The sequence below is a fragment of the Pempheris klunzingeri genome, chromosome 18 (genome assembly GCF_042242105.1).
Source record: "Pempheris klunzingeri isolate RE-2024b chromosome 18, fPemKlu1.hap1, whole genome shotgun sequence".
Classification (NCBI taxonomy): Eukaryota; Metazoa; Chordata; class Actinopteri; order Acropomatiformes; family Pempheridae; genus Pempheris; species Pempheris klunzingeri.
In genome coordinates, this window is record NC_092029.1 from 13318765 (window position 1) to 13390640 (window position 71876).

Below are 71876 nucleotides of genomic sequence, written 5' to 3' on the forward strand. Positions count from 1 at the left end.
TGAACGTCCTTGAGGGATTTACAGACAGTAGCTGAGGTCACATTGTTTTAGTTTATGTCAGGTCTCAGGTTTGACCTCTCAGGAAACATTCTGTGCAAAGCACTTCTTTTCAATTTATGTTATCGCTTCATATAATCTCAAAGAAATCATCGTCCCAGCTGCAACCCATTTGGGCCTGCTTTATCATTTTCCTTTTGTTACTTGATAGTTTCCATGTCACTTGTCATTGTAGTAAAAGTGTGAGTTTTTAGTAATACTGGCTTAAAATGCATAATGTTGCTTTAACTTTAACACAGTCACAGACAACAGTTAACTTCAGTAACCTCAATGCATGCAAACACAATGTAAAGGAAACACCAAACCAAACTCTCCTGTGTATTAAAGCCTATCATTAGGGCACAAAAACACAGTGTACGGGCAGGACATGTCTGTGATCACTGAATGGAAACTGGGTCATTGTGAGGAACCCATGGGGATGGAGCAGCACAGTCCAATACCATACCACCCATTTCTCACATCCCTGCCCCTCCCTCCCATTGACTTTGCTTCTACACTATTTTCTCATTTTCTTGAGAAATACTGAAATAAGGGGGATGTTAGCAACAGTTTTCAGCTTGCGTTTTTATCTAAGAGAACTTTGTCTGGACAGTAATGTTAGTAAAACATATCCTTCCTGCACATTGTGATTTATAGGTCTCATGCTTTCTGCCGACTGGTGAGTAATACCTTTGGCACTGCTGAGGTCGCAACCTAAACGATCGTCCCACAGGGGATAAGGCTCGGCCTCGGAGCCTTTCCATACAATATCATCTTTCTCACAGCAAGATGACTTCATTGTCAACTGAAACCGCTGAAATTCTGGAAGTGATAAGGTTTTCCCCTCAGGTAGCAGCTGAACAGACAAACAATGCCAAAGCTGTCTTTTAACATCACTGCCCTGTCAGCATGTCAGTGTCTGGTCTTCCAGTGAAAGAAATTATAGTCGGCAAATAACTATTTTTCCCCATGCATGTGTAGGCATGCCTGGCCATTTTCAGTTAAGTGGAAGTCCCATAGTCCAAATAGCTTTGAGATCAACAAAGAAGGTTGCAGTCATGAACTAAGGGCAGCCTCAACACCTGCACTGCAACTGCCATTATACCGGTTGATATGTATATAAATCTAGTTAAAATGCTGTTTTGCTTACATGGTGATGCCTGTTTGATTTTATCATTCGATGGTGAATTCCACCTTTGAGCACCAGGCATGTTTCTGTCCTTAATGGTCCCATATCTGTTCATTTTAAAGGTTGTATTTGTATTTTGAGGCCCTACTAGAACAGGTTTATAGGGTTTAATATTCAAAATAGACATTATTTTTCACATAGACGACGTGGCTGTTTTCAGCCTCTGTCTGAATGCTCTGTTTTAGAAGAACAGAACAGTCTGCTGCTTTTTTTTTGCCTTTGGCATCTTTGTGTTACAGGAGCTGGCTTTAGTGAGGAAAAAACAATGGTGGACAAGGAGATCGGTTCAGATGGTTTTTATTTGGCTGGGACAGTCAGTCTGCTGAGGGGCTGGAGGAGGTCACATGATCAATAGATCCCCTTATGACATCACAGGGGGAGTCAAATCATAACGGCACGTTTTCACACACATTTACTGAAAAATGGAGCATCAGAAAAAGAGAGAGGACGCTCTTTACTCAGAGTTTGGTGGACTGCAGGCACACCAGGACACATATTTATGTTGAAAATACATTCAAAGTTTTGCTGTGGTCTTCCAAAATAAAGGAGATTCTGATTAAATGAGTTTCACATGGTTGCCACCTCACAGCGTCCAAGTGTATTGTGTGACACTCTGCAACATCAGGAAATGTTGTGCTCCTCAAAACAGGCCTTTATCTCAGATGACTTGGGCTGTGGGACACACAAAATGACTTCCTGACCTCAAGATAAATATTTCCTGTGTTTAACGATGTTTATGTGCATCTGATTATGTGCTACATGAACTGTTGTGTTATTTTTGCTTTCATACCATTTCCATCCATAGTCGTCCATTTGCACCCGCTGTCTTCTGAAGAATATTGTTTACAGCGCTTGCTGCCATTTGTCTGTTATCAGTTTGCCTCTAACCATGCTAGCTTTTAGCTGTCCAAAGCTAAGAAAACTTTGGAATTAATTTACTGTTGGGCTAACTGTTGTGTATTTTTACTCTTGTGAGCTCTGTGTGTATGTTTACTGCGTTGTACTTCCCTTGAGGACTCACTGTTGATCTTTCACCGTTGTTTCTCCCTGGCATGAGGGACAATGTAACTTATAAACTTTTGTATATCCATTTTCCTTGTACAAAGATATTTCACAATTAGACCTACTATTGGTCTGTCTTGCTATTATTTATAGTATCAAGTACTACTTAAGTACTTTTATTTGAAGTGTCCTTTGTTTGCTGCAAAGCTATGCACAATGCAAGTTGTGTGTTGAAGAAGCTGTATAACAGGATCCTAATACAATCATGCTGTTATCAGTGGAAGTAAGATGATAACACACATTACCTCATATGTCTAAACTAACGTGAAAATTGGCCAGATGGGCAATCGGGTTTATATGAACTGCTTTTATGTTCTTAAGTTTGTTCCCCCATAAATATTTGTTATGTTTTATTAAGACACAGATTCACGTTTCCCATGAAAGAGACGTGTGTATGTGTGGTTTTACAGTTTTCGATCACTATATGAATGTGTGAGTCAGCTGACTTGTGTGATACTGTACTATGTAGATGGTTAAAGGCGAGCTTATCTCTGGCAGACTGGAGGAGACATGGCAAGAACCGCTAGAGATGAATGATGTCTGGTGTTTAAAGAGTCAAAGGACAATATGACACGTGAGAAGCCCAAAAATAGGCTCAGTGATTTTGCACTCAAACAACGGCTGTAACAGAAAGAAAGATGAGGGCCGACATAATAAAATTCATTACAGACTCAACTGAGACTGCGCATTCTAGTTATGATTAGATGCCACATACACACAATGTTGGTTTTGGACAGAACTCTTCATTAAGACTTGCAGACACAACAATACAACACTGCAGGTTCAAACACTGTACTCGTGCTCATGACTCCATGTCTTTGGCCTTCATCAGTTTGGATTAGCACACAATGACAGACATTTTTGACACAGATTTTGTACAGTTGGCATCAGTTTTACAATTTCCCAGACAGTTTTCCCTTAGGGCTGAGCTGTATGCGCTGCAGTTCTCTGTTTTTCCTCTAATACATGCACACACAAGCATGTGCGCATATACACGAACACACATTAGAAGGCTTATCTGCACCATCGGCTGTGAAATACTGGGAGCCCCGGTTTGCTGCTTTCAGTTCAGAGCGACGCCTGTGAGAGAGAGAGCGAGAGAGCCTTTGTGATATCAGACTCTGAGACAGAAAGAGCTGTCGAGAGCTTGACAGGATTAATGGACATTAGCACATGAAGTCATGAAGAGAGCAGGAAACCCCACAGGAAATGCCTAAGAGGGTGTGTAATGCTATCTCTGATCACTGCCCATGTGGCACCCGCACTGTGCCTATGTGGTTGGAAAATATTGAAAGCTTTTTATATGTTCAACAACAAAGTGAGATGCTACATATGTGAAGAAATCTGAGATATTTTAGAAAAACTGATGCTATTCTAAGACACAAGGACACCAAGTATTCAGGACAGTCACAAAACCCAAGTGGAAGGAACTGATTCACACATGAATTACATTTTTAAAGAATGCATACACTTTTTTCTTTCATTTTTTTATTAGCATGTTTTTGCAGAAGGCTTACTGTGGCTGCTATCAGCAGGTGCAATCAAAGTTATAGAACGTTTGATATTTCACAGGTGACTGGACCCCTGTGTGCGTTTTTTCACACTCAGTGAAACAGAGAGTTGCTGTCTAATCAGCACAGGAAGAAACTACTACGGCTCTGTCATCACTGTCATTGGGCTCATACAGAGTCCCCTCTAAACACAGGTTTGCACTTTGTTATTTTACTGAGTTCAATGATTAACAATGAAACTCTTTTCTTTTTGGCTCAGCAGATGTGAAAAGATCAAAATCGTGAAGCCGGACTTACATGCAGGTGGTTGGCAGGTGCCAGCATGAGTTGCATCTCATGACAAAATAAGCTCCACAGTATCAGGAAGGTGATTACATAACGTAGAGTTGCTCATGTTTTATAAATTCAAAATGTTCAGTTTATCCTCTCTTATGGGCCATTAATTACTATTCTGTCTGCAAATAGTTGCCCCGTTGCTCATATGGCCAACAAATCCAGAAGACTGGATGATAAATTTAAGTGGTATTTCTTCCCTGTGAAGAAATATGACTTGTGCTGTTATGTAAAACACATCAGTGTAAGACGAGCACAGACACACCTGGCGCCACACAATCCATTAGTGTTTGACCTTCAGTAGAGAACATTTGTATTCATCGTGTCTGGTGTTCCAGCTCCCGTTCCTCTATTTTTAACATATTTTTGTTACATCACTACCTGATGTCAGGTTGTCCAGAGATGATGATGTCATCTGGGTGAAGTAACTGGCTGCGCTGACAGGATGATCCCGAAAACTGGTTCATACAAAGGAGCGATCACAAACTGTGCTTTGCTCTACATAGAATTCGCACTACCTAGAGTGACAATGGCAGATGAGTGCTTATGTCACAATATTTTAGATGCAGATATATCACAATCACAGAAATAATGGAGAAAATCAGTGTAGCCCAGAAATGTAAAGACTTCAAAGATTTCATCAAAACAAATGCTTCCTACAGCCTTACTAAACTCCAATATACATATATATAGAAATATATTGTGGTGACCCTTTATTTTTCTACAAACTGGGCTCACACATTTGATGAAGGTGACAAAATATGTAAACAGATTGAACATTTGAGTTAACATGTCTCTCTACAGCAGCAGCTCACACCATGACCTCTGATCTCACATTATACCTTTCAAGAATATTTCACTTTGCACCTGGTCTGGACATTTCTACACCAGGTGCCACTTTACCACCATCTCTTGTGACTGATATCTTCACATGTTCACTTTAACAAGTAAACTAGACATTAAGTCCCACCATGCTCCATATCCTCCGTTTAACACACAGCTCAGTTTCCCAGAAACGTGATCCACTGCTACCTGCAAACCTTCACTTTAAATCCATCCCTCGTAATCTTGCTTCACCTCTCTCTCTCCTGTCATCTGTTGCATGTTGGTTGCGTTACATATCATATTTGTGTTTGAGGGGAGTACCTCGATCCAGCCACTCAACCTCAGCTACAGAAAGGCCAGTGGCAGGTGGGGGGTCTGTTAGAAATGGGTGTCTGTTTTCTTCATCTGTGGAAGTCTAGGTCATCAAACCCCAAGAGCCTCTGGCTCACCTCAGACAAACTTTGGTTTCGGCTGCCACAAAGGGATCAGTGTTTAAAGCTTTAAACAAGGGCCATTATTATCAGGCTGCGAAAGTGAGAACGTGTGTGAAATCTTTTAATCTGAAGATTTGGTGACGGAGCAATGTTTTTCTTTTTTGCCTCTAACTATAATTGCCGTGAGTCTCTGCAGTTAGAAGAAAATGCCACAAAACATCAGAATTTATTTTAGAACTGACAACTTCGGTACAGCTGAGCAAAGAAACGGACCTAAAAGGGTCCACCAGACCACAAAAAACATATTTCTTCACTTTCAAATTGGTTTGTTGTGCTCACAGCAATTAAAACATCTATCAGCTGCACAGGGACTACTTGTTCTGTACAAATAGGTTTCAGAGGAAGAGACAGATGTACTTTTTTCAATTCCTTGAGCACACAAATAATTTTTCATTCTCCCGCTTTGTACAGGGATGGAGAAAAGGCAAATGAGAAAATGATTAATGTGTTTTGGGTGAACCAACCCTTTAAGGTGTCACAATAGACATCTGTGACACCACCAATAAGACATGTAGAAGAAACACCTTTTACAATTAAAATAAAAAGTCCTAGCACTACCACTCTGTACTGTAAATATGAAGTTACCCTGTTATTGTCCATAACTCGTCACCTAGAGGTTAACAGTGCTGGGCTAGCTGTTTCCCCCTGCCTCCAGTCTTTATGCTAAGCTAAGCTAACAGGCCCACTTCATTTTAATAGTATATTCACATGAGATAGGTATTAATCTTCTCATCTAACTCTCAGCGAGAAAGGGAAATGTCTGACAGTCTGATGGATGCTCAGAGCAGCTGGAAAAGTGTTTCAGATGATTTAGTTTGTCCATGCCTGAAGACACAACACCATGTTTGGAAACCTGATGTCTCCATAAACCGGATGTGTGATTGTGGTCAGTCTGCTTCAGAGCATTGCCAAACTAACAAAAGATCATTTGAACAAGGCTGGACCAGCTTTTACAGGCTCCTGAGGTAAAAGTTCTTGCTAGAATATTCTAAAAGGAGCTTGGATGTCACCATAAGGCTCTACTCAATCTCCCTCCCAACTATATAGATAGCGGACAGATGGAACTAGGCTGACGCTTTGCTAAAGTTAGCTATGCAATTAGTTCACACACTAATTAGCTGTGAGAGGAGCAGAGGCACACCAGATTTCCCCAGTGTCTAAAACCCGTTTCCCAGCCCTGAATAACAGTAAATGAGGTCCTGGCAGCAGCAGCAGCAGGAAATATCCAAAAAGATTAAAAAAAAACATGGCAGCTCCTCTGATACAAAAAGATTTATTAAACAGTTGATGTAAGTGTGGTTTAGTTATGAAATGAGAATGGAAATTATTCTTCTGTGTGGTATGACAAGGACAAACAGTCCACACTGACTAATCAGTGGTAACTAGAACAACTGTCTTCATTTTAATGAACAATGGTTCCCAAGCTGAGGTTTGGGACCCCCACAAGAGGTCAAGAGGTATTTTTTATTCCACACATTCCTCTTTCTTGTTTAAACCATCTATGGTCGAAACCTGGCACTTGTATTACCCACGATGCAACCCAAATGACTATAGTTTGGAGATTTAAGTTTGTCATGCCAGTAGTGGCTATTGTAGTCTATAGATACTTGCCTCAGGCAGAGATGAGAAATGGGCTATAGAGGTCCGGTAAGTTCACTTTTTTGTAATGCCACACCTCCAGATTTGTTTTAATTTCCAAATTTGCAGTCTTCAGCTCCAGCGACACAGTTTGATTTGATTTAATGTCACTTTATTATCAGAATATCCCACTGAAATTTGTCTTCACATGAAAAACAAAATTCAGCAAAATACAATTCAAACATTTACCCAGAAAACAAGCAATTCTGCAAACATATTTAGTGTTTAGTCCACACAGGACCACTGAGGCCTACTTAAAACTCAAACTCTGGTTTAACAGCTTGACAGATTGAGGAACAAAAAAGCTCCACAGCTTAATCAGTCGAGCCTGTGGGACTGTAAATCTTGTGTTTGCCAAAATCTGACATTTTTCAAATAAAATGTGAGTGGTCGGACTTAATACTACCTGCGAGAGAATCAAGCAGGCAAGTCTTTGAATGTACGCAGCTTGAGCATTAACTCAACCCACAATCCCACAATCTTTGAACAGATAGGCAGCAGGCCAAGTCACATCATTTAAGTAATTTATCACATTTTAGACTGATCTTATAGCAAAGTGAACAGCTCATTTCAGAACACTCAAATTACAGAGTCAACACAAAATATCTTCACAGTGTAAAGTGTTTTTTTTATTCAAGTGAGTTGGGATTTTAAGCTTATGTACAGTAAGATTGATTGGTTGATTGATTGATTGATTAATTGATTGATTGGTTTATTGGTTGATTGGTTTCATGGATTATCAGATACAGAAACTAAAATCCAAGTGAAAACACTCCTTTCCCGGCATGTCAGACAGTACAGGAAGTGTCTCTCATACTGCCCTATGAATAAAATGTGGTTTCACTTTAGGTCAGTGATCCCTAAGAAAGCCGCATTCCCACATCCTCGTATTTGTTAGTACTGCTGGCCAAGCGTAGCACTTCATTGGAAAGGAAAAACAATGTCTGATGAGTGTTGCTTCAATCTGTGCGAGTTTGTGTATGTATGAGCACATGTGAAACTGCAAGCCCAGGAATGTTGAAGGGATATGAAACAATTAAAGCTCTGTTAAGGGAGTGCAGCGCTGGCAGTAATCTCACTTCAGGTGCAGCAGAGACCCAACAATGGAGTGCTCTGGGCTGCCGAGCAGATCAGTGTCATACGTATTGCTTATCATGACCAGAGCCAAATGCCTCACTTGACTGACACTGAACCCATTAGACATTCATAATTGACATAAGACATGAGAGGTCAACTTGATGGGTTCCACCTTAAATTACATCCCTGTAATTTGAAAGGGATACACCTGCTTATCTTCCAAGGTCTCCAGCAAGGATCACTACTGTTTGCACTCATTTTTTTTTCTGGCCTCGTCCACTGATCAGGTCACATGGTGAGAGGCTTAACTTATGTTAGAGCATCCACGATCCCATACCAATAAGATGTGTAATGTTTAGTTTCTTTCAACAGGTGCCAATAGGATCATAAATCACACATTTTCCACAATCTGGGCTTGTTCTTCCAGACAAATCTGGAGGGGAAATATTTAGATTTCTCATCTTACTCAGACAACTACAGTTTCGTAAGAACATGGGTTTCTGACCAATAAACAGCATAGACTTCACATTGTTGTTTCTCTGACAGTGGAGAAGAAATTCTCTGGCATCAAATGAAAGTGGGGGCGGCCTTGTTGGAACATTAGCTATTCATGCACTTGTACTCCCCTGGAGGGAGAGGATCAGGAATCCCACCCATTTACCAGAAAAAGGCCACCTTTCAAGAAAACTGATCCAGATCTTAGGGCTCAGGGTGGAGTGCAGCTTAACTGTTTTTCTTTCACATTTTTTTTAAAAACTAAATCTTGCTTTTCTACAACGCTTTTCAACATTATCTCAAAAGGCATTAAGGCTTTCTTTTTCAAGGATTTAACTGTCACTCCTATTCAGAATGGCTGACATTTGAAAGAAACTGTAAATGACAGTTTAAATGGAAATACCTTTCAAATCTCCAGGGTAAAAATGAACCCCCTCTGAATGACAACTTTTGTTCTATCACTTTCATCCACAAAACCTTCCCACTGCATATTCATCATTCTCTAGATAGATAGGGAATACCAACACTTGGTCCTTGATCCAAGGTATGGGACAGTCTGTAAACAACATGTCATGGAGGTGCCATTTGTTCCCTTTTCTACTGAGTGTTTTCCAGTTTTTTCACATTCAGTATGGTGTTCTTGCACTAAAATGTGTCTTAGTATGGTGCATATGGGTCATGTAGACAGGGAACAATGATTAGAAGGTGTTTCAGGTTGTATTTGTGATTTTAGGCCTTACAAGTAAAACTGTACTCAGTCATTTAGTTAACCTGCAATTTTTGGCTACTTGAGGGCAGCACAACATGCCGTAAACATAAAATTCCATAATATTACCTTTTTGTTGATATGTTGAATTAGTGAGCTAGTTTCTATCTTTTCAAACCTTTCTGTTTCTTCAGCTTCTACCTTTAACTGCTTCGACCACTTCACATCCATAAATGTCCACTTAACTTCCTAACACCCAGTCCCCACTGTGTGTGACTTACCGCCTTTAACCAGACGCCGATCCCCGTGATTCCACCCATGACCATCTCAGCAGAGAGACTCCATCTTTAACTTCCATCTCCGTTGGACTCCATGTCTTAAGTATCAACAACAATGCCCCCACAGAACCAGATGGAGAGCCATAAATCACAGACCCATGCACACCCAGGAGAGTCCATAAATAGTGTAACAGTTCTGAGGGTACATTGCGGCAAGCCCTTAGTCCCCTGAGGGTCCCGAAGGCCGAGGTAGCATGTGAGCCACTAGCCCATAACTCTCCCATTCTTTCATGGACAGAGGGCCTTTTTATGGTCTCATATATTTGTGAGTAAATCATAGAGGGGAAACAATGTCTTGCACTTCGTCTTCAGCTTCAGCCAGTGATGATGGTGGCATGTCTGAAAGCATTCTGCAGAGACAAACCAGATGTCTGGGTGGAGATTGTGTGAGACAAGGAAAGAAAGAGATAAGGATGCAGGCAGGGACAGGGAGACAAAAGTTATTTCCAAGTTATTCATAAGATTGTTTTAACCAATCCCAGATGACTGAATTTTTCCAGTAGGATGGAATAACTACCCGAAAGTGCTATGATTCAGAATCCTGGACTGATACAATCTGTGCTGCCTTTATTTGACAAACCTCAACCAAATGATGCTTTAAGTTTACAAAAACAACCTCCTATATTCATTTAGTTTTATGTCAGACCAGACTAAATGTGTGTTTCTTAGCTACTCATGTCCCTCTGAGACAAATAAAGTGATCTGAATCTGAATCTGAATCTGAATCTGAATCTGAAAACACTTTTTACACATTGTCTATTAAAACTCCAAGACTTCCTTGGTAATTGGTACTGTAACACCAATCAGTCCCACATACAGATGCCAGACCATGACAATTGATACATTCAATCCCTTCATTATTGTAAAAGTGGCTCAGGCATGGTCATAGTCTGAGAGGTCAGGCAGTTGTTGCAAGTGTGTTTCTGTTAAACCCCCATGAGTGAATCTATTTTCTGAGGCACCTATGACACTCATCTGGACCACAACAATGCCCCCTTTCTCCTCTCTGCCTCACGCTTGGCTGGCTTCTCTGAATACAACCCAGGGCGAAATAATCCATACCCCTGAACCCCCACACGGCACTCACATACATTGAAACACACACATGAATACACATGTTGGCACTTAAATGGCCGCACGTGCTGCGGCTCACTGATACGCAACGTCTCTCTTCTTGTAGAATTTACAAATGCACACATGCAACTCTAAAGCCTATGCAAACACCTACACATGATATGCACACAGAGGAGCAAATGAAACATGCACAAGCAAGAGTGGAGGCAGACAACACACATGATGCTTACAGGAACACTAACCTTACACAGGAGCACAAATCAGTAAACTCAGAATTACAAGACTGCCACCATGTGGATATTTTAATGAAATACAAAAGCTTTCCAAAAGTTTTTCCTGCTTTCGTTCACCAATTCACTCACTTTTGCCCAATAAGACCAAAAAATGACACTTGTGTATGTGTTTTTATATATTCATTCATTCAAACTTTATTGAAGCAGGGTGGTTCAATGGGAGAATTTCACTGTCTTTCGTATGGGCACCCTGTGTACCTGGGACAATCAAACCAAAGGTAAAAATACAACACAACAATATCCGATAAAATGACAATAGGACATGTAACGGCAGTTCAATACCTTGTTCCCCTTTTAGGCCATAGAACTGAACATGTGTGTTTGATGTCTGACAAGTACACTGCAAAAACTGCTCAGCTGCTCAGCGATGATTTACCGGTGTTTAAATGTGACTTTCATAATGACACTTGCTAACACTTGGCTGAGGAAGTATAATGTTTATTTTACTGTACATGAGCAAGGTTTGATCCCATGTATTCAGGTTGTGATCTACAGATTATGTTCATGCAGGCACATTTGTAGTGTATTTAATGTCAAATTGCCTTACAGGCATATTTGTAGCTTGGAATGTTTAATAGTGACGCGGTAAAATAAGTATGCCAACTCCTGTCAAAAAACATGTGTAAAATAATAACAGCATTAGTCATTGGATTAAGTTCATCGTAGAAAGTCTGAAGATGCCTTTGGGGTGCAGGAAGTATACAGATGCCACCCGTCCCACCACTCATGCAGCAAAAGTTTCTGTGTGAATTGCTGATAAGCAGCATTCACTGTTCAGTCTAAAATAGCAACACTGTGACCATCATCACTGTGAGTGAGGGTAGGTCCTGTGAGGTGGGCAGAGCCAGCGTGTTCTGGAGAGGATCCATGCTTCACACATAATCTATCTTATCTTCAGCCTGCATGTTGAAACATCCTGGATGCTCTCAGTGAATGACCACAGACACAAGTAAGAGTTCATTTTCTCATTTAATGCTTATAGACAATTACAGTATGTCAGCTAGTATCTGTTTTTTTAATAGTAGGTTGACTACAACTTAACTAAATCTTAATATTTGCAGTGTTGCCTTTAATTTACTAAAGTAAAACGAGTAAGATTCAAGATTCAAGATGTTTATTTGTCATGTGCACAGTAAGAACACGATGGTGACACTGAGCAATGAAATTCTTACTTTGTTCGTTTCCCTCCACATAGACACAGAATAAAAAATAGAAAAACAATTATAAATATAAAAAAAGAGGGCAATGTACAGAAGAATAATTTAAAAGGATAGTGCAAATATAGTGTGAAGTTAAAGGTAACAGTTTTTCCTCCTTCTACCACTGTCATTTATTGTTGTATGTATGAATTTTGCTGAGTTAAATCTTTGATGTGGATACCCAAGACATCAGGGATTCTTTGCCATACTTTCTTGGTACTGCAGCTAATGTTTCTCTCTGTTGTACATTAAAGAATACATTTAAAAGCTCCTCTGCTTACCACGGTGTCTTTGCATGGATCCAAGGTGCAACACAACAACTTCATTCTTGTTCTTGCATTGAATTTAACCTTACACTGACACAATAACTGTGTGCTCAGGTCTGCAGGTTTTTTCTGTTACAATAATTGTTACAAATAATGAATCGATCTTTTCTTACATGAGGTTTAACGGTTAATGATCCAAAACTCTGTCCCACATTAAAGATCCTTTCCTGCTCTTCTGACACAGCTAATGTTTACACCACTGTATTCACCTCTCAGACAGAGCGTAGTCTTCCCACGACACTGGCCTCCCTGCAGCAAGTTGGTTTGTTTTGATAAGACATTGAGGGTGGTGAGGTCACCATTTGGACTCCTTATCTTTACAGCCATTTAAAGGGTAGGTTCCCTCTGTAGGCTCTTTAACATCTTCTTAACCACGTGGATTTGTCATTTTACTGTTTCGCTCTGTGAGGTGATTGAAGGAAAAATGTTGGGATTTTCTGTTGGAAAATACTGCTGTCAGTCATGTTAGAGAATATGCTCATTATAATACGTTATATCAAATATCATAACCTCTTTTTTTCTACAAAAAAATGAATAAAACAAATGTCAGTTATTTATAGCAACATATATACAGTTTTCTTAAATTCAGGATGAGCCAGGATAACATTTAAGCATCCAAGTATCACACCCAAGTACATAATAAGAGGCCAACTATATATAAGTATATACAAGTGTATATGTAATATATGTTTGATTGCTTGTGAACTTCACTGTAAATGACACGTTCCATATTTCACACTGTTTCTAAACATCTACGTTGGCTAAATGACTTCAGTCATCTTTCATTATCGAGTTATATATAATTATGTAATTTCCTATCAAACACAACTTTTTCTTTTTCAGTTTTCACAATTCCGTTTTGAAATGATAATGATATATACATTAACCAGATGATATGCAGCTCTGTAATTTTTCTTGGTGGAGCATCCCGTACCAGATGAGCCATCAGAGGGCAGCATCTCACAGTCTTCTTTCTAAAAGTCATTTTACACTGAGAGTACAGGCTCAATTTTTGTATAGAACCATTGTCAGCACTACATTGATTTACCATTTAATTTACCTTTAAACTACATGTATAAGCTCAGCTCTGTGTCTTCCAGACAGCTCTGTCTGTGACCACTGTTACAGTAACAACATTCACGAGAGTTTGGCCCAAACTCACAATGCACTATCAGAGCAATACCTGAGGAAAAGTGCCAGAGGGGTCAGTCGGAGAGGACAGAAAAGAGATGATGTTGTGTGCATGTGAGTGTCAAGGCCTCTCACAGATGGGTTCACAAGGACAGGGTTAATCTGTCTACTCAGACAGCCGTGGCAGTGAAGAGGTTGGGAGGAGGGAAGAGCCACATAATCTGATGTCCCGCCTGCCACTCACCCGAGGCAGCAATGGTCTGGACCGGAGGGAGGGTGCTGCTCAGGATAGCTGCTCTAAATGGATTACAGGACGGCACATGTCAGTGAAAGGCCACCTGGACACACATACACATATACCTATGTACACACACACACACACTACACGCAGGTGCACAAGTGGAAGAGATTAGTCAAGTGCATTTTTCACCCCCTGCAAGGAGCTTAAACTCTTTACCAGCTGAGAGAGACAAAAGGTGTTGGAGCAGCTCTGTATCTTGGACATTTCTCAGCATTTTTGCTCAATATTTGAATTCTCCATTGGCTGCTTCTGTCATTGGCTACCAGCTAAATGATTCCCTTTTCTTCCAACCATCTGTTTTTCTGAAGTCTGACTCGAGTATCAGGTGCCCGAGAGCTGCTACAACAGGAGTAATGGAGCAAGACTCAAAGGCAGACCAAGAACCTGAGGCCCAGGCTCCAGACAACACCCAGGTTGGGACTGTGGACTCATCCGGGTTTGAGGTAACCGCCGACCGGCTGGAGCAGCTGATGAAGAGCATGGAGGTGCTGTTGTCTGACGTGGAGCAGCTGCGGGGCCACTGCAGCCACCAGGCCACCGAGCTGATGCGTGCGGCGGTGGAACTGAGGCAGCAACAAGACGAGCTAAAGCAGAGTTACTTGGAGCTGTCCAGAGAAATGCAGGAGATCATGGATACAGTGGATGAGCTTTTCAGCACCAAGAGTGCCTTTGAGGCCAAAGAGAAGCAAGCACAGAAACTCAACCGGCAGCTCTGAGGGACAGAAAGTGTCTGAGAGACTTCTTGGGGGTGTGGTTTTGTGGTTGGGTTTGGAATTGGGGTGAGATACTGAGGTTTTCATGACTTTGAAACCTTTTTTTAGGTCTATATTTGAAAATCACATTCACTGAAATGCAAAATACATAAATTCACATTTAGTGCATAAGTGCATAAAACAGTCCAGTAAACATAACACATTGCTCACCACCACAAAAATAACCTTGTAGTTGAATCAACACCTCTCCTTCTTAGTTTTGTTCAAATGTGAACATTATTAGCTGGGTACAGTTTGTTGCTTTGCTTTCATGCCACATTGCCGCGTGCTGCTGTCTTACACACAGTTGATGACACGACCAGAACAGAGATCCAACCTGGGCTGCGTGTCAACAGCTGATTTACGGTCACTTCTACTGTCATCAGATTTTTTGTTCCTGCTCAACTACTAACTAACAAAAACAAACACACACATCACAGCTATTATTTTCCAGATAGAAGATATTCTGCGTTGGCGGTCAAGACTGAAGTATATATATGTTACTCTCGTCAGCCTGGAATTTCTGGGACTGTATGTTTGTTGGTACATCTTTCGTATTCTCGTCCCATCTAGACCACGTTCCCTTGTGGATTCTCACTAAAATAAATCTAAATAAAGCCTTAGGGTGATGTTTACCTCCCACAAGCTCCTCTTCTTTGACTTATTGGTCTGTATTTAGTGGTTATGGGATGTGTGAAAGGGACATTTAGTGGCTAGCAACCTAAAAAATAAATCAATCAGCAGGAAGATCTTTTACACTCTGACTCTCATTTTAGTTTGCTTCTCATATAAAAGTTTAATGGATATTATTGCTTTAATATTTGCAATTTATGTATACAACCATTCAATTATATGTACCAGGATATTCTCTTTGTCTTCTTCTGTATTGGAATAAAAAACAATACTTTTACTCAATTGTTGCACAAGAGCACATTTTTGTTTTTGATCATTTCTATACATCATTTCATAAAACACGTAGATGCTAATGAAGAGACTTGTTATAAAACTATAACATGGGTAGTCTCACAGCCTGAGGGTTGTAACTGCAAACACTGGTCCAAATAGAAAATATCCCAGCTTATACTCAACATAAAAAAAAAGAGGCCAAAATGTTTACGGGAAAAAAAACTGTTTCTCTGTGGTTGAAATCTGACACTTTATGGGTTGTGGTGCTGGTGAGCAGAGAGGGTGAGGCGATAGAAAGCTGGGTGTGAGTGCCTACCTTCACTAGTGAGGTGCACGCTCCTCTGGACGACGAGCTGGAAATTCGCTTTGAGAAGGTAAGACAAAATGGGATCTGATGATTTATTGTTTGCTGTTTAATCTATCCAGGTGAAACGCTTATTAGCAAAGAAATCACCATGGATGTCAAGGGATTGATGGTCTAATTGCACACACTCCATTCATAATAAATAGATGAACTTTCATTTAAAGTTTAGTTATTTAGTTTCTATTAACATCCACAGTTTTAGAGTGTCTTCTGGGCAACATGAACATCCTGCAAGTCCTTGGTCTCCTACAGCTGCTGGCAGTACCTGCAGCCACTGTGAGTATCTCCTTTAACAATATTGATATTGTAACATTTGAATGTCCATGTCAGTAATATGTACAGATGCAAATCACAAGGACAGTAAAGCACAGTATGTCCCCGAATCTCAACTTAAAAAAAGCAACATTTATACACATTATGCAACGTGTAGGGAATGGTTTGTGGCTAAATGTTCCAGCTTCTATTTTGGTGTCTCTTGCATGCTCTTAGTGTGTGTTAGTGGTTCGTGGTGGGTCATGATATGGTATGCAAGAGCACTATGTGTACCAGAGGCTAAGTCAGTAGGCGTTTCACTTTTTTTATATTCCATTTTTTTTCAGCTGACACAGCCAGTCAGTGACTACTGGGGAGAGTTTGGAGCCTATGGACCCTGCAGTCGCACCTGTGGCACAGGAGTCGCAATGAGAACCAGGAAATGTATCACTTCAAGGTAGGACATAGAGAAGTGGGACCAGGATGTGAGTCTCAGCAATTAAAGATTTTTTGCAGTGAGGGTCCCTATTATTTAATTCACTGATTTAAATTCATTGCCTTTGTCTTGCAGGACAGATGGAGGACATAACTGCGTAGGATCTTCTAAGTCATTCCGAACCTGTAATACACAAGTAATTATCCTGAGACATTTGTCTCTTTATAAATTACATTAACACAAAACTTGCTCTAATGTATCCTAAAATATTGTTTATCCATTATTTCTTTCATCCTTGTAGGCATGTCCAGTTGGATCCAGGGATTTCAGGGAGGAGCAGTGCTCCCAGTTTGACAGACTGGACTTTCAGAGCAAACACCACACATGGGTGCCTTATTATGGGGGTAAAAGACCTGTTATATACTGTATATGACTTTAAGTGATATAATACTTAATTTCCTTGGATTACCTTGTTTACCTTGATAACCTTGGCGTTTACCAAGGTGTCAATCATGAAAATTAAAATAGTACAAGTGCTATTTAATCTGGGTCTTGTTGTGGATTCTGTGTTTTTAACACACATTTTAATGGCTGTATCTGTTCTGTAGCGTCCAATCCTTGTGAGTTGCACTGTGTCCCAAGAGGAGAAAACTTCTTCTATAGACACAGACCTGCAGTGGTGGATGGGACACCATGCTATGTGGGCCGTTCTGATATCTGTGTGGACGGCATCTGCAGGGTGGGAACCAAACTGGGATCTGCAACATAATGGCAGACATTCAAGGCTCTGTTTGTACTATATATTTGTAGAGTGTCATTGTCCATTTTTCTCAACCAGTAGCTTTTATTTATGCAACAAAAGTTGGCACAGTGCAGGGCAGTACAATCTCTTCAGTAGTTCAGAGACCTTGCTCTGAAACATTTTGACTTTTATTGGCTTAGTTTTTGATTTTATATCGATCAAAAGCCCACCTCACTTTTATTCAACACCACCGTTGAAACTGAAAATAATTTATCCCTCTCCAGATATTGATCCATGGAGAGTTTATGGGCCTGGATGACACCAATTCTGTGCACTCTGCTGCTCCTATTGTTGTTGCTCCTCACCCAAGGGAGATGTTCACATACGTCTACAAAACTGGTGTCTATGGCGAGTGCTCTGCTGCCTGCAATGGAGGCATGCAGTATCGCAGCGTGGAGTGTTGGATCCAGGACCCTGTGAACCCCCGTGTGGTGGAAGAGACTCACTGCATTACCCAGCGCGTGCAGAGGCCACAGAGCCAGCAGGCCTGCAACATGCATCCCTGCGTTGAGTACAGTGTCTCCAGCTTCAGTGTGGTTCGTACCTTACTGCAGACAACATAACTATTACATTTTGAATATCATACAGATGGGCAATGGCTAAAAAGATGATGCATATATATACATATTCATCAATGTTTTAAAGTGCTACTATGTTGCTGTGAAATTTAAATATCTTGTCACCCATGACGGTCAGTGCTCAGTGACTTGTGGGGAAGGCCAGCAGACAAGGGAGGTGACCTGCATCGGGTCAGGAGGTGAACGCCTGGCTGAGCATGCTTGCAGCGGACAGGCAAGACCTCCTTCGGTCCAGACCTGCCGCAGACCCGCCTGTCACACACGCATCACCTGGCATGTGACTGACTATGGACTGGTAGGTGAACTGGACAGTGTTGTGGACCAGGAAGGAAGCTTTTATCTCTCCTGTATCGCTACATCATTTCCCGTCTCCTGTCTCGTCTCTGTAGTGCACTAGAAGCTGTAATGGAGGTGTGAGGGAGAGGAGAGTTGGCTGTTTTGATACAGATTTGAACCCCTACCCAGAGGCCCGCTGTGGAACAGCTAGCAGACCCGTCTCTGTGGAGACATGCAACTCACAGCCCTGCCCCAGAGCGCAAAGTTAAAGCCAAACCTGAACCCCTAACACACTTTTTTGTTTTCTTTGTACTTGTTTGTATTTAATCAATGTACTTTTTCTTTAGTGGTCCCAAGCGTGCAGGACCCAAGGGCACATGAAACCACCATGAGAGGATTTGTGCCCCATGTTCCAGGAGACCCTTCAGGTATGTAGAGCTTGTGTTGGAATGTTTCTGTCTGTCTTTGTGTGGTTGCATGTGCAATTATTTTATATGTGTGTATGCACCACCAAAGCAGTAGTAAAGAAGATGTAGAAGAATTTTAAAATGAATGCGCAACCAGTTATTTCAGTTCAAGTACCACTCCGATTATTTATCAGGGAATGCATCCTCGGGCAGTAAAGAAAATGATTTCACTGCTTTCTCACTGCGTTCTTGCCCCTCATTCAAAAACATAACAGCACAAAGCATAAAGTGTTTCTTTCAATAACTTGCTACTGAAAGTCATATTTAGATTCTTAAAAAAAAAACCCAGCTAAACTTAACTACAACCTAATTTAAACCTAAACCTTCAAAAAAGGATAGCCATATTTTCACAGGTCTGTGTAGTAGCAGTGTGTTTATTTCACCATGTCTGTGTCTATGTTTACTTGCTTTAGCTTCCAGGCCACATACAAACACTGGGTACGATGCCTACCCTGCTGTGATTGGTCCTCAATGTGCACAGTCATTCTATGGCTGCTGTCCTGATGGCCACACCTCAGCCACAGGGCCCAGGAACGAGGGCTGCTCCCAAGACTGTGTTCGCACCAGGTGACACAGCTTCCTGGATCCAAGTCTAGTAACATAAATGAGCTTGATGAACAGCATTGTGTTTACAACATTAAACACTCCATCACTTAGGTACGGCTGTTGTTTGGATGGGGTGACTGCAGCGCAAGGATTTGGAAGGGTGGGATGTCCTGAGTACCAGACAACTGTGGTAGGAATCACATCCATTTCTCTTCTACATGTATAGTTTCTCCTTTGGCTCTGGAGAAGCTTTGGCATTTGAAAAAAATGAGAAAATAACCTGAGAAATGTCACAGTAATGTCATCACGGTTACTTTGGCTTTAAGTACAGATTTATATCAGAGTTACAATTTGACTGTGTACTATTTGAAAGATGTGGGCTATCTCCAGGCAGGGCAGTCGACTGAAAGACACCATTGAGTTGCATTATGGGAAGCGTAGGCTCCAGTGTTTTTGGAGCTTGATCCATATTAGGCTCTTAATCTGTCTCTACCAAGTCCCACAACTTAAAGATCTGTATCACTGTAATACCCCATTTTAAAAGTAGAACTGGAATAATCTGGAAGACTTACCATCTTTTTCTTTCTATGCATCTCCTTGTGCAGCAAAGCTTACCTCCTGCCCCTCAATCCACTGGTAATGTGTGCTTCCTGCCTCGTGACGAGGGCCCCTGTGATACTTGGAAGGTCCGCTTCTACTACAACTCAGGCAATGGGAAATGTATCGAGTACTGGTATGGAGGCTGCGCGGGCAATGGCAATAACTTTGTGTCCCTGGAGGCATGCCAGAGAGAGTGTGGCGGTGTGGTGAGGGAGTCCCCGCCTGCACCCCGCAGAGGGACCCCAAGGAGAGGGTCACTCAGAGCTACTCTGAGGGCAAGAGCATAAGCATGCTCGCCACAAATACCACCAAATCATTGAATAACCAGCATGGAATAACCAGCCATCTCAATGAGTCGAATTATATGACATTTGTACACACATAGTATTTCCATATATGAAGAAACAAACTTTATTGTAAAACGTACAACATCCTGCCTTTTATTTAAACATCAGACTTAACATAGCTTTAGCTAGCTTTACATCACAACTGACGTGCTCCCACCTCATTATTCTGGTTTCATTACCTTTGACACTTTGTTTGTGGTGCTCAGTATATTCATTTATGTAAAATGTCATTTATAGCTCAGGACTAAAATAGAATATCATTGTGATTACTCAAATGAAATCATGAAACTAATCAATAAACTTTCAACTATCTGGTAATCTTGAAAACAACTGGTGTGGTTTATCTTTGTCTCCATCTGCTCTTGCACTGTTTCCATAAATGCACTTAAATTTGATAAATGCTTTAATCAAAATATTGGTCATTTAGTAACAAAACAAAATACATTGGCGTTATGTCAGTAACATTAACTCATGTACTGTTGTTGAACTCAGTTTTAGGTAATAGTATTGATGATTGTCATTTTCTGTTATTTTACACTTCTACTACATTACATTACACATTACATGAAATTACATTTCAGTAGCAAATATTATACCCACTCCACTATATTAATTTGACAGTTTTAGCCACTTGCTACTTTGCAGATTAGCATTCTAGACACAAAATACATGACCAGTTTATAAAATATAAGTAAAATAGATTGCTTACTTAAACCACACAACAGCATCAACAAGCTTCAAAATCAGTAATAATAATCCAGTAATGAAAAATATTGCAATATAAATCTAACAGGAGCTGTTACAGTGTATAATAAGTAATTTACATAGGCCTACATTTTACTTACTTAGTAAATAATTAAGTTCTTATACTCAACTAAGTTTTTGATGCATACTTTTTACTTGTTATACTTTAATGTTGTACATTTTACTATGAATTAAGTACACTTAAGTACATGATGTAAATACTTTTTCCACCTCAGACAAAAAGATTTCAAAACATTTTTGAAACACTGATTCTGTCTTCTTACGGCCAGAGTTTTATTTTGAAATAAAAACTTTATTTTGAAGGCACCTCACTTTACAACCGGACACAGATTTATTTCATTTCCCCTAAATAATTTTCCTCAAACCGCTGTCTGCATCGCACAGGAAATTGGGAAGCATTAAACAACGATATACTTTGCAGTTGTAGATCCTCAGTTAAAAGACAGGGTCTGCGGTCAGCACAACATGGTAAGAGTGTTTTATTTTACGTTTCAAGAGGTTAAAGCGTGCAGTATTGTTTATATTAGCTGCTAGTAAACCACCACAGCTAAGCTAACAAGCTACGAGGCTAACGGGTACTACTCTGTCAAACATGTTTCTTCTGTTACTATAAACTTTAACTTTATCGTGAAGGATTAATCAGTTCCTCTCTGTCGGTCAGCCTAAATATGAATAAAGTATGCGGGAAACTGTGAAAAACTAGCTACAACGTTAGCGTCACAGTTTGTGATCTGCTGAAAAATAAGCAGCGTTTACCTCCTGTTTGAAAATCTGTGGGAGACGGTCAACTGCAATGCTTGACTGCCAATAATCCGGGTGATGTGGTGTGATTATATGGAGTTGGCATTATTGTGTGTATTAAATACTTCCAATCGTTTTTACAGTCGCACACAATTTTACTTGTCCAACCAACCAAGAGACCTGAGGGCCGCACGTATGCTGACTATGAGTCAGTGAACGAATGTATGGAAGGTGAGTCTTCAGCTGTTTTTTCTTAAAGAATAGTAAAAAAAAAAAAAAAAAAAAACAGTCTTCTGCCTTTGGTGTAAGTCTAGCCTAAAGTATAAATGTTATTTATTTTGTAATTTTTTTAGATGAACTGTAAGTATTCTACACAGTGACAAGCTATAACACACCACATTCTCATGATAATTTGGAGTTGAACATTTAATATCTCAGCTGCAAACTAGTCTGTTACACTACAGTGGTTTTCTAGAGTCCTCACTTCAAAACTTTACTTTTTGAATCACAGATTGCCAATGTGCTTAAAACTATTAGTGAAATGTTCTGGTGTTGTCACTGACTTTACAGTCTCTCTATTAAACCTTGTGAAAGTTGATATGTACACTAAATGAAGTTTATATCTGTACCTCCTTCTTTTTTGTAATGCACACCTTTGGAAATGTTTTTTCTTCCATTCACTATGTCCTACAACACTCTTCCAGGTGTTTGCAAAATGTATGAAGAGCATCTTAAGAGGATGAACCCAAACAGTCCGTCCATCACTTATGACATTAGTCAGTTGTTTGACTTCATTGACGACTTGGCAGATCTAAGCTGTCTTGTGTAAGTATGATTGGCAAACTCCTATTGATTTGAATGAAAACCAACCTTTCATTGAGTGTGTTGATCACTTTGAGTAAAACATATATATATATGTATATATATGTATATATATATATTTTACAGGTACAGAGCTGACACTCAAACATACCAACCATACAACAAAGACTGGATCAAGGAGAAGATATACGTCCTGCTGCGGCGTCAAGCTCAGCAGGCATCAAAGTAAAGGCAGTGAGGAATTGTCCCGCTACACACGAGGAAGGAAATCACTAATCGGGCAAGAAAGGGGTTTGATCATTGGTTCAAGTAAACTTTGGGCTTTATATAGCAATGGAGTCTCGCTTGGCAGCATGCATATATTTGTAATTTGTGGGACTGATGCCTGCAAGGACTAACTTATTGATGGAGAGGGATCCCTGCTTGAAGAAATGCTTGCCAGGCTGGATAAAAACTTTTTGTTTGTCAAATTTTTAGTATGTGCGTCCAGTTTCCCTGAAGGTTCCCTGAAGCGTTTTTTTTTTGTTGTTGTTGTTTTTTATAGAAATCCTCACAGTGCTCTGAATAGCTCCCAGCAGTTTTAATTTAAAAATGTGTTGGTCTTGCAGAGATCTTCATCAGGCATTGAAAAAATTGGAAAAAAAATGCTGGCTGCTTGTTGTTGCAGTGTGTGGATCTAATGTTTGATCCTTAGCTTTAGTTTGTTTTAAATAAAAGTTTAAACATTTTTATGGACGTGTGCACCTGACATCCTTTGTTTTTTTTAAAAAATATACTGTTACTTTGAAGTTGAATTTGAATGTGCGGTGGATTTTGAATGCACATGACTTATTTTTGACAGATAAATGTCAGCAGATGGACTAATTGATTCCCAGATCCCAGAAAATGTCTTTTCCATATTTCATGTTATTTCTATTGTTACTATAGCCTACCATCTTGATGTAATATGCTGTTTTGTAAACATTTTGTTTTGCATAGTATCTGATTTCAACAATCTGTTTTCTTTGATTTGAATAAAATGAACTATTGTTTTCTGATTGGTGTCCACTCTTGCATATATAACCGTGTATTTTCCTGTTAATTCAGCCTCCGTATAGAATTCCTGGTCTACAAAGATCTACAATTCTTTGGATTCAAGTATGTGTCAAATGGTTGGACCATCGGGTCGATATGATGCAGAGTGGCTTGATTTCTCATTTCTGCTGATCAACATTAGACATTTTAGTCCTGGCTGGTTGTGTTACTGTCTCTTTAAATGTGGCGGGCTGCCCTGTTGTTGCTGTGCTGGAAACCCCGTACTGACTCTGAAGGGACCCAAGATGGCTGAATACTCGCGGGGGGGGCAGTTAGCAATTATCTGAGCAAGACGTCGGAAATGAATGGCAAATAGCACTATAATGTAAAGCTTAACCTTGAAGTAATTATACGACTACAGTTTGTTGGTTTGCATAATTTTTGGGATGCATGAATACCAGTAAGGAGAGAGTGGTCTCTCCGCGGCCCCGAGCCAGAACATGGCGGAACACTTGGGGAAGAAATAGCAGCTAACGCTAGCTAGCTGGCGCATTATTCAGACACAATTAGAAACATTAATTCAGCATAAAGACGGTGTCCGCGGTCCGCAAGTGTGAAATAATGTTATCGGTGCACAGCTCTGGTCGTTTTCCTTCAAAGGGTTGTTTAACGTTGGATACATGGAGCGTAGGCAGTTAGCGTACTAGCTAGCTAGTTAACTCGTAAGGCTCGCTAGCTAACGCAACTAGCAAACGGTGCCTGCAAGCGTACACACTGTACTTACAGGCAGGCAGAGTGTTTTGGGGAGCCACAGATCGTAACGGTGAGGTTAACTCTGAATACTCGTATTTCAACTGTGTGCTAGTACATTACAATGTCTGCCAACCCTTGTGTTGTAGATTAACACGGTAGCCAACATCAATGTCCTCCGCACTGTAAATTAGACTGTCGTTAGCTTGCTACTATGGTCTGTAAGCTCATTTTGTGTGGCGCGTTGCCTATAGTAAGTTTTTAGGCAGCTCGTTAACATTATCAGATATTGTAACTGCAGAATCGATCGGTGATTTATTTTTTTATTTTTTTACTGGATACTCGTCCAGGTGTTCCACTGTGTAGCTTCTTCAAAGGAACTGTTAGCCTGGGTGACCCCCATCTCTAGTTAACTTAATACTGCATTGTAGAAGTGAACAGGTGTACAAAGTGAATTGAAGTTGTGGCGTTACCAGGTGAAGCAGCCACCCTGTAAAAGTCAAGAAGGTCCGGGAGGGGGAAACCGGTGACAACTACCTGCCAGGATGACGGACACTCGTCGGCGAGTCAAAGTCTATACCCTCAATGAGGAAAGACAGTGGGATGACCGTGGGACCGGGCATGTTTCCTCGGGCTATGTGGAGCGTTTGAAAGGCACGTCTCTACTGGTGCGAGCCGAGAGTGATGGTAAGGCAATCAAAAGACGTAAGGCAAGAGGAATGGCATATGCTAACTTAGAAATCATCTGCAGTGCTTCTGTCACCATAATAATTGCTCAACAATCACTGTATGTAAACAGTATCTTCTATACTGCCTTACTTTAACCTGCCATGTCAGCTGGAGCCATGCACGAAACCCACAATTGTATATAGGGAATACCCAAACTTAAATTCCTCATGAAAGTCACTTTGACAACACTTAAGCTCACCTTTGTTTTGAACCTGACAGGTTCCCTGTTGTTGGAGTCCAAAATCAATCCAAACACAGCCTACCAGAAACAACAGGTCAGTACGTAGTATGGTGCAGTATACTTTTGTATATTGTGGATTTTCCCTCTGAGTGTCCTGGTTGTAAATTGGCTGGGTTTTTCTTTTGGAAAGGATACATTGATAGTATGGTCGGAGGCTGAAAATTATGATCTGGCACTCAGCTTCCAGGAGAAGGCTGGCTGTGATGAAATCTGGGAGAAAATATGCCAGGTAACTGCACTTCTCTTTTGTGTGGGAGTGTGTTTGTCTGCTCCATCTGTGTATGCATTTGTTATCAAATGTGTTTGGGTGTTCCTGGTGATGGTTTTCTGCCACTAGGTCTATCATGCGTCACTCATGTTTGTGTCACTGTTAAGGTGCAGGGAAAGGACCCATCAGTGGATATCACCCAGGATGTGGTGGACGAGTCTGAGGAGGAGCGCTTTGATGACATGTCGTCGCCAGGTCTGGAGTTACCACCATGTGAACTGAATCGCTTGGAGGATCTGGCTGAGCTGGTGGCTTCCTCACTCCCATCACCACTGCGGCGTGAGAAACTGGCACTGGCAGTGGAGAATGAGGGCTACATTCGCAAGCTCCTGGAACTGTTCCGTGTGTGTGAGGATTTGGAGAACAGAGAGGGACTGCACCACCTGTATGAAATCATTAAAGGCATCTTCCTGCTCAATCGTACTGCACTCTTTGAAGTTATGTTCTCTGACGAGTGCATCATGGACGTCATTGGTTGTCTGGAGTTTGACCCAGCACTCCCGCAGCCACGGCGGCATCGGGAGTTTCTAACCAAGACAGCTCGCTTTAAGGAGGTGATCCCGATCTCTGATCCTGAACTGCGTCAGAAAATACACCAGACGTATCGGGTGCAGTACATTCAGGACATGGTGCTGCCCACGCCCTCTGTTTTTGAGGAAAACATGCTGTCCACCCTGCACTCCTTCATCTTCTTCAACAAGGTGGAGATTGTGGGCATGCTACAGGTGAGATGGGCAGACATGTTTTCTAAAGTCTGGCAGTGATGGCTATTTGGTTTTGGTACGTTTTATTGCAAATTATATAAATGTATACAAGCCCAATACAAACAAGCTTAACAAATATACAAGCGTGTCATAACATCAAAATTCACACAGAAGAGAATATTTTTAAAATATTGTTTATGCAGGACTGAATTTGCAGTAATTATAGGATTGAACAAAGGTTTTATTTTTGGCTGATTGTGCTTTACCCAGTCGGAGTTTGTCTGCTAGTCTTTTATGGTCATGTGATCTTTGTGTTTTTGTACTGTGTCAACTCAGCAGTGTTTATGTATGGCTGTCTCCATAGAGATGGAGAAGTGTTGTGTAAATCAGTTATGCTGCGCTAGAGGAAAACTGAAACTGGCACGCTGTTGACTCTGGTACACTGCTGTGTGAAATTCTGAAGTTAAACACTACTGATATGGAGCTTTTCTTCCTCACGTATCACGAGGCAGTCTTGTCAAGCAAAAATTAACAGACTAAGTGTTTTATTCATTTAAACTAGCACTTGATATTCTGGATCACAAATATCATTGAATGAAAGTGGGTTGTCAGTGTTAAAAACTGTATGTGTGTATAACCCATCATGAAAAAAAAAATTTTCAGACCTTTTTTTAATACACAGTAGATTTTCCTTAATCAGAACTGAAATAGTTTTAAATAACAGTGAGCAAGATGTATGTTTTGGATTTCTGGTTGTGAATCGAATGTAAAAAGGTGTTAATTATGACTAATTATGTCACACTATAATTTTCCGAAATGGATGTTATTTTTGTTGCCTGGTTATTTATATTTGACTGTACCACTGTAGATCAACAACAACTTTGTTACTTGTTGCTTGTTGTTGCACAATTGGGCCCCATGTGAAGGTAAGGGCCAAGGGTGATATCTCCATATCCTGATTTGTTGACCCTCTTATCTCCCCTTTCCTTTGGGTGTCAGGACGATGAGAAGTTCCTGACAGACCTCTTTGCACAGCTAACAGATGAGGCTACAGATGACGACAAAAGACACGAACTGGTATGCCAGACCTTTACCAGAGATTATTATCGAACAATGTTCTCCTCCTTCTCCCTGTCCCTTTTCATAGAGTTGTGTGTATTTCTTCCTTATAGGTGAACTTCCTAAAGGAGTTCTGTGCATTTTCACAAACGTTACAACCTCAAAACAGAGACGCCTTCTTCAAGACATTGTCAAACATGGGCATTCTACCTGCACTAGAGGTCATACTGGTGAGTGCAGCAACCTTAACATAAATTGGAATCATGTTTATCGCTTAAGTTTGTCCAAATTTATAACTAATGTGGCTCATTGTGTCAGTAGGTTTGGTACTGGGACAACAATTTTTGCATTTGGAGCAGTGAATCTAACTTGATAAACTGAAAGTTGACTTAAGTGACATACTCCTGGAAGAAAAAATTGGAAGCAAAACAGAAACGAGCAAATATCATCAGTGAACATGATTGTTGGCAGTATGTTGAAATTGTGCCTCTATTCTATACAATAATATTTGGTTACCATGGATTGACCACAACACAAGAACACTTTGTTGAGGAAAACTCCCGTAACAATGATATTACTGACGTTTTGTGATTTGTATGTATTTGTGTGCAGGTGACATCAAAATGTTTCAGTTTCTCGCTAAAGGGTATTTCCGTATTTTGTATGCAGTATGACATAACGCTTTTCTTTGAACACACACAATGAATGTGTACTCCATTAACACCAAATATTTTTGTCAGTATAATGTTAAACTTTGAGGCTTGCTATACATGGAACATATATAGTTGTACATGCTGCCGGTTGTCATGTTAACATTTGGTCTAAAGACAAAAGCAACATCTCCTGGTTTTGTGTTGTATTACAGATTAATTCTCCTCGTCAAGTCTTGTCAGACACTTCTTGAACTGGTGCATCTGATTGTACCTGGTTGTATTGTACATGAGATCCTGTTTAGCTCTACAGATACAAACAGAAAAGAATAATGAATACTGTGCTGTGTGCGGTGGTGGCGTGGAAAGACGGGAGGCTCTTATACCACTTTTCATTCAATTTATTTTACTAGTTGCGAAAGCACTTAAGTCATAATTGAACTCACAAACAGAATTCACTGTGAAATGTCATGGATGAACAGATTGTCATGTGGTGAACACAGAGAGGGTTTACTAGATTTAAAGCTGATTCAATTTTGACTTAAATAACTGAGTTTTGCACCTGTCAGGAAAAAAACTCAAACAAAACAACAATATATTAAGGTGCCCAAACACTGCAAATGCATCACAATTGTCATGATATGCATATTTTCTCAGAAGCGTGCCAACATCCCTACGTTCCTGCCAGGTTAAAGTGAACAGTTTTTATTTTGACATCTTCGGTCTCAGTTTTTGGTGTTAGTTGGAGCAGTTTGCTTTTACTATCACGCCAGTGACTGCCGAAGAACAGACAAGAGGAATGGATCTGATACAAGGGGACAGATTAGACAGCCAAATACACTTTGTGCTCATACAAAATGAACTAGCACATTTCCTGCAGCCACCCTACGAGAATGCAATTTATGTTTTTGCACCCTACAGTACAACCCATTATCCATTTTTATTCAATTCTGTGAAAAACTTAATCTTGGAATACAAAACAGGTCAGGTAAAATAATCTAAACAAAATCTTTAAAGCAGATTGCAACCTCAAATAGTTGGCTGATGAACACATGCTCATTGAGATATGTGTAGTTGTTACATGTAACACATTTATGCTTTTGCTGATTAAGACATTTTTGACGCCGTCCTTCCTGTCGACATAAACCTGTAAGAAAAAAGAAAAAGGTTTTGGTTTCAACTTTGACCTGAAGGGAAATTTCTAACAAATATAATGTATGTTCATGATACAGGGAATGGATGACGTTCAGGTGCGTGGGGCAGCCACAGATATTTTCTCTTATCTGGTGGAGTACAACCCCTCCATGGTACGAGAGTTCGTCATGCAGGAGTCTCAGCAGAATGATGATGTGAGTATATGAACAAAGTCAGCCAGAAATGTCTGAGAATTATATTCATAATTTACACAGGTGGATAAAAACGATTATTGTGTGTTCCTAATAATTATTTATCGGCCTTCCAGGACATCCTCCTGATCAACCTGATCATAGAACACATGATCTGTGATACAGACCCAGAGCTAGGTGGAGCGGTGCAGCTGATGGGCCTACTACGGACTCTGGTAGACCCTGAGAACATGCTGGCTACTGCGAATGTGAGTTTGCGTGCTACAACTAGACACGTCAGTTTATACAATGACTCGACTGGAATCCTGAGCACTTGGTACTTAGATCCAACTCCAGAAACATTTTTCTACATTAGATTCTTTATTTATGAGAATTAGAGGTGTTGTTTACTCAATTTAAGAGAACCTTTATGGTCAAGGTAACTGAGTTCAGCAGTCTGTAGCCAAGAGTTATGCAGCAGTGGAAAGACAGGGTTACTACAGCAAGCAAAGTAATGCTTGTGGCAAGTGCCATATTTGCTTCTATGCATTTAAAAGCTGAAAAAGTGATCCTTATGTTGGTATTTGCTGTCAGAGCACAGTAAAGCTACATTAATCATATTAGAAAAAATAAATATCCATAGCAGCAAGCTGGATTTTCCTGCTAAGCAGGTTACTCTATTGTAGCTGAAAAAGTTGTAACAGGTTGGGCCAGAGCTTTGCACCTTCACCGTTGTTTTACTTTTCCAGAAAACAGAAAAGACAGAATTCTTGAGCTTCTTCTACAAGCACTGTATGCACGTCCTCTCAGCTCCACTACTGGCCAATACCACAGAGGAAAAACCGAGCAAAGGTACTGAACACCTGGGGTGTGTGTGAGTGTGTGTGAGTGTGTGTGTGTGTGTGTGTGTGTGTGTGTGTGTGTGTACACGTGTTGGTTTGGTAAATATAACATTGAGATGAATGCATGAATTTTATGTTGCTCACTACCATCATTCTTCTATTAGATGATTTTCAGACATCGCAGCTGCTGGCCTTGATTTTGGAGTTGCTGACGTTCTGTGTTGAGCACCACACTTATCACATCAAGAACTACATCATCAACAAGGACATTCTCAGGAGGGTACTGGTGCTCACTGCCTCTCAGCATGCCTTCCTGGCACTATGTAAGTGATGTAAAATCACAACTAGATCTTCAGTTCTAAACCCCATCAAGCTCATTGTGGATATAAATGAATTAGTTTTGAGATTGATATTAATCTTTGCCTCACTGTTCCCAGGTGCCCTGCGCTTCATGCGGAGGATTATTGGTCTAAAGGATGAATTCTACAATCGCTACATCATGAGGAACTTTCTCTTTGAGCCCGTCATTAAGGCCTTCCTCAATAACGGCTCACGATACAATCTCATGAACTCAGCCATCATTGAGATGTTTGAGTATGTCCGTGTGGTGAGTATTGTTTGAATCAGCGACACGTGTGTGCTTTCATGTCACTTGTGATTCTGTTATTGAACACTAACAAAGTCCTGTGGCACTAATTTTTTGTTGTCCAAATTTTGGTGGCTATTGTGCCATTTAATTTTAATAGATCAACAAAATTTAGAAACATTAAAGACAAACATTTGACGTACAAAGATGTCTGAAAGTGAATTTGGGGTGTGAGTATTGTGTATTGTTATCGCCATTTAAATGACAGTTATGCTACAAGGCTAAATAAGCTGGCAGTTTTCCATCAGGCTCCAGCTGCCTCTTGCCTCATGCTGGGCTTGGTTTAGGAAGTTGGAGGAACAATAATTCTTTTATTCTGCTTTACTTTTTCACTTTCCTTTTCTTTCTCGTGAAGAGGATGTATGGCTCACTGTAGTACGTACACTGATTTATGGATTTCACCTCAGTTAACAGAATACTTTTGATGATTGATGATGTTTGTCTCATTCAGTTGTGTGTGTGTTTTTTTTTGTTTTGTTTTTTTAACTTTTCCATGTGGGCAAGTGATTATCAGCTGGCCAGTTATTTTACAGTTATTTACTCCTCAGAAGTACATATCATTTTTAATTTGATTTATATTACACATTATAAATGTGAGTTGATCTGAAAGAATTGTTAATGCATGTCTGATGAAATCTTATTAGATCTATAAAAAGGAACCAATAGCCATACAAATTCCAGATCCCAGAAAGTGAAAATGTGTGATACAATGTTTTCTAGATTTATTTTAACTTGTTTGGTGTGATGTCCCCTCTCTGTTTCTCTCCCTTTCATTTTCTCCACACTTCATTCCTCCTCTGCACTGCCTCTGTCCTAAACTCTAAACTACTCATCTTATTACTACCTTTCCATCAATTTTCTCCTCTACTGGGTTTCTCTTTCTCTCCCCTCCCATTGCTCCTAGGAGGATGTGAAGTCTCTCACAGCTCATATAGTAGAGAACTACTGGAAGGCTCTGGAGGATGTGGATTATGTCCAAACATTCAAGGGACTAAAGCTGCGGTATGAACAGCAGCGAGAGAGGCAAGACAACCCCAAACTGGATAGGTGAGAAAAACCAAGGCTGCACTACTATATTTACTACAATGACATGAATGATCTAATGGCGAGTGTCTCACAATATATGAAAAAAGTCAGTGTGATGCCCCAGTTTGAGAAGGGGGAGTCGAGTGTCACTACCATTGATATATATTTAAAAAAAAAAAAAAGATTTAGATTCGTGCTTATTTTATTTGTATTGTCTTTTAACATTTAGTACTGCTCTGACTGTATAAAAGCAAATGTTGTGCCACAGGTTCCTCAGTGAGTACTGTTACATCAATGGCTGCGATTGTGCAATGTACCACTTACTCATCTATGAGTCTGTCTGAAGTACAAACAGTCAGTTGAGAAAGTGACATCGTCAGTTAAGACCATTGTTGCGTTGCTGCACCTTGATCTCGGCATACTTGCTGTCACAAAAGGGTGTTTCCTTTTTAAAGACTTTGCTCCTGGAATTTTGTTTTCAATTTAGTTCGTGTTTACTGTGTTGCACCTTTTCATACAAATGCAAGGGCTTACATCATTTTTTTGTACTGATTAACATTTCAGGTGCTTGTGGTTTACAACTGAAATATCCACAGCTACATTATATCTTTAACTCTCTGTTTGGTCTTGGTACATTGGGCAATAGTGAGATCACTGAATGAATGTTTGAAGATTACATACTCTACATTTTCACTCTTAGAAAAGCAAGGACCAAGAATAATCTCATGACTAGATCTGTAAATTACGTAATACAACAGAATATCAAAAGTCAACGGCTTTACTGAAACAAATTTGTATTGCATTTCAATATATTAAAGACGATATTCTTGGGACAAATCGTGCTTAGCACACTGACAATGTTCCCCTACAAGTGAAAAACTATTTATTTTATACGTAGCAGAAAAGCTATTAAATGTAGGACAGATTTGCACAGTTGTCAAAAGTAAGTGCAAAATGCTCTTCAAAGAAAAAGCTGGTTGAAGAAACACCATCTTTTATGTTATATATGAATATATGTATTTTGTCGTTTTGACCACTAAGCCATGCATTATTCTCTTCAGCATGCGCTCTATCCTGAGGAACCACCGTTTCCGTCGTGATGCACGGACACTGGAGGATGAGGAGGAGATGTGGTTCAACACAGATGAGGATGACCTTGAGGATGGTGAGGCAGTGGTTCCTCCTTCTGACAAGATGAAGGCGGAGGAAGACCTTATGGAACCTATAAGCAAGTTCATGGAGAGAAAGAAATGTACGTATGGATTTGTTTTGCGCTCATTAGATACTACAGGTAAAGTCAGAATCCTGTATCTGGGATTTCTGAATTCTTAGGTAATTCAGAAAGTGCAATCATACGTTTTCAAAATGTGAGTCTACAATTTTATTATGGTCATATCATTGTGACAAAGATAATTGAGAAGGAGGGGCCTCTAGAGAAGGGAAAACAATTGGAAGTTGACTTGTGGTCTGTGCTGCTGTATATTTGCTTTGGCTTTCTCTCACGTGAAAGGGAGAACAAACAAAGTAATGAGAATAAAGCCAAAGCTTATATACAATACATTTTGGCACAGTTCATAGACAAAATAGCAAAACATCACAGTGAACAAATTGCTGGTTGACCCTGGTGAAATCGGCAGAGTTCACAGCTTTTTTTACCTGCTGTAAATAATCGGTCAACATGCCATTTTGATTGATATATGTTTTACATGTTATTTGCCAGATACTTTCCGATTTTGTTTTAGTGCTGCCACAGATACAGTCATGATAAATGCACCCACCCCTGCACGCACATGCAGAAACACACACACACACACACACACACACACCACTGCTGCTGCTAGATGCAGCTGCCGCAACTCCCTCAAACTTTTTCTTGAAATTTTTTATTATCGGCCAATTTTTCACTTTTATTGCTGAAACACACATTACTTGTGGCAGAATTACACGTTGGACATAAGACTGTTTGTGCCCACATCTACAGAGACCTGGTTTCATCAATCTACTGCTCCTGATGGGTGTACTACCAGGAGCCAGTAAAAACGAAGGAAAACATAGTTCTTAAAACAAGATGATAGTTGAATAAACTTCGATTTTTTTTTTTTTTTTACCCAAATCTTGACCCATCCCTACCCTAAAGGTGCATGCTCAAGTCCAGGTATAGACATTAGTATTATGTACAGAAAATGGTAGTTTCATGTCATTCAGTCACCTTAAAGCACTTGCTTTTACATACATCTAAGTCGGCTACATAACTTTCTAAATGGTTGTAGAGCTGGGTGCTTTTCTATAAGTCACTCGTTTGATTAAACAACCAAATAATGTGTTTTGTAAAAGTATATTTTGGTTGCAAAAAATACATTTTGAGAAAAATTTAAAAAAATAGGGAGACTGACCATTTCTTGTCCACTTCTGCCCCCAGTGAAAGACACAGATGACAAAGAAGTACTGGGGAAGTCGAGCTTATCAGGCAGGCAGAACCCCAGCTTCAAGCTCGCCTTCTCTGGCTCCACTAAAACCAGCCTGTCCAGCCCTCCTTCATCCGCCTCATTGAACCCAGGTTCTCCGGGATCACCGGGTTCTCCGGGCTCAGGAGCACGGAGTTCACCCTCTGCCACAGCTGTAACCACAAAGGTACCTGTCAGCATTGCAACAGAGCACACGTGGGTCTTCAACTTCAGTTGTATTCTGAGAAAGAAGAATCCACTCATCTTCAGTTATGGAGTGATGAAATATTCGAACAAAGCCAAAAATTATTTTGCACAATGTCTGTTCTGTTTCACTATTATAACACCACTTGACTGAAAGGAAGGAAGAATTTGGTGAAAATTAAGCTTTAACTATGAATCTTCACACTTCAACTGTCAATTTTCACACAACTCCCACCAGCGTCGTCGTGTATTACAAAGATGGTGGTCATCACCACCAGTGTGACACTGGACACTGGACACTGTGCAGATCTTGTACTTGTTCGCTTTATTTAGGCAGGGAAAATAAAGAGCGAGACTAAGAATGGTGCAAGAATAAAGACGGGTGGTTTTTAGAGGTTCAGTCAGTTTGAAAATAAGTGCAATTAGTGCATTCACCAAAGACATCACAGCACAATAAGTGGAAATGTGACAAAATGAGCACGATGTTCAAGAGAGACCCATACAGGATAATTGAAACCCAACAGTTACTTGGTGAAACAAAATACAGACACAGTTGGTTGAGCACGAACCTCGTTCTGCTACAGAGAGATGGGAGTGGTAGAATTGTGCAGAGACACAGAAGAAGACACTGAAAGGTTAAAATATAATAGAGCTGCTAAATTATAGCCATTTGTCTAAGCCCAAACTAAAGTCTCCCAGCGAAGTATCATCCTGGACAAATAATACTTTAATCATCATTGTCTTTACTAATTGGTAAAGATGGTAAGATTCTCTTGGTTTGTCTTTTGTCTTCAGGGAGGTTTAGTGGGACTGGTGGACTATCCTGATGATGACGACGAGGAGGAAGAAGAGGAGGAGGATGGGGACAGTAAAGAGGACCCTCTGCCACCTTCGAAGAAGTCCAAACTGAGCTCCTAAAGAAGCTTCGCTGTCTCGGCCTGTGCTCTGCTCAGACAGTTTCAGCGCACAGACGTTGCACAGGAATGATCAAACTTGTAAACAAATTGACTGAATGACAGCCGCCCCTCGCCGTCAGTGGGTGGCCAAAAGAGGAGCAGACTGTGAACGGATACGAAGCCTCCTCAGACTAGCCCACTTCATACAAGTGCCAATCAGGAAACTAGGAGTGAGAAGACGTCTGAGAAGTGGAACAGACGTGCGAAAGTTGGGGGAGAAAGGATCACACTCAGACAGATCGTCAGCAGGCTCGGACAATGAGACAGGTTGGAGTTTGGCGATTTAGCGACTGGAGGAAGAGACCACATACGAAAAAACACATGTACACACAGCGTGAAATCCCAGAGAGCTCGCGGGCTCGGACCATAACCCACTGCCCCCCCGCCCCCCAACTCAGGGAAGGACATCACAGCGGCCCAAATGGGTTGGCCAATTCAGACCCAGAACCACCACTCGCACCCCCATCCCCCTCCCCAGAATTCACCCTCCTCCTTGTTTCTTTCTACTTCTTTTCCCTTTAGCTCTTTCTCCCTCTCTTTGTCTGTTGCTTTTTGCCCCCCCCCCTTTTTTTTAAGTTAGTATATAGGACCAGACGGGAGGCAGCACGTGGCAAAGAGCTGTCCCTGTTGTCGTTTGATGATGTCATCAGTGTCGTCGTTCCTCAGTGGACGTTCTTTCTCTGAAGAGAAAAAAGCCAGCAGTTTCTTCATTATTTTCTTTTTGTTCTCTATTTGTCTCAGTCTTTCTCCTGTTTTTTGTAAATGACAACAAAAAAGACCTGCCTTTAAATGTTCAGGACGTTTTCAGTCACACTTGAACAGGTTTTTAAAGACCTCAGTAGGTGAGCTAGTTTTACCCTTTTTGCCCTTTGAAACTGCAGATTTTTTGGAGAATTTGTAATCCCGTCTTGATTAAAGATTGAGTGGAATTCTAGATGTGATGAATTTTGTCATATCTTCTCTTTTTTTTTTTCCTTTTACATGAGTGTACACTTAGTTGTTCAGAATATTTGGGACCATTAAAATGATCTTTGCTGTAAGATGTCCTACTACCCTTTGTCCTAATAACTCAAGTGTTTCCTTGCTGCGTCGTGCTGTTACTCATCAGTCGGGGATTCCTTGGCACCATAAGAGTTTGACCCTGCGTTTGTAGGATCGACGTTGTGTTCAACACGATTCCTCAGACTTCACACTCGACACCACGCTGTTAAGATTAAAAAAAGACCGCCTGTCCCACCATGACACTGTAAAAACTGCTCTTGGATCATGTAAGACTTAAGTGTACGTTTTGATATTTTAAACTGAGTCAGTTGTTCCCTAGAAGAAATAGATTTTGTTTAACCTTGTAAGCTACAAAATATGTGGTCAAATTTTATCGCATTAGAACAAATGTGATTTGACTGAACTTTCCTGATTTATTCCACTCCTATCTTGGAGGCTTTCCAGGACTGAAAGCGATGTCATTGTGAAAATCAGATTTGGTTCCACATTTAAGTGTTTCGTTTCATGGGCGGACCTGTGTTGCTTGTGTCTTTACTCTCCACCAGGTGGCAGCGTTAGTCCACCAACGACTTATGGAAGTCTGTCCTCAGGGGTCATGTCATCGGTGCTTTGAAATAGTTACAGTAAATTTGTTTGGGATGGTGTCATCTTAGCACAGCCAAGGTTAACACTGTCTGAAAATATGTTGTGAGCGTTTGATGCATCTATTGCTCATAGAAGAGGTTCAGTGCTGTTGTTCAGTACTATTACATGGTCATTCTCTCTATACTGCTGTAGGATCATTTTAAGTAGCAGACATCCTCTTGGCTTGTCACACTCATGAGGATAAAGTGGTCAAAAATGGCACTGCATATGACATCTCTGCAAGCTCAAATATGATGTTTACACTGAACATTTACTTTATGATTAGTTGACTAACTTGACATCCTGGAGGAAAAACAAGATTATGTGGAAGTGGCTGATTATAAATTTAGATGACTGCTGACCATTTTCTACATGTGAATATGATCAATTTTACCTGACTAATTACTGTTATTTAGTTTGATAAAAGTTAGAGAGCTGACATACTTGAGCTGTCTGATACTTGCAGTATCACAACTGAAAGCCTCAGCACTGTGGTAGACCTGAAATGTTTTTCTGCAATGAGTGAAAATAGTTTATGAAAAATGTCAACACCTCCCAGCGCATGTGGTCACCTCAGTGGGAGTTTGAGTACGACTCAAAAACAAACAGCATCAGGGCCACCAAAGAGTCACTGTGTTGTCCCTCCAAGTGCATTGTGGCCTTCAAACATTGCTTATTAATTAAAACCCAACAGAAGAGGATCACTCGGTGCTCAGCGTGCAGCGAGAGCCGTCACACAACGCCTATTAAGGCTCCTATTCACATGAAAGCCGTCTCCAGACAACGGCAGCTTTTCAGGAGCAGCCCTCCCTGCCAGCCTCCGTTTGCTCCTCAGCAGGAGTGTGGCAGAGTGTGTGTGTGATCTCCCTCTCTGCCTCTGGAGAGGCCGGCCGGCTCTGGTGCCAGCCACTGCTGCACCAGAATGCCGGCTCTGCTCCCGGTGCCAAGGCGCTCACCCGGCCCTGCCCGCCTGTATGTCTGCCAGACTGAAGAGTCCCCATCCGTGACACTGCTGTCCAGCTTCCTGCTGGGCCGCTGAAAAGCCCCTTTGACAGCTCTCTTGATTGGCTCGCCTTCCAGAGCATCCAGGCTGCCAGTTATCAACTTCTCTCTGGATCGATCACATTTATAGATGTCTGCAAACGCTGACACTACAGCAGCATGTGGGGATGCAGACAACACTGCACTGTATGGGGACTATATTATACTATAGACATATATATTATACATGTGCTTAGTATACAAACATTAGTGCAGATTTCAAACAAGGGTGAAACTAGGAATTGCCCCCCCCCCACCACACCACACAATGTTTCACAGACACTTGCCTGTCAACACTGAGTGGTTTTAGGCAGTAGTAACTTGTTTAAAGAATTTTCTAGTTGGGGGGGGTGGGAGGGGGTCTATTTTAAGGTTGCTTAAGAAATACTAAGCTACATTTTATCGCAATATCAATAACTTAATTATACTATATTATATCCTCGTTTTGTCTCAAATAACATTCATACTTGAGCTTGCCAATTAATTCTTTACCCTGGAAATAGCAGCTGCCAGTCACAATCCTAACTCAAAGTCTACTTACTCACTTGTTCTAGAGCTTTTGACTATTTTTTGAGACCACAGGGCACTGATCATGTGACACAGTCCAAAGCTCCAGATCAAACATTTTCAGTTTTGTACATTTTAACCTGTCACAAGGTTAAAAGACCCCAAAGTTTATCATACGCGGTACCTGAAGACCACCGAAACCTTAGGTTTTGCGGCCTTGAACTGTCACTTTGAACTGCTGTCCCGCTGCAGTTACTGAGACTGTGAGTAACTTTTGATAAACTTTGATGTCCCACATTATTCAGCTGAAGGAGCATAATTATACACACATCACGCAGGTGCAAGGCTTTTGGAAAACAGCATCAATGAAAGGAATAACATCCTTCATTATTTAACCATTTTTCTGTGTCAGTGACACTTTTTTTTCTCTCCAAATGGTGGTTTAAAACCTGTCTGTGGATGGAGACTGCTGGTCAAGCACAATTCTTATTTCAGTATCAATAATGTTATTCATTCTATCAGTCACAAGGGCTGATTTTCTGCAAAACAAGTTCTTTGAAATGTAGCTGATGTTACTTCTACTTTAGTACCAATTTAAATGCATGACTTTTACTTGTGGTGAAGAATTTCCACATTGTTCTGGCAGTTTCAGCTCAAGTAAAAGATCTGTGAACGCTTATTTCACCACCGTCTTTCTCTCTTTTCTAACAATTTATGGATGCTTTCACCAGCTAGTAATTTAGTTTTGACCTACTTTATGCTGTTTTAAACTGAATTTTGGTCTTAAATGCAGTATAAAGGTCTTTTTTGTTTCTCTCCAAAAAAAAACAACAGATGTACCGGAAGACACCTATAGGGGGCGGTAGAGACCACCACTGGGGATACACTGCAAAAAATCAATAGAGCAAGTAAACAACTCATTAGCCCTCCCCTATTAGCTAACAGGCCATTATAATTTAAATGGCGGGTAAATTGGGCCTCTGTTTGCCTGCGTACAGTTTGAGCGGTAACTTCAACTGATCAAAGCAGCAGTGAAATGACAAAACAGTGATCTATTATATTAATCCCATCTAATCCTGGTAACCACGAAACCAGGATATGAAATAGGAAATGAGGCACACATGCGGTTTTGTGAAAACACCCGCACGGAGTCCAGCCTCAGGTCCCCCCACCGCGCCGGGCGTCACGCCGGACAATGACATGTGTTTCCCGGGCACAAAGTGCTCTCTGTCCGCCGCAGCTCCCCCCCCCCCGCTTTAATGGAGGCGATTGGCCGTGTTCGTCCGCCGCTGCGTGTGATTAATCACCGCGGTAAAACGCTGCAGCCGAGGCGGCCCTGAGGTGGGGAGAGGGCGGCCAGGACGCCCCGGGTCAGCATCCGAATGAAAGAGTGGAGAAAAGTCATCATCCGCCACATCTGGTTTACGTTAAGGCAGAGGTGAGATACAGTGACGAGCACAAGTCAGACCTACTTTTCATGAGCTTCCCTTTTAGGTGGGTTACTGATCTGGTGTCAGAGTCCAGAGGTCAGCCCTGCAGACTCCCATCTGACATCCTAATATTCACCATCATCTGTGCATGTGGGCCCGTGTTTTCTACATAAGAGAGCTGCCAGGAGGTTTCCAACAGATGGACCCCGACCACAATGCTGGGCCCACTTCTTGGTTTGAAAGTCATGCTGGACACCAACAAACTAGGCCACCTAATGACTGGGCCCTTCCTCAGCTCCACTGTTGTTTGGGTATTTTCCTCCCTGCAGAGTCATTTTCCACTTAAAACTGTAGCCCAGAGCTGTAACTCCCAAGTTTCTTGGCTTGTGACCCCTAAATCCCAAATCTAGAGCTGAAATTATGAGTTCATTACTTGATTAAAGGTTTAGTTTATCAACCGGATATTAATCTGCAACTTGCTTGGAGGTTTGGTTATTTTTCCAAGCAACAATCCCCAGAACGCGCTGGTCCAAACGTGAAGATTCACTGAATACTTGGTCTTGCATGATGGTAAACAGGATATCTTTGAATTTGGAACTGTTATTCGGACAAAATAAACAATTTGAAGTCTTTGTAATTGGCCTTTTCCTCTATTTTCTGACATTTTCCATACCAAACAATTAATCAGTGAGTTAGAGAAGTACTCACTAATGAAAGCTGTTCCTGTGACCCCCCGCAGTCGTAGGTTATGGCCACAGGGTGAACATCAGTTGGACGTGATTAATTTTTCCTTCTTAGATCGTTTCACTTGAAGGTTTTTCAGAGGTCTGAAAAAGTAAAACCATCCAGTATTTCATAGAATAAGACCATTTTTATCTTCATTATCCCTTCAGTCATCACGTGACCCCTTAGATTTATCTTGGGAGCCTTTGGAGGGGGCCTCAGTCCCCACATTGGGAACCGCTCTGCACATGTGCCTTTTGGCTCTGCCCATAACTTGCATTCAGCGCAGCTCAACACTTAAGCCCAGAGTAGATACAACTGTCCCTAAATGTGCACCCTAAACCAGCAGTAAGTCCATGCTTCCTTTGTTTCTTGATAGCAGGCCGCGGCCCCTTCATGACTCTAGTCGCTCTAAATCAAAGGTAAATAATGAGCTTTCCCATGGAAGTGTTGGGACGAGGGAGACTTTGGGGCTGATCTGCCATTGCTAAATGTTAAGTGGTTGGTATTGTGCCTCAGCATGGGGCACAGGAAACATGGATGTGAGCGTATGAGCTCTTGGGCTGCGTGCTAAATGGAAATGTCACAGTGATAAAGAGCGCACCTTCCGCAGCCAGGAGTGTGTGTGTGTGTGAGAGAGATGGGTCGGAAGTATACTCGGTAGGCAAGCTGTAAATCCACACCGTGAGCTGCAGATAGCTGGTCACACACTGACTTACACACATGTACGCACGCTTGGATCTATTCCTAGAAGCGGCGCACTTTCCAGGAGTTTACATTTAATAGTGCTCCAGTAATGTGGAGCAGCACATTGGGATCTTGCAGATAAAATCCCCAATCGTGTAAATTTCTGCCCCTATTAAAAGTGCGTAAAACTCACACTGAATAAAATAAAACCAACTTCACCAGCCCCCTGGGTGCGTAGAGCTGCCTGAGTCGGAGGTGTTATTAAGAAATGCGGCTGTGCAGCAGAGCGCTGGGAAACAGAATGGCTTCTGTGAAGGAGACGCAGACATCCAACATGTAAAAATCACCCAGGGCAAGAAAGTAAACGGCCAAACCATGATGCCTGGGCTATTGAATTTACCTCATGTAATGTAGCATGAATGAAGCCCTTAAAGGTATCGGTTTCCAGTCAATAAACAGGGGAATCGGACGCATGGTTCAGCAGGAGTTGAACATGTGGGACCAGTCACACACACACACACACACACACATGCAGTGCTCCGGTCATCCAGTCAGGATACTACTGTGTACATTAAACTCACCATCAGACTTAACAAATCAAACCTCCAGCTATATGTTAATGCCCTGGCAGGCTTCAGGATCTGGCCGGTAACACAAAACTAACCAAACAGAACTTTTCCCAAATACAGTAGCAGTCAGAATGGTGTTTAACATTCACAATTTGTGTCCACTTTTGTTTCCAGAGAGTGAATGCCTGTGTATAATAAAAACTGTTTTGTTTTTTTTCTTCTCCTCCTTCTTCCACGCAGCCATGCCTGATGGCTCCTGCTGCTGGAGTGTCTGAGGCTTTGACGGCGGCTCTGTGTCGTGTGGCGTTGGCGTCCGCACTGTGCCAGGCGGCGTGTGTGGTCAACAGGCGACTTGGAAGCCGGAGGGGAGCGAGAGGGCCGCGGGTCGAGGCAGGAGTCCCTTTGCTTCAAGTCAGTGGCTCGTCATGCATCTGTTCAGTGTCCGCTCTTTCATTTCCATTCATCTTTAGGTTTCCGTCTCCATCTCTGGCTGACCTTGAATAACTTTTACCTACAGTACGCATGGCATGTGCCTCTTCTTTTGAGACATGTTATAATCGACTCTCCCCATCCCCCCCTCACACACTTACACCTCATCTTTCTCCCCTCCCTCCCCTTGTGGCCTAGGGGCATATGGTTTGGCTGGGCAACAGATAAGAGAGATGTGTCAGCCTGTGGTACTGAACGAACACATCTTTCATTTCTCCCTTTCTTCTCTCCTCCTTTGACTCATCTCTCCTCTCCTCTCTTCTCCTCTCGTCTCCTCTCCTCTCCTCTCCTCTCCTCTCCTCTCCTCTCCTCTCCTCTCACCTCTTTCGTCTCTGTGACGGCTGGGTACAATTAGGGGCAAGAAGCCTTTCGTCTTCTTCGCAGAGAAGGAGAGAGATGCTGTTATAGTTGCGGGTGATGGAGAGGGGAAAAGAGGGAGAGAATGGGCTTCAGATGCTCTCTAGGAGCTAGGGGGGGGGGGCCTAAAGGAGAAGAGACAGATCTCCCCGCGCTGAATGAAAGGCCCTCTTTCCTCTCTGGTAGGGCACATCAGAGGCATGTGCTCCACGCTTTATATGGAGGGAAAAGTGGTTTCCACCAAACTCTGCTTCCATTTATCTTTGGCTCGCTCGCCCTGCTCCCTGTGTACACACACACACACACACACACACATCTGCACTCATTCACATTTGTACGGCACATGCACGTTCATGCACACACTGTACACATGCTGGATTTGCTTTGATTCCTGATTGCTTTGGTTTCTGTGGTGGCTTGATCAGGTTACTGTTCAAACTACGTGCCAAGCCAGCGTGTGTGTGTGTGTGTGTCTGAGCCTGTGTGTGTGTGTGGAGAAGTGTGACGATGTTTCCTCAGCCAGTGGTGGGAATAGCACAGTTTCGACTGCTATTATTAGCTCTCTGTTCCACAGGCCTGATTCTTTCTCCTGTCTCCTGTCTGACACCAGCGTTTCATTATTATCTGGCTCCAGCGCAGGAAGCGCTACGCTATCACAGCCAGCTACAGGGAGGAGAGCCCTGCTCTCATTCCAACAAGGCTTTTTATAGGCTCTGCTACGCCTGCATACATTGTCTTACTTAGTCAGTGTGTCAAGGACTCGGGGTGTAATAGTTCCCAGAGCCAGGCGACACACTTACATAGTCTTTCACTGTGTTCTCAAACACTTGCGCCAACACGCAGTTGGCAAACGTACCCTTGATCGGCGAGTATTTCAAGGGCACAATACTAACCACGATCCTCACGCTCACTCCTTCAATCATTTGAACACAGCTCCCACAAACAAAACACACATACTCACACCCCTCCATAGCACGCGGTCCACGACCCCCCCACTTGACTATCGGCCTCCCAAAGTGTCTTCCATTACAGATAAGTGCAGCAGTGATATTGACAGGGTCAGGATGGACTGAAGCTGACTTGACCTCTGAGACTGCTATCCATTTGACCGGCCAGATGGTCACAGAGCGAGAGAGAGAGAGAGAGAGAGAGAGAGAGAGAGAGAGAGCTGACCCATACTGGGCTCATTTCCATGAAAAAAACTATGCTCTTCTAAACATGTTGCACTTACTGTAAAAGATCAGTAGAAATGCTGCAGAGGCTCTGGGAAAGGAAAGGGATGTACAGGCCATAGCAGTGAAAGGTCTTTTGTCTGTTGCTGAGGGGAAAAAAGTATGAACAAACATCATTTCAACGATTGTAGAAGACGCTAGCACGATGTAGAGAACGAGGGTCAGAGGAATTTTCCTTGTCAATCACTGATGTGTGTGTTTAGGTTTGAAAGTGTGCATGTGCAGTTATGTACATGGATGTTTTGATTGCATGTGAGTCGTACGGCTCTGAACAAAAATAAGCTTTCAGAGGAAAGCGTCTGCCACAGGAGGCTGAGCTCATACTGTAGCCCCTCTTTTCCCCTGCGTTCAATTTCTGACCTGAGACCAGGGAGATGTTAGTTTAGCAATGCTGTAGATGTGTCCCTTGAGCTCTCTGAGGCCAACCTGGGAAAAGAGGACTGTAAGTTTAGGAATCCTCTGTGACGGGTCCTTTGTGGTTTTTAACTCTGACCTTGGATCAGTGTAAGTTCAGAGGTTCAGGATGTGGAGTGTAGGGAATTCTATGAAACTGTATACAATGCTATTTAAGACTTGGTAAAGTCACATGGGTTAAAATATGTTTTGTGTTTTATGTCCTTGAACTTCTACAAGGATCTTTTGTTGTCATACTTATTGTAAATCAATCAATGACTTCTATCCAGATATACTGGACATGGACCAAAGTCTAAATTTGTCCCTTCCTGGTGGGATATGTGGGTCTTTCTCTCGCTTTCTCTTGCACGCACACACTCGCACACACACACACACACACACACACACCCTCTGATTTAGAGGATGTGAGCTGTTAGCCACGGTTTCCCTTTGTCATTTCATCAGCCTTGATTTCGGGTGTGAATTTATGTGAAATAGTAGCAGGAATAACAGCAGGAAAGAATCCGTGGGGAACCAAATTTCCTCTTCCTGTTACAGTACCAAGCTTTTATTGTTCCAGCAGAAGCCGAGGAGGTGGTGATGGTGGTGTTGGGGTTCAGTTAAATCCTGGACCCGCTGGTCATGTCGCTCACGAGGTGCCGCAGCATGAGGATCTGATGCTGACTAATGGGCTGAAACGGCTCACTGTAAATGTCACTGGCCTGCTGGGTGGTCATGTTTGTCAGGTGGGGTATAAACCCAACTGGTGCTGAAAAGGTTTTGGGCAGGGTCCAAAAATAAAGTCCTTTGCTGGCCCTTAGGTTCCTTCTGGAGAGATATGAAAAGGCTGGCCAGAGAACTTGTAGATTTTCTCTAACCGTATGGTTACTCAGTGGAATATGTATACAGGTAACTTTCTTACAATCTCAGTCTCAATAATTGGCCCTTTTGGTAAAGGCAGAATATAGCCAACAATTTTAAAAGGTTGAGGTGTTTTTCCCTTTAGTACTGTTGCACATTTCTTTATTTCGGTACAGTCTGTTAAACTTGTCATACAGGCAGTAGAGTGCCTCAAAGGTGAATGAAGCAGTATTATGAAAGACAAAGCACTGATTTTATTTCTTAAAAAAGTTATAAAAGTCTTAGATTTGATTTACCAAAAGTTTGTATATCTTACTGTAGGCAGTGACGTAATTTCTACAATTTATTTATTCTTTGTTTGTGATTTTAGCAAAAACTGGAAATGTTTTTATTTCCATGGTTCTTATCCAGGTAATTGAATGGAATTATTGATACGTTAAGTACTGACAAAAATGTGATAAATGGTCACTTAATTCGTGCACTTGGATTTATCATCTTTCCTGGTTTTCAGACATCTTTCATACTTTTCATACAACAGTATGACGATGAAACAAATTGCATTCTTTGGTTTTAGACTTATCTTAAAAAGTCATAAATCTAACTTGAACGCAGCCCTCTGGGCGCCCATCAGCCCAGGCTGATGAAGTTGGGTTTTATTTTATTTAGTGTGAGTTTTCCACATTTTTATAGGGGCAGAAATTGACACGGTTGGGGATTTTATCTGCTGGATCCCAATGTGTGACTCCACATTACTGAAGTGTGCAGAAACCCTGCCAATACTGCAGATCACACAGAGAATCAAAAACTCTCTCAGCTCTCAGAAGCTAAGTGTAGAAAAAAAAAAAAAATTGGACACTAAGTGTTGGAAATGGCAGCGAGCCAAAACAAACATGTGGTTGATGAAAAAAGTCAAAGATGTAGCCTGGAAAAAGGACCTAGGAGTTGCTGGACCAAACTAAGGCTAAAATGCAACAGAATCTGGACTGTAACATGTAGCAAGAAAAAAGAGCTTCAGTGGGATGCCCATGCTGTTTTGCTCATGCTTTAAAGTGTTAGAATATTTGCCAGATGAAATAGAGGTAGTGAAGTATATCAAGGCTCATTGGTAAGACTTTTCTTTTGGAGTTGAATCTGAGCATTAGTGGCCAAACAGTTTTGGCATTAAAGAAGCCTGTAGACACTGGAATGCTATGCTCACCACTGTGGCCTCACATAAATTAGTTTCCTATCTTGTCTGTGTGATCTGTTGTCATATGTATATATACTTCTTATCTGTCTACTTATCTGTCATCTGTCTATGGCTCTCAGCCTTATCAATGCTCCCACACACTCTACCCAAATACCACAACCGACGGCCTGCAGCGGAGGGTCAAAGTTCACCTGTTCCTGATCTGACCCCTTTGTGACCTTTTCTGATGTGATTGACCACTCACACAAAAGAGCCCCAGTAGCCAGTGGTCACCAAGGTTCTGGGCCATCCGTTAGCCACAGCAGGGGCGCATGGGGGGGGGTGGGTTTCCGGGTCAAGGGTCAGTGAGATGCCACATGCTCAATCGTCTGTCACATGGCATTGCCGTCTCGAATGACAGTGGATGGCTTTAAGAGCCGAGCCCAGTCCCCCTCGCTGCCCGCCACTTGCCGATGGACGCGATTCATTCAGGCTATCAGTTCCCTCTGATGAAGACGGCATGTGACTAAGGGGACAATCCAAATTGGACGGTGCTTAGGTGCCATGTGGTGCTACAGCAGTGCAATAAAAACCGGCTGTTCGCAAGGCGGCCCCTAATTTTAAATTAGCTGTGATAGCGTCATGGCCCACTATATTAAAAATCTAATTTAGTCTGCTATTGTGTTCTAAAGTACTACTTCTTGCTGTTTTATACATTTCTATAAAGAACCTTAATGAATTTGATATTAGAAAATGTGATTTTAAAAATTCAAGAGTAAATATCACACACATCTCCTCTTCAGATCTGTTTTCCTGTGTCTCTCTCTCACAGACACATACATAGACACATATAGAGTGGAGGTGACCCTGTCCAGACGGGATGTAGGGCTCAGTTCCATGGCAAAGCGCCGGTGTTAGTGCTGAGGAGGTGAAATGTGAGCCAGCTCACTGTCCTGGATCGATGGACTCGCCTCTACTCCTGTCCCAGGAGTCCGTTGGCTCTCTATCACTGTCACCACTCCCCGTCTCTGTCTCTTCCCCCCTTTCTACCCTCTCTGCCTCCTTCTTCTTCGTCTTCATCGTCATCTTCTTCCGCAGTATATATCCTCCTACTATGTTGCCAAAATAAGCATTACAAGGGAACAAAAGCAAGTAAAATCAAAGCTACATATATTAACAACATTTGTTCAGTTTTCAGAGAAGATGTAGCACATTTAATAACACTGTTCAAAGTAATTACCTGGAATTATGCATGTATGAGTATCTATATACATGTATAACCTTATTCTGTCATTTTCTCCTCTCTCCACATCCTGCCCAACCTCCTCCCTCCCTCCTCTCTTCTTCTCTCTGCCTCTTTATTCTTAGTGTTCGTCTGTCTCTTCTATCGATCCACTGCGGATGCAACTGGTCTATCTTCCTGCAGTTGAGGAGGAATGTGGCAGAGAAGCTTTTTCATTCACATGGCTTTAACTGTGTGTGTGTGTGTGTGTGTGTTTGAGTACACAATGGCTGGTAGACAAGAAGTTTACCAAGTTTACACATACTGTAAATCTGCTCTGTGTGAATGTGCAGTACATGTTGCGAGTGTGCATTGTGCGTAAACATGTTTAAGCCAGAAAGATGTTGCGTAGGATTGTGTGCACAAGTGTGTACTTTAACATGTATGGACGTGTGGATTTGTGCAGCCTGTGTCTGTTTGCCTGTGCTTCAGAGTATCGATGTGTTGCTCTTGTTAGGAGTAGTTTTGGTTTTAGACCTTGAGATTGAGGAAGTCTTTGAAAGGTGAAGACATTTTGACCTCTTCACTCTTTAAAGAGCCATTTATGGGTTAATATTTGCCTTTAGGTTAAAGCTTCATTAGACCTTTGGACTTATTTGCGTAGTCTTTCATGTATGTTGTAATACCATTTCTTGCGGATGTGTAGATTGCAGAGGCATTGCAAAAAAGAATCATACAGGTATTAAACAAAACCCCAGGTTGGCTTATTTGGAAGAGAAAACAAAGGCAAACGTGTGTGTTTGTGTGTACGTTCTGATATCACTGACATTGTGGGGACCACTGTGTCTTGTGAGATGTTTTGCTGGGCCCTACTAGAACGGCAGCATTTTTCTAAACAATGTTGTTATTGATAAAACAAAAAGTGTCAGAAAAATGTTGGTGATGGTTACGGTTATGATAAGGGTTTGGGTCACGGACAGTTTAGTGTTCTTGAGTTACGGTATATGTTGTGCCAATGGGAAGTCCCCACTAGAGTTAGAGGCACATGGTGTGCATGCGTGTGTGTGGACCTACACAGCAACATTCCCTTCATTATCACTTGGGGAACGCTTCGCCCTGGCGCAGCCATGACTGCGACCCTGTGTTTCGAGCCTAATATGAAAGGAAGGAGAATTCCAGCCAGGAGGATTTTCCTGTAAATGTCGTCCTCTGGGTGAGAGCCATCAATCCGCCTCTGGCAGCGTTCCGCCCGGAAACAAGGATCACATCCAGTCAAAACAGGCCAGTGTTTGGTTTCTACCGCAGAACACGGTTGGACGCCAGTGGCGAGACCCTTACTGTGTGTCTGAGAAAGGAAGGGGGAACCTCTGGTCTTCTGTACAAGAGAGTGAGACACAGGTGAACAGCAACCCCCTTGTATCTAATTTGTTAATTTGCCCAGAAGCGAAGAAAGCCTTGACAACCTTGCTTTCTTAATGTAGTGAAGCTTTCATCTCTTAACAGTGTAATTGCCTGCCAATGCCAGTTGCAGGGCTGCACGAACACATAGAGGATGCCTGGTCTTCTCAACACATGTTACTGTGCTTTTGTAATGAGTTGAAAACTCCCATCTGTAGCTCACCCTCTGTTCTCCTTTCTTCTCTGGGTCAGAGAATATAAGCCATTAATCATCACCTGGTTGTGTGACAGCCAGCGTTTGATTGGAGGTTTGATCCCGGCTCTTTGACAGCTTTCTCTCTCTGGCTGGTGTTGCTAGAGAGGTACAGCCAGGGAGGCAGGGTGGCGGGGGCACGTAGGGGGTTTGAACACACATCACAGGAAGCATAATTGGCCGTGAGTGAGCGCTTACTGGATCAGCAGCGGGCTCCCTGACTGAGCGGTGTGTGTCAGCCGCCCTGGACCCCCTCCAAGCAGCCAGGGATATTTTTAATTTACCTCCGACATCAGACCTCAGGAATGTCCCCCCCCCCTCCCCACCTATAGATACCATACTCCACCCCCTCTCCCTTTCATTCACTCTTGCTCTGCTTCCCATTATCTTTATTTGAAATGCAGATCTATATTGACTCATCAGAAACACATGTTAGCGACACACGTGCATATGCGCGGCTAGTGCATGCATAGACGCGTGCGTGCACACAAACATACACGTGTGCTTATCCACACAAATTCACTTACTTTCAGTTTGAAAGCCGATATGTGGGTTCACTGTAAAATGGGCCCAAGGTGCACTCCGGAAATACCAGGAAGTAGAGCCAGGATGCATTTTGTTTCATCCTGTGCTGCCAGGTCACCAGAGTTCAGACTTTATTCACAGGCATACCTCTCTGATTGATCTGGATCGGAACCAAGGAATGGTTCTGCCCTCAGGTACAGTAGATCGAGTTGGTTACTAATGCGCAACCAAGTTGGCTCTGGTTGGACGCCTGTTGAAGGGGCCCTGCTGATCAAGCACAGGCCTGCCCTGGCTTCTACCCCAGACTTTAGTTTGACGACAGCAACTGGATGTTATAATGGCTCCCTTGGTTTCGATTTTGCCCCATGATGTTTTTTTGGACTTTGAACAAAGCAACAGTACCATGATGTAAACAGCCCTGTCTGGGTCCATGCTAAGGCCCCCAAAACTACTTCTGAAATACTTGTTCTTGTAACAGGAAGTGTTTTTCCCCCACTAATTATGCCCGCGGGAGACAAGTCTTCTAGGAACCAACTAGTTGCACTCATACATAAACATTCTACTCAACATAGAAATGGCTTGTTTAGATGCTGAAAGCTGCAGGAAGGCAGACTTCTGATTTAATGGTTAGTGTATATGTGCTCTTTGAAAAATATGATAATAGGAGTGTTAATCTGACACTCTGTTGACAGGGCTGCCCTGTACAAGGGAGGCTGAGAACATTTTGAGGATCAAAAGGTGAGGAAAAGCCTACATTTTCCTAGAATCCCACAACCAAGGTTACAGGGAGGTGAGCTTTGGCAGGGTTCACTGCCAAGGTCTGGACGTGTGTGTGTGTGTGTGTGTGTGTGTGTGTGTGTGTGTGCGCCCTGGCTCTGTCTTTATGAACGTCCACCTGAGGAGAGGCTGTTTCCGCTGTCACGGTAAATTCCTGTGCAGCTCTCACAGTGTCAGCCCGGCAGCAGGCTGTCTTTGGGGTGGTCGCACTCAAGAGGCCCCCTGTTTCATTGCTCCTCAGGTCGCCCCCTGCCATGCCTGCCTAAAATAAAGAGCCTCTCTGTCTTTGTGCTCTGGAAACATCAGCGATATACCTCAGCCAAGTAGCTTGTGTTTCAACTGCCAACATGGACATTGATCATAACTCTTAATGGTTTATATGTACAAAATGAATGAAGTGATTTAGTCATTGTATCTCATCTTGGGATGATACAATCTCATCCATCTTTCTTTTCTTATCCAAGACTTAATTTTTACAAGTTACATTTTTAAAGGTTTTTTTTTTTTTGTCCAACGTTTTGCTTGTGTGTAGATGGGGGATTTTTTTTTGCAGTGTACCATGAAGGTGCCCTTGAACAAGGCACTTAACCACCAGCTGCTCAGAGCTGCTCAGCGTCCAATAAATGAGGACTGGTTGTACTGGGCAGCTCCCAGTTGTCAATGCATGGAACTGTGGGAATGCGCACCAGAGTGCCTCAATTACTTTCCATACATGAATACACGATAAGCTTGATTGTCACATAATTTCAGCACAGGGCTCCACTGGTACAAGATTTCATTCTAACCGTGTGCTCTGGTTTAGGAGCATTGTGCATCAGATTAGAGAGTGATAGTGATCTCCAGCCAATTAGGATTAAAGAACCAGATAATTGGTGGTCTCCTTTTGTCACTGCGTTCATTATCCTAATCATGTCGGGTGGAGGAGCCACCAACATGCATATGTGTGCAATAAGTGTCTTATTGTTTTTGTGAACTGGACTGTGGAGGGGAATTGAATGTCGGTGTGTGATGAGGGAGGCGGGGGAGGAGGGGGCTTGATGTTGTTATCTAATATGTGTTCAAGCTGATTTTTCCATCTGCAGATGTAACAAAGCCAGATGAGTCAAATGAGGGAGGGGCCCATGCAAATTAATTTTCCTTTGCTGTTTTCTTTGTCTTTAACCCCTTTTATTTCTCATTCATATATACCACACTTCCCCTTGCACTCCAATCCCATTACATCCCCCCACTCTCCAAATCTCTCCTCAGCCCTCGCTTGCTTTTCTTTGTCCTATACATCACTGCATACAGTAATGCTATAGATACATGACGTCACTCTGGCGGTTGCACTCATTACTGTAATAGCCTGGCGTGCTCTGCTTGGGGAGGGGAGGCCAGACAGATTTTCCTGCTGTAGTCTGCATAGGTAGTGGATCATCTCCCTTTGTCTCTGTCTCTCTCTCTCTCTCTCTCTCTCTCACCCCCAACTCTCTTTGTGCCTTTGTCTTGCAACCTACCTTTCTTTGTTGGCCCGTTCCTGCCTCTGTCTTTATTTTTTCGTTCTTACTGTCACACTTCTTCTGCTATTTTCTCACCATCATTCTCTGTTTGACCTCCCACCCCCCATCCCTGGTCTCTTAATCCCTATCTGCCTTGGCACACACATTTCTCCCCTCTTCCTGTCTCTCAGGGCGGTTAGTTGAGCGATATGGAGCCTGCTCTTCGCCATATAGTGCACTAATAACGATGACCCTGTGGTCTGATGTGCAGGATGTCTTCCGCCACTAGGACTCCTCTGGGAAGCATCAGTACCACTCTGTGATGGGTGTGTGTATATGCGCATATGGTCCCTCATGCGTGTGTGTTGCGCTGGCAATGCAATGTAAATATCAATTGAAGCAGAGGGGAAAATGGAAGATCAAAGCCGATGGGATACGGGAGAAATGGACCACGGTGTCTAAATGTGTTTGGCCTCCAATATCAGTGATGAGCCAGAAGTGTTTACAGTCAGAGGGAAATCCTATGAGGCCCTGATTCCTCAAATGTGAAGTGAATAGATGCAGCTGATGAGAGCATTAGTGTGGCGGCTGTGTGTGAGTGGCCATGTGCGTCTGGTATTTGCAGGACTACAACGCAGATTCTCATGCATCTGTGAAGTTTTCCTGTGATATAGGAGCAGGGAGAAAAGCAATTGAAGAGAAAAATGTGAGTCGAGCCCCTCAACTCTCAACGGGGCAATGAGAGATGATGGGTGGTGACAATACACCCTTCAACGAAAAATGCGCTTCCTCTCCACTGGCCCTCCAACTCTTGTCCCCGGGCCTCCTCACAGCTGTCTGTACGACGGGCCCTGGCTTGAGAACCTCCGAAGGTTCCAGGACCCCATCAAGCCGCCCTCCTTGAACGGAGAGCTGTCACCCTGGGCTGCCTCAGCCATTGAGCCCCTGTGCTGGGCCTCTGACCAGGAGCCACGGGAAAGCATAGGGAAACCGTAGAAGTCTTTTCGTATGATGTGGCCTGTAGAACAGTCTTGATATAAACTGGATGTGACATCAGCAAATTACAGCCATCAAAGGGCACAGAGGCTTGAGGGAAGCTATCACACAGTGGACAGCACAATGACTAGTACAAAGCTACTGTCCTGCTGCATTAGCTGTGTCTAATTTTTATTTTGCATGCTCTCTTCGTCTCTCGCTCTGTTCTTCCCTCACTGCTGTCATTACCGCTGTCATGCTGAGTGAAGCTGGAGGACGTCAGTTAACTGGACACATGTGGACATACTGTCAATTATTGATCTCATGTATGAATTAATTTTCTATTTCATCTGAGCCTTTCCTAACTGAATGTTGGATTAAGATTTCACATTGACCACGCCACGCTCAGACAATTGTTTGTCTGCTATTGATCACTACCAGGCATAATCAATCCTGGTAGTCTTGCTGCTAGAGATGAAGATGAATAAGTAATTTGAGCGTTGCAGGAGAACTGGCCAGAAGAAGTCTGACCCTGTCTGCTTCTGCACAACATATTGATCCTGTGACCAAACAAGCACAAATGCTGCTTCTGGCAGATTACCGTATATGATGCCAGTGGCCTGTAATCTCACCAAATTGGTGGAGGTGCACACTGGCTCTGGGTGGTCGCCGTGACAGTGTACCGAGGGTTATGTAACCCCCGCTGATGGAGTTGTGATTGGAGACTGATAAGGGCATGTGATCCCTGCAGAGGAATTAACACACGCCTCACTTCTTCCCTGATCCTGCTTCCACTCAACATAAAGCAAATTACTGCTAACAATCTGCAGGCAGGCAGGCAGGCAGTGGCGGCAGCCCAGGCTCCTAGTGCAACATGGACAATGCCATTGTTCTCCAACTCCCTCCCTCCCTTACTCCCCCAACAAACTATAAGTACCCCACTGGGCTTGAAGAAGCCTGTCGCCCTCAATTCCACGAAACTTTACACATCTAAACTGTCTTCTTAGATGGCCGTGAAAAGAAAAATGTTTCTCCTTTTTTTGTCTTTACCCTTTTGTCCTCGCAGTCCTTGATTGTCTTCTAATTGATGGTGCTTTGAGTTTCATATTCATCACTGATTTTCCCATGCTCCTGATGGGCTGTGTGCTGATTGGACGGACGGGGCTCTGGGAAGGTGCTGACACAAACAAACACGAAGCCGGCTCGACACCTGTGTGAGAAGTAATATGATTTGAAACCTGAAAACAAACGGACTCAAATTCCACACATAAAAAAGGGTCACATTTTGATCAGGTGTTTGTTAAAGCTGATGCTCTACATTATATTAATACAACAAGGAATTTCTGTTAATGCCTATACAAGAGACATTTGCCTATAAGAAAGACATGGAGATGACAAGATGCATGTGTGCCACATTCTGTATCCTGAAGGTCACCTCAACGTTCATTGTAGTCTGAGAGCAGGTGTGTGAGCAGGGGAGGGGGTAGTGTAGAGTAAAGTGGAGTGATTTTGAAATGAAGAGTAAGCACAAACAAAGGCAAATGAAACAGGAGTGCATGGGCTCCAGGGTCAGGGCAAATTAATTATCTGTGCATTAACTTCAAAATTGAAATTGCAATCCATTGCTTTTATTCTTCATGATCTAATATATAAGAAAACTTGAATGTCCCCCTTTTGGATTTTGACGACCATTATTGACTTAAGGTGGAGAGCATATTCCTCTGAGTGTCTGAGAGACGACAAACGTTCACAGAGGAACAGGAGCAAAGTGCTTTTGTCCTTCGTGAACTCTTTGTTCAGCATCCATCAGTGTCTTCTTCCGAGTTGTGTAACACCGCCCACCACAACAGTACTGGCTCGCCCTTGACTGTCACTTTCATCATCTCCATCACTCCTTTTTAAAAATGGATATTAAGTGGGAAGCTGCATCGGAGAAACATGTTAATCTTGCCGCTTCAGCACAGCCTTTAAATTATGGGAGCTGCCCTGTCTGGGTCACCTTGTGTTTTCCTAAGAGTCCCTGTACACGCGATGGATTGTCCCCCTTTGAACTCACGCTCAATGTGAAGAAACAATACAAATTTGAATGAATTTGCCTCGCAGTTGACTATTTGCATATCTATTTAACTAAGGATGTTCTCATCATATTTCATCGATTAACATATCTCGGAGCTATGTTCAACAAGATTAATTAAATCCATTTATCTGCTAAAGGTCCTCGCTGTGCCTAAGGACATTACCATTTGTCTTTGTGATGATTACTGTTTAGGGCAGAAAGGAAAAGCTCACTAGTCTTTGCTGGAATGCCGTCTAAAGAAAGGAGTCACCGCTTCTGGAGACAAAGGAGCTGAGAAAAACCAAATCTGCATGTATGTGTTGGAGGGATTTTAGGCACAGACGCTGATGACATTGTGTACATCATCTCACCGAGTGCACTATCCTCACTGAACCTCCTGTTGTTCACATCCCCCCTCTCTCTCTCCCTCCCTCCCTCCCTCCCTCCCTTCCCTTCTTTCTCTTGCATAATAGCTGTTGTGGCCGTGAGCTAGTAGCAGCAGCAATGAGCTCACAGCAGCTCACCCCGCCCACCCAGCGCCGGCTGGGTTCAGTCGTTACTGAAAAGCTGCCAGTATTTCATCATCCTCTCTGTCTCCCCTCAGTGACCCCCGCTGCAGCTATACCCTCAGTCGCCTCAGGGTGGCAGCGCAGCCCTGCATTTTTTTTCCCCTCCTTCAGCCCAGACACATTGTCCTCGTTGACTCTGTGTGTGTGCGTCTAACGGCTGGCAGGAACACCAACCGCCTGGAGTCTGCAACGCTCTCTCCCTTTTTCTCTACAGCAGTCTGGCACTGGCTAACACCAACAGACACAAGGGAGAATGTGAGAGAGAGAGAGAGAGAAAGAGAGGAGAGGGAGAAGGAGAAGGAGGGAGGGGAAGGAGAGAGACTGCGGAAAAAAAGGAAACAGAAAGGAGGGAGGGAAAATTTAATGCAGAGAGAAGGAGGAGGTGGGGGAGGAGGTAATGTATAGACTGATGAAGTAAGTGAGAAAGATGGAGAGAGACACAATAGGATGCTCTGGGACCTTGAGGGATTTGGGAAAAGGATTTATGAAAAGGAAAGGGACTGGGAAGAGGAAAGACAAAGAAAGAGACAAATATAGAAAAACACAGACGAGAGGCTGATATATAGACAGATGAGGTGAGAATACAATAGGAAGGGAACAAGGGGCTGAGAGAGGAAAGACGAGACAGTGATGAGTGCTTTTATATTTATATATCTGGGAAAAATTCATCTACAATTCAGAGCACATTAATCTGCCAATCTGACAACCGCTGGACACATATAGGAGGGTGTGTGTTTGCGTGGGGCGCGTATTTGTGTGTATAGGTTAGGTTATAAAAACACACCTTCGTGCACTGATATGTGTGTTCAGAAGAGCCGAAGGCTGGTCTGGGCTGGGGCAGGATGGTGGCAGTGCATGTTGTAATGGCCGTAAAGGGGACATAAGTGGACGTGTGAGGAGGAAAGAGAGGGGCTCTTAAGTCAGCACCTGTCGCGTGCTGGGCTGGAGGAGGGTTTTGTGTGTGTGTGTGTGTGTGTGTGTGTGTGTTAGGGGGGATTTAGGGGAGGAGGGGGATGAGTAGAGGGGAAAAAGTGCTGGAATGCAGCCCAATCCCTTGGGGTTACCCCCCTCCAATGTCGCCCACCATCCCCCCCAAATGATACCTCATCTCTCTTATATAACCCTATGATGATCCCTGCACTTGCTCCAAAGAGGAAGACACCGACGGATACACACAATGTGCACGCGCACGCTGCACAGAGCGGAAAGGTGTTGGAGGTATTGTTCACGGGATGGAAGATGTTGGCCGATGTCCAGAGAAGGATTATATCACTTCCCTGTTGCTTTCTACTTCAATACAGGGAAATCTAGTTGAGCCCCAACTGTGCCAGCGCTTCCCCTTCCTCTCGCTGGCACCTCTGCCCCGCCAGCTGCACAACTAGGGATTCAGGCTGGTTAGTAATTGAATATCTTTATGTCCTGGGGAGTGCCTTGCTTAGCACACGTGCTCTTTCTCATCACCGTCATGTTTCACGTCCGCGCAGTACTTAAACACACTTTGGAGCTTCAACCGTAGATCACTGAAAATCACTGAGCGGGGCAATTTGATGCTTTAAGTGCTTTTCTCAAGTACACCTGCAGAACTGGTAATGAGGAGAGACTGTTATGTCATACATCTAGGCGTCTTTTTTTCATAAGTTTAACTTGCTGCTGTTAAACTCTTCTCTAAATGTTCGTGTTCATGTGTCATTTTTATGTTCTGGAAGTGCTCTGTGATTTCCTCGAGCAGTAATGGCAATAAAACCATTTGATCCCAAAATGATACGTATCATTTTCAGACATTAGCCCCGTAAAGACTCAAGTGTCCCCAATAAAAAGCGTTAAAGTGAGCTGTCTGGACACTTTCACTGCGCCGTGACCTACTGTCGTGACCTATGACCTGCAGAGTGTACGCTCAATGGGGAGCAATGAAACACCAGGGATATGGTAAAGTAGTGGAACTCCCCAAGGTCAATGACTTTATGGGCTAGAGAGAGAGAGAGAGAGAGGGAGAGAGGGAGGGGTGAAGGAAGAGGAAAGGAGAGAAGAGGAGGGGAAGATGAAGTGGGAGCAGAGGTGGTGTTGGTTTAAAAGGAAATAACATAAAGAAGGTTTTATCATACGCTGGAACATGAACATACATGGTCTCTCTCTCACACACACACACACACACACACACACACACACACACACACACAATAGCCTACTTTCCCATTGTTTTGGCCGAAGCGGCTGAGTTGAGATCCCCAAAGTAATTATGAAATTTAATTACAATTCCTCGGGGAGCGGTATGGAAATTAGTTCCCATGTTTCTGTGCGGCCTGGCGGAGAGCAGCGCAGCAAAGCGGTGAAGTCGGGCTGAGACGCTGCTCGAAACACCCAGCATCGTCACGACAGCTGAGGCATCACACGACGGGCTTGACACTGAACATGTGATGAAAGCACTCTGTCACCTGCGACTGCGATGACAAGGTGTCTCACACTTCCAGTCCGTCTGCCCTAAAATAGTCGCAGTGAGATGTTTTTTTTTCAACTTCAAATAACTTTGGTAGTATTTGATCTGATAATGTAGAAAAGGATAGAAACTGGGCTGAAGATTGAATCAAATTAAAGACAGTATGGATTACAGCCTGTCTGATTGACAGAGATTCTTATTACGTGAAATCCACTGGGCTCGGAAATAGAAAACACCCAGACTGAACTGCGGTCAACAAGCCATTAATCCTGCCTGGCAAACACACAGATGTGCAGCGAACAACACAATCCAATCACGTCTCCGAGCCATGGAATGTGGTCAGATGCCATAACAATATACGACATCAAAGCCTGTACGGTTGTAAGCTCCAAGGGGTTGAATAACCCCTCAGATTAGTGCTGTAAGTCATGGCAGCCACTCCTGCTCTGGGACCTAGACATCATAAATGTCCCCAGACACTGAGAGCCAGTGTCGTGCTTGGCCTCGCTGACCCCTGGGGTGGACGTCTCCGGGTGGTTAGATTTTTTAGCTACGCGGCTCCAGAGGTTAGTCTTTGTTTGTGAGTTGAGTGTTTAAAGAACACCAGGGCTTTGTTTTTAGATGCCAGAGAGGAGCTGTGTGAACAGGAACAGCTGTTTGCTGCATGGGCCCCGTCTGAGAGTCCCCGTGACCTTAAAGAGCAGAGATGTCCTTGTGTGCCACTAATCTACGACAATGGAAAAGAGTCATTAAATTCATCATTTTTTATCCTGAGTCATCATTGATTTATGTAAATAATGCTCCAGTTGAGGCGTCCTGATGGCTCAGACAAATCTAATCTTGTCTAATAACAGATTTTTCGCTGTCTCTCCGCTGTGAATTGTCATAAATCATAAATTTAAAAGGCACTGAGGAGACACTTGAATGGTGCAAACCTCTGCGAGAAATCATTCCTGTTATTGACGTTTGAATTGATTTCTTGACCTTGCGAGCATTCTCTTAGATGTGGAATTAAGTCTTCTCTCTTTTGGCATTTATCTATTTTTGTTTTTATTTATTTTAGATTTTTTTGTAATCATGGCGAAACATCTCTACTTGTTTAGTAGTAGTAATCCCACATCTGGATCTCCATCAATTCTAATCATTTGAACACGCCTTGTTTGGCAGAATGCCCATTGCATGAAAGTCCTTTCATAGGTTTTTGAGATAGAGGCTTAAGGACAGCCAGATAAACAAGAAAAAAACCTTTTTGGCAGAGTGCTGGGCTACATTTATATGTGTTTTTCAAATGTTTACATTGATCGCTGCTAATGCTACTATAAAGGCTGGGTTGTGTCATTCTGGCAGCTGCCCTCTCTGAACTCTCCTTGTCTCACCCAGACAGGACGTCCGTGCTCCTCCGGTGCTAACAACAGGTGTATATCTTAACTGGGGACCACCCTATGGGGAGAAATACACTCGTACAAAATACATTCACAGAGCAGGCAGACACACAGGCACACACACACACACACACACAAAAGAGGGCTCAGAGTAAAGTGCAGGCTAAAGAGCGCAGTTGCTGAATGAAGCAGGTTTAGATGAAAGAAGTTCTTTTTGACATCAGCGGGCTGCTGAGCCTCTGCTGGCAGCGGCAGACGGGGCTTATGCCAACAGGGCAGATGCTGAGGCCCGGCCACCTGATATGGAAGGAAAAGACTGAAAAGCAAAAGATGGGGAAGAGAAAGGGAAAGAGAGGTGAGACGACAATGAAGGATGGGAGGGCCGGAGAACAATAGTGTTCAGACAAGAAAAACATCAGTAAAACGATTATGTGCCCTTTTTTACATTGATACCAGCATTTTCCTCTCTATCGCACACACACACACACACACACACACACACACACACACACACACACAGGAACTGCCTCACATTAGTTTAATCCTGCCCATGAGCATGGGAGTCATGGTTATGCTCCCAGGCAGGCGGTGACTTATGTTGTGTGCTTCTAATCATATTACAGTCAGCCGTAAGCTGATGTTCTTGGCATGGTCCCTGCTGATATGCATGTTAGACTCAACCCTCAGCACTGCACCGCCAGCGCTCTGCACTGGAATGATGCAAGGAGAAATGCTGGGGACTTATGAATGTGTTCTTTTTAAACAACCGTTGAGGTGATAGTGCACCTTTTTTTTTTTTTTTTTAAGTCATTACACTCTAAGACCTGCTAGCTCCTGATATTTTGTTCATATGTGATAACAGCATGGACTGCTGCAGTCATTGAATTCAGTTCAATGGATTGGCATTTTTATCCATGTTTCTCTTCCATTTACATCCCAACCTGTGACATCAAAGCAGGTATTTCATATGATTCAACTGATAAGCAGCAGCATACATTTTCTGCTTTATTAGATTTAGAGTCGACTTAAAGCAGGAACATTTCCAGGAAACTTATCAGGAACTTTTCCTACATTTCAACAGCAGGTGCTTAGCTCCTGCTTTGGTTCCAGGTCTGTCATTCATGCCTCCTCAAACGTCCTGCTCTTCACGTAGGGCGTTCTGGTGGCCCACTGACTACTGGGACAGCATCTGTCATTCTGGATGTTTCTGACTGGTCAAAACTGCTGCAACTTTCTAGGCCAGCAATTAACAGTTATTTAGCTAATCTGTTAGAAATGTGTTTTGTTTAACACTCAAAACCCAAAGAGTTTACAAATCACTGCTTCTCAATTTGGGCTCATCCAGTGAAGCACTTGTTACTTGTAATGCTGGTTCCATATTTCTACTGGATGAGATATTGTCTCTTGTTTTACTTGAGTAATTTTCAGTTCAGTGTTGAACAAGAATACAATAGAGGAGAATAGCAACCACTGAGATTTTGAGCAATTGGCAATTTGACTCAAGCCAGCCTGAAAAAATCAAGCCATCTGGTCAATAGATTAATCAACTAATTGTTTCAGCTCCACAACTTTCATTTATTCAAAATGCTGATTAGAGTATCAGTTTAAGGACTGAATATGGGAATTATTTCTAATTTTAGATGATGTTTAATCAACTTTATGATACTGATGAGGTACATATGTAGACAAAAAACATGCAAGATACAGAGTTGAGCAAGAGAGAGAGAAAACAAAACCTCTGTTTGCTCTCTGTTTAGATGCCATTATGGCCTTTTCATGCTGTTTGTTGCACCTCTGCATGTCTCCTTTCCGACCGTGGCTGTTGCACAAGAGTAAATTACAAAGAACAACACAAGCGACTCACTGCCATCACTGTTCAGTCTGTTATCACTCCAGCCTTCCTAACCTTTGTCATTCTTCACCTGCAGTGGAAATGCAAACATAGATGCACTAAAGGAACTCCCCTACGGAGTTCCTCATTTTAGTTCCTGGCGCCATTGTTGGAATCCTCAGACCAACTGAGAAAATTTGAGCAGTGAAAGTGAGGTAACACTCTCTCCTGCTGTCAGTGGCTTTTTCAGGCACTTAATCTCCAGGTGATACAGGAGTGCTCCTCAACAGTTGGCCATTATGTTTGCCAAATAAACCCTTCCCTGGATAAACATTTTGGAAAGAAAAAAAAACGTTAACACATGTAATCCTGTATGGTTCATTAGACTACAGTGATACAGAGATCCTAGAGCAGCTAAAATTATGGCCAGATAGATAAACTGCAAACAAATCTTTAATCACATTTAAAGAGCAGTGGAGGAAGGTCTGTGTTGACTTAACAGCACATAGAGATCCCCTTGTTTGCTGCTCCTTAAGTGAAGTGGAACACGCCAGTTAAACTCTATCAGATGGCCCGAGTGTTTTATAATGTTCAGCATAAGGCTCTCATCTGCTTTGTACCCCACACAGTTGCATAGGCGTAATGTGTGCGTACACATGCGTGCACACAATAGTATTGATATTATCATCTCATCCTACGCAGCCTCTTTGATGGTCTGCACAGGTCCTGCGCTCGATCCTCTGAGGGGGGAATGGAGGATGAGGCTCTCTGCAAGTCACAAAGACTCTTGGAGTCATTGCGGCGAGGCTGCCCAGGAGCCGGGCTGATTCACCCCTCCGTCACCGCACACAAGGCATCAATCATCGTCACCACCTGACAAAGAGAGGAATTCACACACAGGAAGTCAGCTGTATTGCTAACGGATGTAGCGTACATCACGACCGCACACGCACTCGCCATGTGTTCCAGGCTACCGACACTTGTGGCAGAGACCACGCGGCAGACTCCTCGGTTCCACATCTCGTCCCCCATGACATCACAGCGCCATATGAGCTTGACTGACAGGCCGTCTGTTTGTTTTCCTCTTCAAGAAGAAGTCCATTTCCTCTGCTCCCTTTGTTTTAGACCTTAGATTGAAAAAAAAGATCTCCCTTTTAAATGCTGTGTTTACATTGTGTGAGCGCTTTGAGGGAAAGCACAAAGCCGCCACACAGTGGGTGGATTATAAACTTGGACTGGGTTTCAAACAGACTGAATTTATAAACACAGAATTCCCCCTCACTCAACTCACGGGTCCCAGCCTGCTAGCATATTACTGTGGATCAAACACAGCCGAGGCCTGTCCTTGCACTTTGATGCATTTGTGTGTGAGTGTGTGTCTGCGCTTGCATTGCGTTTGCACCTACTTGTGCGCCTTTTATAGTTTGCATTCACACTTCTAAAGTAGCATAACGGGCCATTTTTAATTTTACTGTTACCAGGTGTTATCCATCATAAGACGTGTGTGTGTGTGTGTGTGTGTGTACTGCTGGCATGAGGGCATCCCGAACAGCACCTTGATGGGGCGATTTCTGGTTGTGATGTTGTACTGAGGCACGCGAGGGGGGATGACCTGGGATCTCCATGTCCTATCGAAGGACTACAAGTGCCTGAATACCCATTATGTGCCAGCTGTTAAGAATGAGGAGTAATTGCACTGTTGGCAAGGGTCCACATGGGCCCCAGCGCCGTGGCTTCCCCCTCACCCTGGGCACACTGCCAAGCCCTCCCGCATACTGCCTCCATGACCCATCCTACCACCACCTAACAGCACCCCACCCCATGACCAGGCCCACCCCTATGCCTCAGCGCCCGACCCACATCATTCCCCCAAGCTCTTACACCCATTACCACCAGCCCTCTGTTCCACATTCCTGGGGGGGGCACTGGTTAAATCTAATCCCATAATAAGACACTCAGCTGTCCAGGAAAAGAAAGAGAACTTTCCTCTGGTAAGCTCCAGACTTCCTTTTTTCTTTTTTCCCTCCCTGCTTTTCACCCCAAGTGGAGGCAAGATGACACTTTGGGCCCCCTTGGCCAGTTGCCTTTGTCTTTCTTCGGTCTTGATTTATCCTTTCTTCCTTTCTCTCGCTCCCTCATTCCCTCTTTTTTTTTGTTGGTGGTATAAGATTGCCTCTGTGTTGGGTCCACAGTCCCTGAACAGACACATGGGACGGCCACGTTTGCTCAAGGGCCACATGGCTCTGTTGTGTAAGACCATATACCCACACGCATTCATTTTTATGCTCCCAACACAGATGCAAGCAATTTATACATTACATTGCCAAGTCCTCAAACATACTTGGGCTTTGCCTGCAATTCACTCCCAAATGAGTCGGGACATCATTATCTTGAGTTAAGAGATGAAACGTAGATCTCATAGGAATTTGTACCTTTTACCTAAATTAGAATAGGCTCTTCTACTTTTAAAAAATCAATATTGGGAAAAAAAGTGCTTTTTCACAATATATCCATCTGCAACCCCTCCACTCGAATCAGATTTATGTTCCCAAGTGAGGTAATTACACTCCTTAATTTGTCTTTAACTTGTGTGACTTATGCAATAACTGGATTTAGGTAATCAATGGCGAATTGACATAACTGAAGGACAGAAAGGCCCTTCCTCTACAGCTGAATGGACGGACTTGCACCATACTGTGTTTCTGTGATTATGGTATCAGTTTAGTAGAAGTAATTTTTTACAAGTGTTTGCAGAATCCTGTTGAAAAATGTCCTTTTGTTCATGTTCTTTTAATTCTATCTTTGTATATATTTCATATATCTGCTTGTATTTCGACACCATTTACAATTTGAGGACTGGGGTTCTTTGACGCGAAGAGGTTCTTGTCGGAAAATATGTTCGTATTTGTAAGTAAGGAATTGTTTTGGTAGTAGTACCAAAACTTAGGTGCTGCACCATCACTAGTATTGAAACAACAGAAGGTATACGTAGCCTTATTGGTCAACATCAGGAAATTAGCATCAAGACGTTTTAAGGGAGATCTCATCTTTTTGTTTTTCTTGATTTCCTGAAATAAACTTATACCGGCACTTGCAATGCTGTTGTCATATGTAGAGACATCACATAACATCTGGTGCACTCTGTGACCTTTGTGGCACATGCATAAATTCACAACACCAAGGGAAATGAGATGATGTGTTCGCATGCCTGGATAAGTCCAGCGATTGAGCAAACATCTGAATGTGTTCAATCAGGTTATGCTTCTGTCGATTAGTTAATGTGATTAAACAAGGGTGTTCACATAAAGATTATCTTAATATGATAATTATATTATATGTAATTAAATTATTGTGCATTCTTTGTAAATGCGGAATGTTTTTGGAATACGAGGAATGATTTCCAATTTTAGAGACAGTCCAGTTTGCACTAAGGTGCTCCCTGAATGATGAAGTGGCTCCTTCCTGTACGAAACATGACTTTTTTTTGTCAGCAGAGGTGTTTCTGTGTTGGTAGTTTTTAGGTCAGTGGAGAAGGGGGACAGAAATGGGAACGAAGTAGGTGTCCATGTGTGTTTGCATGAATATGGCTAACTAAGGAGTCTGGGCTTGAGTCTGCTCGTGTGGAAATCACTAAACTGGGTTATTGGCTTTAGGAGCCTGGGAAACTGGAACACAGGGAGATACACAGAGGACAGATAAAGATAAGGGGGTGCAGAAAGGAAGAGAGAGGACAAACGACAAAGAAATGCTTGCCATGAACTGTATTATTCTTCTGTCAGCAGTGGAGGGATAAAGGAGAACAATAAATCCTACAGCCTTACTAGATCTAGATCAATAACATGCTATGCATATTATTTTCATTTCCCTAAGTTTGTCACTACATCCTATTTCCTCTCTTACATTATTGTGAACCCTGTGCGTTTGTCTCCCCTGCTGCTATAATCAGCTCAAGTGCCTCTTTCTCTGTCAGTCTGCAGTATTTACACTGCCTGTTTATTCCAGTGAAACGAAGAATGATTTAAGGCAGGGGGAGGGTAACGTTGCTTGTGGTCACTGGTGGGGAAAAACCAAAACAACAGATGGACTGTGCAGTGTCTTTAACCCAGATTTTACCTCTCTAATCCTGTCTTCACTGCAAGAATGTCCACATTGCGCGTTGGTCCTGACACGCCAAATGACCATTCGGATTTGAACCTGGCTGAGCTGGGGATAAAAAAGTGGCTAAATGAGTGTCGTGTCTCACCCTGAAGCACGTTAGGGTCATGTGTCAGATGGAAAGCATTGAAGGTTGAGTTGCTTATTACTCCGTGATCATGAAGGAGCTGTTTTTATGTTAACCTTTCTGCCATTAGAAAACCTGCTGTGAATAAAAAATATCTAATTGGGCGGTGTGTTTTGCTCAATATGTCAGTGGCAGTAAATTGCATGACTCATTTGAGGTGGGGAGTCAGGGGTGGGGGTTGGGGGGCTAGACAGTCAGCTGTCAGGGGCTTGAGTGGGGTGATGGGTAGCGTCCGTCAGCTGATTTAGCGGAGGGGGTGTCGCGTCGGTCAGCTGATGGGGTTAGGAATGGGGGGTTGGTTGTTGTCGTGTTGGCTGAATCAGGCAGCTGGCGTAACACCATTAGTTGACCTTATAAAACCAGGTCAGTGGTAGGATTACTAAAGCAAGCCCACTCCCCATCTCCCCAGTAGGCTACCCACACCTCTATGTAATTACCACTTCTTCTTTTATTCTTTATTAATTAGCGTCTTATGCCCTCCCGCCCTTGCACTCAACACTCTGCCTGATTTTGACAGTTACTATTGGTTCAGTCACAAGTCCTTACATCATCTGCTTCCCTTCTTTGACCTCCAACCCTCCTCTCCAACATCCTGCTCCCCCAATATGCCTGATTTCATTCCTTGCCCTTTAATCCCACCCCACATATCCCATCTTTGCCTCCGGTCCCCCCTGCCCTCACCGCCACAGTTAGGCACCCTTGCCTAGTCAAGGTCAAAGAGAATATGTCGAGACTTTCTAGGTCAGGTCAGAGGTCTTGCCGGGTACAAGGCAAATCGCTGTAAATTAGTTGATTGGAAATCCTTAATTACACACCTCTAATCTGTCTCAGGATGCCAGTCTCCAGCTTAGTTGTCGCGACAGCTGCTTTCAACGCGGGAGAGAATGAACAGGAGAAGATGCGCGACGGTTTTAGAAGATCAGGGGTCATGTGAGGTATGCTTGATAAACAAACTAGTCAGTTAAAAAGCGTACATGCTTGAGCATGAGTTGGATCCTGCAATAAAAATTATACATACTTAATTGTGTAGTGTGTAGTGTAGAACACTTGCCAGACACTCACCCTGGGTTGCTGAGTTACTTCCATAGCATTGTTGACTCCCTTATGATGGCTTAATGATATTATTGGTATTAGCTTACAATTAGCAGTTTGAAATTGCCCCCAGTATTGAGTTTTTCTCTACCTGACAGCATCATAGCAACCCAGTATTTATCCTCATAGACAGCCAATGATGGCTGGTCAGCTCTTCTGTTGATTCTACCTTGAATCAATACAATCCCAGGGCTGACACTGCAGAACAGAAGCCAGACAAGGATCAATGAGTCTGTAATGGGATCAGTACCAGCCGTTGCTACAGAGCTTCCAAGGTTACAGCTCTCCCGCACAGCCGTGCTCTGACCAAATCTGCTTGTATTAGAGATGGCCGTCATCGTTATCAAGTTATTCAAAGGTTCTAAAGTTCAAAGAGAATCAAAGACATAATGTATGTATGTTTGGCTTTAGAGGGTTCTACGTTCTTAATGGAAAGGAAACCAACCCCTCCCCTCTGTATACAGACAGAAATTCTCATCCCGACTCCTTCAGACATGCTGACTATAGCAGTCATTGCTCTCAAAGGACCATTCGAAGAAAGCAAAGACAGCAGAGGGAAGTAAAGCTCAACAGAGACCAGGTGATGCATCATATCCGTAATTCCTCCAGTCACTTAATGATGCCTTTAAACACAAAGCTTTACTAGGAGTGGTGTTACTGCCCGATTGGGTAATCAATGAGGGAAAAAGTGTTGCTCTTTGATGAGGGAAGGTCCGTGCCCATGGAATTGAGCCGTGACCGAGGTCATGGGCAAATGATCTAGCGGCCAGGCAGAAGAAGCCAGCTGAATCAGCACGGGGTTACGACCACTAGGAAGTGAGGTCAAGGGTCAAGTCCTTGTCCAGTGGCCTTCTCCTCTTCAGACAGCGGTAAACTGTGTCCTTCATTAGAATCTCAATGGTGACCTATTATAGCAATGACTGTCAAGAATGGGATGTGACTGGAGTGGAGTGTCCTTCTGTGTCAATCTTATATGTTTTGACACTCATGTGGTAAAGAAATATACCATTGCTGAAACAATTGACTGATTTGTTGACAGAAAAAGTCAGAGATTTTCTCTGTTGTATTTTATTGTAAATTGAATATCTTTGGATTTGGACTGTTGGTCGGACAGAACAAAATATTTTCAAAATGTGACCTTAGGTTCTGGGAATTTGTGTCATCAGAACAACAACCTTTACCAATGGATGAGTCAGTTAAGTCATTTATCAAGGAGAAACTTTTGCTGGATCGAGCTTCTCAAATATGAGAATGTCGACTTTTTATTTCATTGTTAAAATAGGTTTTGGATTGTTGGGGCAAAAATTTGAAGACACCACTCTGGCCTGTTGTGATCGTGATGGGTGTAAACTAAACGATGAATCATATAATTGAAAAAGTGATCAACAGATTAATTGATAATGAAATAAAACATCAGTTGCAGTTGTAATAGATTGCAAGATTTTTGTTTAACAAAGCGGCACAAGAATCAGCCCCACTTTGATGTGGTTGCTCTGTTGTCAGCAACAACTTGATGTTTGTTCTCTTTTTATGAGCATTTGTTGCTCTGTAAAACTCGAAGTAATGGACCAAATGCTGTTAAAATGGCTTTAAAAATTAATGACTTGACTTCATCTGAAAAACATTTGCAAATAGTAAAAAAAAAAAAAAAAAAAGAGGACAGGCAATATTTGCACAGAAATCTGACTTGAAGGCAAATAAACATAACAGACTTTTCCCTCCAAGCTTCTCGCGGTGAAGTCTGGCTGGTGTGTGGGAAACACATGATCAGAGCTGATGGCACTAATTGAATCAAACAACTGAAAACCTGCTCATTGTTGTGACTCTACACTTTCTCTCTGTCATGACTTTTCTGGAGCTCCCTTTACTCTGTTCTGTTTGAGCACGTCTCATCTCAAACACAGTTAACCAAATGTGATGTATGGAAATCGACAGCATTGCTCAAAACGAAATGAGTTTTTGCCTCGAGGCTTAAGGCTATCGTCGTTGTTTGAGCTTGATAATTGGGGGAGGCAAACCTGAATTGAAAACGCAATGAAATGCGCACAAAGAGTAAGTCAGAGCTCGAGTGATGAAATGTGCCGAAAGGGTGAACGAGGAAACAAGCAGCAGAGGGAGAAAGAGAGCGACAGGAAAGAAAAAAGTTGAATGAGGGAGAAACAGAAGGCCGTGGAGACGGGAGTGTGGGTGTTTTTTATTGGTGTCATGAGAGGAGAAATCAATAAAAGAGGTGAAAAAAAGCCTCCTGGTTTTAAGAGCCCCATCACTGCGGCAATTAAAGGGGCCTTCAAAGAGTCGGTCTAATCAGCGGTTAAATAAAGATAGGGGCAGGCGGCGCTTTGGATGGCCCTGCTCCTGTAATCTAACACCTACTGCCCTGCACTCAGTGGCCCCTTGAACTCAGTGTGTGTGTCTGTGCATACGCATACTTGTGTGTTTATGTGTCTTTTCTCCACTCGCACACATTTTGGTGTACAGAGAGCCCGGACGTGTTTCTGACAGCTTGTATGTGGTTAACAGACTCTTAAAAGGCAGATTAGCCAGTTTAAGCTTCCTCTCCGCGTCCTTCTCTGTCAGTCTCTCGTATCTGACCTCTGTCTAAACCAAAGTGAGACAAAGCAGATATGTATGCTCAGCTTATACATTGCAGTTATAGCGAGGCAGTGTACCCTCTGTACCCGTGACCCTTCCGCTTACCTGCCGCCTTATCTGCCGCGCCATAGACTCATTCGTCATGTGTGTAGGTTCTCACCATGATAAGGTGCCGACCAGTGAGTCAATACCCTAGCCTTGGGTCTGTCTTCACGAGCCTCTCCCTGCTTAAAGAGGCACTGTGTAGACAGAGCAGATACCAGGGCTGAGCAATGAGTTTGCTTTAGGCACACAGAGGCCAAGATAGACAGGTGAAACAGGCCCTTTGCACAATGTCATTGCATGTCATTCTGCAGTGTTAAAGTTTACAGGGCAGGTTGCGTTAGTTCAACCTTGCTTTGTGGAGTTAAGTTTACAGGCATTCTTATGTTAAACGCAGATGAGGACAGATTTGAACATTGGTTTTCAATGGTTAGTTCCACTTTGGATACATTACACACAGCTTTGCAATGCATCTTTTAACAACTCTTGCACTTGTTGATAGTTAATGTGCTGTCTGCAAGGCAGTGTGAATAATTGGCCAAAGACTTTTTGTTAGAGAAAGAAACACTTATCACTAACACCACTTCAGTAGTACTCCACAGTACTCCGCTGACTTAGTACAGCATTCCTATAACATTGTTGTGTAGATGTGATCGATGCATCAGAACTTTTGTCTTTTTCTGGGAGCTACATTACCCTGAATGCAACTCGACCACCAACAGCTGACTCGGAGATTATGTTGCATTATGCAAGTGGCTAATGTGGCTAATATGTGCAAAAATGAAGCTTGACCTGTGGTTCCACATTAAGTGGTTAGACTGGAGCACATAGCCTCAAAAGTGTACCTTCACATAGGGTCTATGGAGATGTCAAGTTGAAACCACATCAGTTGTTGAAAAAAGTCTTAGTTATTCTTAGTCTCCTTCGAACAAATAGCAAAGCCATCTCCACTACAAACCATTAAGGCACTGGATGATACATGTTAATGGTAACCAGTAAGTAAGCCACATGTTTTTAGTATAAATAAGCTGTGTCAGCCTGCAGTTTATTTGACACAATCCCTCTGCTTTTTGCAGCTCCGCAGTTTTTTCTCTCTCATCATACTGAATAAATGAGCATAACAGGATTACTGTGGCTATCGATTCCATACTGTCTGCTACATGGCTGTGAGACAAGGCAAACCTTCAAATCGTTGCTCTATAGCACAAAGCAAACACTTTAATGGGATATATAATTAAAGCCTAAATACAGTCATGTCATAAATGACACATAGGCCTACTGTTTGCTAGACACACACACATGCCACAGTGATATCTACGGATAAAATCTAATACTGAACCATGAATCAGTTCTTAGAACCGTTTAATTGCACCTGACTTCATATTTTAAATTCAGTTACCTACAAATGTAAAAAGTACATATGATAAGGGATTTATAGGTGGATTTGCTAAAATGCAACAGAACCTCTACGCATGGACAGACACACACTAACAAGCAACCTGCTGTACACACCTGTGGTTGTGTACTTCTGATACTTGCGCTCCGTCATTCCAATGTTCCCCAAATCCTTCTTCCCTCCTCCCCATTAACCCCTGACACCTTGCCCCTCCCGGCACATCCCCGTGGTTAAGCTGGCATTATCAGCGGGCTCATTAGGACAGCATTAGTGTCAGAGATGGACACAGTGATATGGCTCCACAGCTGGATCAGGGAAGCCAGAGAAGACCCCAAGCCGTCTTTTTTTTTTATCTTCTCTCTTCTCTTCATGCCATTGTTTAGGGATGCCTCAGTTCTGACACCGAAGGTCAGAGGTCGCTCGTCCACAGGAGCCATCCCACTCCTTCTCCCCAATGCACTGTCACTATGATTCACCACTCACACGGACCCCTGTCACTCGGCTCCGACACAGCCGTCACTCACACTCACATGCATGTGAATATGCAGAGCTACGCTCGCGGGCAGACGCATACTTTTATCTCTGGCGGCTTCTCAGAGGCCCTCGTCTACTTAGAAATCACAGCACTTGGAATGATACACGAAAACAGTATCTGAGGCTTTTCTTTAACAAGCATAGTGACCCGATGTTTTTTGGAGACATGATTTTGTTTGACTCTGCATGTGAAAAACAACAAACCCTAAAATTTTCCACAACGTAAACACATACTTCAGGTATTATCATCTTCTCTTTTCTCTCTTTAGGCCTACAGTCATAATATCTGCCTGGCACATGATCATAGATGAATGCAACGATTTATCACAGGTGGCTGTTTATTTGATAATCTTCAAGGTTACCAAAAGATAATTATGTGTCTAATTTTCACTTTATTTGAACTTCATATGATTAT

At 42.6% G+C, this 71876-nt stretch overlaps 3 protein-coding genes across 6 annotated transcripts; all 3 read left to right on the forward strand.

The window, feature by feature from the left end:
• Positions 1–16269: 16269 nt before the first annotated feature.
• paplnb (papilin b, proteoglycan-like sulfated glycoprotein) lies at positions 16270–20589 on the forward strand. Its single transcript, XM_070849891.1, has 12 exons — positions 16270–16326; positions 16650–16759; positions 16874–16934; positions 17040–17142; positions 17347–17477; positions 17765–18076; positions 18237–18413; positions 18508–18658; positions 18742–18822; positions 19275–19428; positions 19519–19597; positions 20013–20589. Exons 1-12 carry the CDS (start codon positions 16270–16272, stop codon positions 20292–20294), a joined length of 1698 nt encoding a protein of 565 aa, XP_070705992.1. The 3' UTR covers positions 20295–20589.
• Positions 20590–21454: 865 nt separating this feature from the next.
• Positions 21455–23719, forward strand: erh (ERH mRNA splicing and mitosis factor). The gene is made up of 4 exons (XM_070849472.1): positions 21455–21587; positions 22004–22091; positions 22565–22685; positions 22809–23719. The coding sequence occupies exons 1-4, from the start codon at positions 21585–21587 to the stop codon at positions 22909–22911; spliced, it is 315 nt and encodes a 104-aa protein (XP_070705573.1). The 5' UTR covers positions 21455–21584; the 3' UTR covers positions 22912–23719.
• A 272-nt stretch (positions 23720–23991) lies between these two features.
• smek1 (SMEK homolog 1, suppressor of mek1 (Dictyostelium)) lies at positions 23992–35974 on the forward strand. 4 transcript variants are annotated; one of them, XM_070849147.1, is made up of 16 exons: positions 23992–24081; positions 24923–25133; positions 25395–25450; positions 25547–25645; positions 25792–26409; positions 27388–27465; positions 27561–27677; positions 29330–29446; positions 29560–29691; positions 30172–30274; positions 30429–30587; positions 30702–30871; positions 31815–31957; positions 32998–33188; positions 34356–34567; positions 35380–35974. In XM_070849147.1, exons 2-16 carry the CDS (start codon positions 24992–24994, stop codon positions 35500–35502), a joined length of 2460 nt encoding a protein of 819 aa, XP_070705248.1. In that variant the 5' UTR covers positions 23992–24081; positions 24923–24991; the 3' UTR covers positions 35503–35974. The 4 variants fall into 4 exon arrangements, with proteins under 4 accessions (XP_070705248.1, XP_070705247.1, XP_070705246.1 ...); XM_070849146.1 differs by having other exon boundaries at positions 23998–24519; XM_070849145.1 differs by having other exon boundaries at positions 23998–25133.
• Positions 35975–71876: the final 35902 nt, after the last annotated feature.

Bases quoted from the DNA above. Each gene is read 5' to 3' on its own strand.
- paplnb (XM_070849891.1), top strand. From the start codon at position 16,270: ATGAACATCCTGCAAGTCCTTGGTCTCCTACAGCTGCTGGCAGTACCT. The intron at 17,143-17,346 runs GTAAAAGACCTG...TCTGTTCTGTAG, and splicing joins ATGGGTGCCTTATTATGGGG to CGTCCAATCCTTGTGAGTTG. The intron at 18,659-18,741 runs GTTAAAGCCAAA...CTTTTTCTTTAG, and splicing joins GCCCTGCCCCAGAGCGCAAA to TGGTCCCAAGCGTGCAGGAC.
- erh (XM_070849472.1), top strand. The intron at 22,092-22,564 runs GTGAGTCTTCAG...ACACTCTTCCAG, and splicing joins AGTGAACGAATGTATGGAAG to GTGTTTGCAAAATGTATGAA. The intron at 22,686-22,808 runs GTAAGTATGATT...TATATTTTACAG, and splicing joins GCAGATCTAAGCTGTCTTGT to GTACAGAGCTGACACTCAAA.
- smek1 (XM_070849147.1), top strand. From the start codon at position 24,992: ATGACGGACACTCGTCGGCGAGTCAAAGTCTATACCCTCAATGAGGAA. The intron at 29,692-30,171 runs GTGAGTTTGCGT...TTACTTTTCCAG, and splicing joins ACATGCTGGCTACTGCGAAT to AAAACAGAAAAGACAGAATT. The intron at 30,275-30,428 runs GTACTGAACACC...TTCTTCTATTAG, and splicing joins AGAGGAAAAACCGAGCAAAG to ATGATTTTCAGACATCGCAG.